The sequence below is a fragment of the Pyrus communis genome, chromosome 11 (assembly GCF_963583255.1).
Source record: "Pyrus communis chromosome 11, drPyrComm1.1, whole genome shotgun sequence".
NCBI classification, from domain to species: Eukaryota; Viridiplantae; Streptophyta; class Magnoliopsida; order Rosales; family Rosaceae; genus Pyrus; species Pyrus communis.
Genome location: NC_084813.1, coordinates 11,460,487 through 11,532,575, shown reverse-complemented (window position 1 = coordinate 11,532,575; position 72,089 = coordinate 11,460,487). Strand labels below are relative to the sequence as shown.

The 72,089-nt window shown below is 38.4% G+C and overlaps 2 protein-coding genes across 2 annotated transcripts; one reads left to right on the top strand and one right to left on the bottom strand.

Annotated features, from left to right (window-relative positions):
* Nucleotides 1-37,631: 37,631 nt before the first annotated feature.
* LOC137709011 (uncharacterized) lies at nucleotides 37,632-39,668 on the top strand (the record flags this gene model as incomplete). Its single annotated transcript, XM_068448157.1, has 2 exons — nucleotides 37,632-38,468; nucleotides 38,961-39,668. Coding segments are annotated over 2 exons (1,545 nt in total), but the record flags the coding sequence as incomplete, so codon positions are not given.
* A 12,037-nt stretch (nucleotides 39,669-51,705) lies between these two features.
* On the bottom strand, nucleotides 51,706-52,332 carry LOC137709010 (uncharacterized). Its single transcript, XM_068448156.1, has 2 exons — nucleotides 52,087-52,332; nucleotides 51,706-51,981 (listed from the first exon to the last, which is right to left on the bottom strand). Exons 1-2 carry the CDS (start codon nucleotides 52,330-52,332, stop codon nucleotides 51,706-51,708), a joined length of 522 nt encoding a protein of 173 aa, XP_068304257.1.
* Nucleotides 52,333-72,089: the final 19,757 nt, after the last annotated feature.

Sequence of the window (72,089 nt, the reverse complement as noted above, 5' to 3'; positions counted from 1 at the left end):
ATGGTGAAATCGAATCTCTAGCTACATCTCTATTTGTGCTATCTCATTTCATTAGTTGTTGATTCATTCATTTTGTGTTTACTTCTTTTCCTTATGCTTTAATTTACAATCTGTCATTTAGTTTAATCAAAACATAAATCCCCCTTTACTTTAATGTCAAATTAGTTAGAAATCATTTTAGTTTGTGTTTTTAAGAGTCTTGAGTCAATTTATTACCCAATTTCGTCCAAAGTAACCAAAGTGCTCAAATCTGCCCAGAAAGTGATTTTAAGGCAGATTTGAGTGTTTTGGGTAATGTTTGAGTCTTTTGGTTTGTTTTAGTGTTTTAAAGTTTAGTTTTGCATTCTTTGAGTCTAGTATAGTGTTTCATATTGTTATTTTACGTTTTTGAGTCAAATCCAAGTGGTTAATAATCCCTCCTAATCCCCGGTCTAGAACGATCCCTACTTGCACCTATACTACAATTGTCAAAAAGAGGGTTTAATTTATGCGCGTATAATTCTCGCGTCAAATTTTGGCGCCGTTGCCGGGGATTAGAAAATTTGCTAAATCCTTGGATTGTTCGTTTTTATTATGTATTTTAGTTTTAGTTTCTGATTTGTGTTTTGTTTCTTGTTCTAGGTACTAGTTTATGACTCGGAGTTCTCATCCGATTCGTGAACATATCCTGGAGTGATTGGGTTCTTCGTCCGGCTGCAAGACATAAAAGAAAGCGCTACTTGGGAGGCAACCCAATGCACTAAATAAAACAAAGCATGTTCATAAAAAAAAAAAAAAAAAAAAAAAAAAAGATACTAAACATGGAGAAAGTTGGAGCTTCACAAAGGTTGTTTACGTGAAGCCCCACTACGAGGCGTCGGAGCGGAAGCCATCGGAGCGGGAGGCATCGGAGCAGAAGCCATCGGAGCGGAAGGCATCGGAGCTAGAGCATTCCAGGCCTCAATACTTGGCCAAGCGCTGGATGACCCAGGAAAAATATGCCTCTGGAAGTAAGCCGCAAGCCTTTGACGGTCACTTTGACGGTCACTTTGCATACGACCATTGGATTCTTGCAGCTCATCAAGCTTCCTCTTCATGCCCGTCGAATAGTTGTTTGCAAGCACATGCAAACTTCTATTCTCGTACTTAAGCAGTTTGACCTCTTGCTTAAGACTTTCCACCTCCGCCATCAATGATTCCACCTGACGGGAGCGGGCAAGCAGGCGTTGGCCCATGTTGGACACAGAACTCGCACACTGAACACTAAGTGCGAGGGACTCTTGAACGGCCAACTCATCGGACCGTCCTGACAGCAGCCTACTATCTTTTGGAGTAAGGAGGTTTCTAGCTACTATTGTAGCTGTTGTGGCGTCCTGCATCACGGAGTCTTCACCTGTAAGAAGACCGTTAGAAGATAAAAAAGAAGGACGCCATACATTACCTTGACGGGGCGCAACCGGATCGCTGCTGAGACTCAAATCTAAGCTAAGGTTCGATGGGTTTGCCATTTTTCAAAAGTGTTCAAAGAGATGGGGTGGTTGGAGTTAATTCTCAAAGGGCCGGAGTCGATTTTCAAAGAATGGGAAATCTTCAGAGTGTGTTTGTTGTGGTGATCGATAGCTCTATAAGAAGCCAAGGCGACGCGTCCATCGATTCAAAAAGCCGGAATTTCCGGCGTAAGTTAGGCGACGCGTTCTCGGCTTTTCAGAAACGCGTTCAACTTTGTCAAAAGTTCACGTGGAGGTCATCATCGCAGCTACACTTTTGCCGACAAGCGTAAATTTCGGCGACGCTTTCTCTGCTTTTCAGAAAACGCGTGCGACTTTGTCAAAAGAGCTCTGACAGAGCCGCGTACGCACTACTACGTGTCGTGCAGAAATCGAAGGGGCGTCGTGCAGAAATCGAAGAGGCGTCCGTTCAGAAATCGAAGAGACGTTTGTCGACACGGGTAAAAGAACAATACCACCACTTAATATTATCTCTATATATGTCGACCTTCATCTTTTATGGCAAGGCAAACCTGAAGAAAATGCCCAACTCTTCCTCACCTCTGAGGGCGCACTCCCAGCGAAGCCTCTTGAAATACTCAATTTTTTCTCCCCCAAAGAAGATACCAGAAACCTGGAGTACAAATGAGGCAGAAGGAAACGGTCGATCGAAGCATGTGGAGACAACCACACCAAATACATGTGCTGCTTCATTCGCCGTTTCTTCAAAAGCAAAGGTATCTCATATCATCATGGTCTAAAGCAAAAGTATCTCATATCATGCTCTTTCCCTGTCCTTTTCTTTGTCCTTGTTATTACTCGCATGGCAAAGTAAACAAAAGCAATCAGAGGCACTTGGAGCCAGTCTTCTGTTCTGGAACCGACTGCCTGGAATCCATTCCTGATTGCTTACCTAGAGTTGCTCTCGAGTAGTCATCTTCAACGGTTGACACACTTCCGGAGAAGGGACCACTTCTGCAAAGGGAGCAAGCAAGGCAAGTGAAAATGATACATTGAAGCATGTGGAGACAAACATAGGCTGAGTTATCCTCCAACCCTTTTCAATACGAATTGGAAAGATTGAACAAAGAAACAGACCAAAGGAGTAAGCTCAGACCTTCGGGGGAGACCAAAAGAAGCCTGCTGCCCAGTTCAAAAGTAGCACAAAGGAAAATCAACGATGGGAGCAGCGCAGTTCAAGAGTAAGCCTGTGGAATCACAAAGATCAAAGCCTCAATGCAATCACCAAGGAGAAGATGGAATTTACACTCTATAACCAGATTTGCGTCTCTAAACTCTTCTCTTTGTTAATTACATTCTGCCATGTTTAGTATGTTTAAATGCTTTTTGTGTGTTTACTTATGCTTTGTGTGAATCTATGCTTAAAACATTGAGGACAATGTTTGATTTAAGTGTGGGGGGGTAACTAATGTTGTTAATGCAAATTCGTGGGATTTTATCACCCATAACTTTAAATGTTGTTCCTTGCTGTTTTAAGGTGTTTTTAAGATGTTTTAGAGTGTTTTATTATGTTTGTTTTTATAACTCCGAAAATCACATAAAAATTTGAAAAATATGTTTTGAAAAGCCTAAAAAGAGTGTTTTGAGTCGTTTTTGTGTGTTTGTGTCTTAGGGTACCTTCCAACACAATGATAAGGATTTGGTTTGTAAATTGCATGACTGTTAAAAAGAGTTATTAACATAGAGAAAAGTTTGATTTACTCTTGGTATATGCTTGGTTATGGTTATAATATATGACTTCACATGCAATCATAAAAGAAAAATTCGTTTTTGTAACATGCTTGAAGGAAGGAACTCAAACAAACGCTACAACCCTGTGAGACTCGAGCCATTACCTTCTTTGGAGAGTTATTTTCTGTGATTTCTTGTTTTCTAAAGTCGTTGCATGATCTCATTATTCTTGCTTGGTTGCTAATTAGAAGGCGTTTCATCACTTAGTTCCAAATGCTAGAACTTGCATCCATTCCATTCAAAGCATGATTGCATAATATATATCAAGATGAAGTGTGTAGTGAAACCATCAACCAAATAGCCAACCCATGCACTATATATTGTAGGTCGTAATCCCCATTGAGCCATTGTTAGCCTTTGTTATTTGTTTATCCATATCATCCCTACCTAGCCTAGATTAGGACCACCCATACCCTTGTTCTTGAAGCATAGTAAGCATGATTTAGAGGGAATCCTTTCGATTATGCAAAACAACAAGTGTGGGGGAATTTGTGTGTGTGTGTTGATATGCCACAAAAAGAAAAAGAAAAGAAAAAAGTTGTGAAAAGGAAGAAAAAAGAGTATGAAATAAGTGAAAATAAGCTCACATGTTTGTGGTAGTTGAAGAAAGGGTCCAAAACGTTGAATATGGCCCTAAGAGTTGTGTGAATTTTTCCCTTGGGTGTTCAAAGTTGACTTCTGGGTTCTAAAGGAAATTCTAAGTGCCTAATTCAATACTTTGCTCACTATTGCTTAAAGAACGTTTGTTTTCCCTTTCCTTTCATTGTTAGCCAACTCCCCAAAGCCCCGTTACAACCTTTGACTTCTATCTTGATCATTATGTTTTCAATAATGTGGAGTTTGGAATTGATGTAAGCATATGGTGTCCCTGGTTCTCGCATCTAATTAGTAGCATTCCTTTCATGAGATCATATTCATATACATTCCAGAAAATGCTTTCTTTGATATAACATATGTGAGTGTTAGAATTCATATTTACATCAATCTTCTCACATATAACTAGTGTAGGGTGTGTAGTCAGAAAATCTGTGTGAAAAACGAGTGCATATCTTGTAAGGATTTGAGCAAATTCTCTAAGGCATGTTACTACATTCAAATGTTGTTTTAAATTGATTAAATGAGAACTAGTATGTGGTAACTATGAGTAAGAATTTACTTAAGTATAAAGATGGCTAAAATCTATGGGAATAATGATTTTTAACTTGTCATGTGCATTGAAAATCCGTGACACGATTGTTGGAACGTGTAGGTGGTGTTTTGTTCGTTTTGTCCAGTTTCGTGTTCTTTTGTTGTTTTGTTTTGCTCGAGGACTAGCAAAAGATAAGTGTGGGGGTATTTGATAGAAGCATATTCATGCGACTTAAATGGCTTGTTCTCGTGCATTTATGTTATGTTTCTTTAGTTATTTTAGTACTTTAAGCTATTTTCGTGTGTTTGTAGGTCCAAAGGGCTAAAGGAGCAAAAAGATGCATTTTGGAGACTTTTGGAGCACTTTTGGGCTAAGGATGGATAGCTTATGCTTGGAGCCAAAGTGTTGGACGAAATTGAAGACCTAATTGAAGACCAAAGTGTTGGAACCTTGTTCCCTTTAGTTTTAGGACATTTAAACCTTTCCTAATCCCAATCATGCCATGCATAACACACATCCATTCTAACACATTGTCATTGCACATGCATTTCCTTCATTAATTAAGTCACTTATCATATCATACACTAAATTAATTAACCCACATGCATCCATAATAATTCCTACACATGTGCCGTGACTCTTCAATCCCATTTCCAGATTTTCCTTTGCATTTCCATAAATCAAATCAGCCACATGCACATGCACTTATTCCACTTCATCATTACACCACATTCTCTCTCTTTAATTCCACATGCAGCCACACCTTCACTCACATGCACCATTCAAACATACACCCAAACAACCACCAGAAATCTGCCCATGCCGTGAGGTTCCCATCAGAAAATCCACTTCATTGCACATGCATTCCATTCATAAATAATTCACATGCATCCTTTAATTCATTTTCAGCAAAATTCCTCTCAAAACCGTGCACATTCTCCTTTCAATTCAGCCAAATCACATGCATCTTGGCAGATTTCACATGCACACACATGCAATTCCATATTTCACATGCTTTCCTAGCTGTTTTTTTTCATCATTAACCATCCACTTGCATGCTTAAACAAACAGCCATATACACCTCCATTCCTCCTATAAAAACCCTTGCATTCATTCTCATTCATTCACAATTCATCACACACTTCCATTTCAGAAATTCATCCATTGTACATACCACAAACACTTCCCCCTTTTGTGCCGTGAGTTTCCCTTATAATCCAACCACCATCCTTCCATTTCTACCACTCCCCAAACCATTCACACCATCAAACTATCCCTAGACCTTGTGCGAAGACGAAGAGGAAGAGAAGAGTGCCTAAACGTTCATACAATTCAAGTTTGAGTTGTTGGAATGTTTAGGTGTTTCTTTGATTTCAAGGTTTAATTTCAATACTCTTTGTTTTGTACGAATGAGGAATGGAAGATAAGAGGGCCTAAACGTTCATACAATTCAAGTTTGAGTTGTTGGAATGTTTAGGTGTTTCTTTGATTCTCTTTGTTTTGTACCATGAGGAACTTTCTCTTTCGATGTAGCTTTGCAAGAGTGCAATGTAGTTAATTCAGAATTCTCATTTAATCTATCTATTTCTTGTTTCATTCTCCGATTTAATTGTGACTTAGTGTGTTGATTTTAATGCTTGATCATCATTTGAATTAACCACAGGTTGTTTAGCCAAGATTAAAGCACACATCATGCATAATCTTGGTGGATATGTGAATGAATGAAGGGAATGTTTTGCAAACATCCTGCCGAGTGTTCCCTTTGGTTTTGTGAAAGTTTCTTATGCACTACATATTCTTGATTAGGAACCAAAGTTGCACATCACAATTAGGTTCATGATTAGGGACATTTGATCAAGTCCACACATCATATGGCTGATCATATCTAAGTGAAACAAACCCAAGAAATAAGTAGAGGGATGAGTATAATCTGACTTAACAAGCATGGACTTGGCTTAGCAATGGTGAAATCGAATCTCTAGCTACATCTCTATTTGTGCTATCTCATTTCATTAGTTGTTGATTCATTCATTTTGTGTTTACTTCTTTTCCTTATGCTTTAATTTACAATCTGTCATTTAGTTTAATCAAAACATAAATCCCCCTTTACTTTAATGTCAAATTAGTTAGAAATCATTTTAGTTTGTGTTTTTAAGAGTCTTGAGTCAATTTATTACCCAATTTCGTCCAAAGTAACCAAAGTGCTCAAATCTGCCCAGAAAGTGATTTTAAGGCAGATTTGAGTGTTTTGGGTAATGTTTGAGTCTTTTGGTTTGTTTTAGTGTTTTAAAGTTTAGTTTTGCATTCTTTGAGTCTAGTATAGTGTTTCATATTGTTATTTTACGTTTTTGAGTCAAATCCAAGTGGTTAATAATCCCTCCTAATCCCCGGTCTAGAACGATCCCTACTTGCACCTATACTACAATTGTCAAAAAGAGGGTTTAATTTATGCGCGTATAATTCTCGCGTCAGCAAGCAGGCGTTGGCCCATGTTGGACACAGAACTCGCACACTGAACACTAAGTGCGAGGGACTCTTGAACGGCCAACTCATCGGACCGTCCTGACAGCAGCCTACTATCTTTTGGAGTGAGGAGGTTCCTAGCTACTATTGTAGCTGTTGTGGCGTCCTGCATCACAGAGTCTTCACCTGAAAGAGGACCGTTAGAAGATAAGAAAGAAGGGCGCCATACGTTACCTTGACGCGGCGCGGCCGTATCACTGCTAAGGCTCAATTCTAAGCTAAGGTTCGATGGGTTTGCCATTTTTCAAAAGTGTTCAAAGAGATGGGGTGGATGGAGTTAATTCTCAAAGGGCCGGAGTCGATTTTCAAGAATGGGAAATCTTCAGAGTGTGTTTGTTGGCGGTGATCGATACATCTATAAGAAGCCAAGGCGACGCGTCCACCGATTCAAAAAGCCGGAATTTTCGGCGTAATTTTGGCGACGCTTTCTCGGCTTTTCAGAAGGCGAGTTCAACTTTGTCGAAAACACGTGGAGGCCATCATCGCAACTACACATCTTTAGCCGACAAGCGCAAAGATCGGCGGACGCTTTCTCTGCTTTTCAGAAAACGCGTGGTGACAGAGCCGCACCCGTGACTACTTTTGCCATGCTGAAATCGAAGAGGCGTCGTGCAGAAATCGAAGAGGCATCGTGCAGAAATCGAGAGAGCCGTTTGCTCATAAATTGAAGAGACGTTTGTCAACAAGGGTAAAAGAACAGTACCACCACTTGCTATTAAGAAAACCCTATATATGTCGACCTTCATCTTTTATGGCAAGGCAGACCTGAAGAAAATGCCCAACTCTTTCTCACCTCTGAGGGCGCACTCCCAGCGAAGCCTCTTGAAATACTCAATTTTTTCTCCCCCAAAGAAGATACCAGAAACCTGGAGTACAGATGAGGCAGAAGGAAACGGTCGATCGAAGCATGTGGAGACAGCCACAACAAATACATGTGCTGATTCATTCGCCGTTTCTTCAAAAGCAAAGGTATCTCATATCATCAAGGTCAAAAGCAAGAGTATCTCATATCATGCTCTTTCCCTGTCTTTTCCTTTGTCCTTGTTATTACTCGCATGGCAAAGTGAAAGAGAGCAATCAGAGGCACTTGGAGTCAGCCTTCCGAGCTGCAACCGAATACCGGGAATCTATTCCTGGTTGCTTACCTAGTATTGCTCTCGAGTAGTCATCTTCAACGGTTGATACACTGCCAGAGAAGGGACTGCTAAGACAGGTGACAATGAAACATCAATCTTTCCAACCCTCTTCAATACGAATTGGAAAGATTGAACAAAGACCTTCGGGGGAGATCAAAAGAATCCTGCTGCCCAGTTCAAGAGTAGCACAAAGGAAATTCAACGATGGAAGGAACCCAGTTCAAGAGTAGCCTGTGGAATCACCCAGATCATGCCTCAATACAATCACCAAGGAGAAGAGGGAATATACACTCCATAACCAGATTTGCGTTCCTAAACTCTTCTCTTTGTTAGTTACATTCTGCCATGTTTAGTATGTATAAATGCTGTTTGTGTGTTTACTTATGTTTTGTGTGAATCTATGCTTAAAACATTGAGGACAATGTTTGATTTAAGTGTGGGGGGGGTAACTAAGTATATTTGATACAAATTCGTGGATTTTATCACCCTTAACTTCAAGTGTTGTTCCTTGCTGTTTTAAAATGTTTTTAAGCTGTTTTAGAATTTCTTGTTTTATAACTCCGAAAAGCACATAAAAATTTGAAAAACATGTTTTGAAAACCCTAAAAAGAGTGTTTTGAGTCGTTTTTGTGTGTTTGTGTCTTAGGGTACCTTCCAACACAATGATGAGGATTTGGTTTGTAATTGCATGACTGTTAAAAAGAGTTATAAACATGGAGGAAAGTTTGATTTACTCTTGGTACATGCTTAGTTATGGTTATAATGTATGACTTCACATGCAATCATAAAAGAAAAAATTCGTTTTTGTAACATGCTTGAAGGAAGGAACTCATACAAACGCTACAACCTTGTGAGACTTGAGCCTAAACGTTCTTTGGAGAGTTATAATCTGTGATTCTTTGTTTTCTAAAGTTGTTGCATGATCTCATTATTCCTTGCTTGGTTGCTACTTAGAATGCAATTGTATCATGATAGAACTAAATGCTAGAACTTATATCCGTTTCATTCAAAGCATGACATTGAATTGCATAACATATATCAAGATGAAGTTGTGTATCATAGCCAAATATCCTTATTTCCCATATTACGTTTATATTGTAAGTTTTAACCCCGATGAACCTCGTTTAGCCCATGTTCTTTGTTAACCCATATCATCTCACCTAGCCTAGATTAGGACCATCCGTACCCTTGTTCTTGAAGCATAGTGAGCATGACTTAAATGAATTCCTCTTGAGTTACATTATGCAAGAAAATGAGTGTGGGGGAGTAAAAGTTTGTTCTTAAGTTTATTTGAATTTCAAAAAAAAAAAAAAAAAAAAAAAAAAAAAAAAAAAAAAAAAAAAAGTTGAATATGGCCCTAAGTTTTGTGAGATTCCCCCTTGAGTGATCAAAGTTGATTTTTGCGTTCTAAAGGGAATTCTAAATGTCTAATTCATTACTTTGCTCACTATTGCTTAAAGAACCTTTGTTTTCCATATTCCTTCTTTGTTATCCAAACACCCCAAGCCCCGTTACAACCCTTGACTTCTATCTTGAGTGTTATGTATTTCAATTGTGGAGTTTGAAGTTGGTATGAGCATATGGTGTCACTAGTTCTCGCATCTAAGTAGGAGCATTCCATTCATGAGATCATACCTAAACATGCTTATTAACTCCAGAAATTGCTCTCTTTTTGATACATATATGTGAGTGTTCGTTTTCATGTTTACATCAATCTTCTCACATGTAACTAGATTAGGGTGTGTAGTTAGAAAATCTGAGTGAAAATTGAGTACATATCTTGTAAGGAATTGAGCAACTTCTCTAAGGCATGTTAGTACATTCAAATCATGGTTTTAAATGCTTAATTGTGAACTAGTATGTGGTGACTATGATTAAGTATGCACTTAAGTGTAAAGATAACCAAAATCTGTGGGAATGATGTTTTTTTTTAACATGTCATGTGCATTGGAAATCCCTGAGACAACGTTGGAAGGTTTAGATTATCTTTTGTTTGTTTCGTTTCGTTTTGTTTAGTTTGTTTGTTTTGCTCGAGGACTAGCAAAAGCTAAGTGTGGGGGAATTTGATAGGAGCATATTTATGCGACTTAGTTGGCTTGTTCTCGTGCATTTACGTTGTGTTTCCTTAGTTATTTTAGTCTTTTAAGCCATTTTCGTATGTTTTCAGGATCTAAGGGCTAATGGAGCAAAGAAGTGCATTTAGGGCCTTTTGGAGCACTTTTGGGCTAAGAATGGATAGCTTATGCATGGAGCCAAAGTGTTGGACAAAATTGAAGGCCTTGTATGCACTTAGGACATAAAACAAAGGGCCTAGCCCATTCTATTCCCAAAAACCTACAAATTTCAGCCATGCACCCATCCTTGCCGTGGAAACTCCATCCCAATTCCATGCAATCTTCATGATTGCAGCCACATGCATTCATCCTATCATTTTCTGCATATTCACTTCCATATTCCCTTTTTAATCCACTTGCATTCTTAATCATTCACCCTAGCTTGTATCCACATGTTTTCCCAACAAACAAATCAGCCACATGCACACCAAACCCCCCATTGCCATGCATCCCTTGCATTTCCAGCATTCCCATTTGCATTTTCAGATTTCCACCAACCAATTTAGTTGTAGCCACATGCATTCCCTTCTTTATTCCTAGCTGCCATTCACATGTTCTCCCAACCATTTTCTCCCTATAAAACCATGTAATGCATTCATACAATTCATTCCATTCACCACACCACAACACAACACACAACACAAAATCCCCATTCTTGCCGTGCACACCCCTTCCAGTTTTCCAGCATTCTCTCCTCCATTGCAGCCACTCCAACCACTCCCCACTCCATTCAACATACACCTAAAGTCCTAAACATTTCCTTAGACCTTGTGCTACAACAAAGAGGAAGAGAAGAGGGCCTAAACGTTCATACAATTCAAGTTTGAGTTGTTGGAATGTTTAGGTGTTTCTTTGATTTCAATGTTTAAATTTACTTCTCTTTATCTTGTACGTATGAGGAACTAAACCCCCTTTAGCTAGGGGGTGATTCGAAACTATGTTTATACTTGCAATATGAATTGATTACTTTCGTTGGAATTTCATAAGTTGTGGATTCAATTCGTTTAACCGTTTGATTGATAACTTATTTATGTATGTTTATTGAGAGTGCACGCTTAATTTTCATGCATGAATATGACGCTAGAATATAAGTGAGTTTCACCTAATAGTTACGAACTTATATTCACAAGTAGTGGAGGTTGCTTATAAACAATCGCGTTAACGAATTCTTGGCATAAGTTTCATGCGTATTCCATAGTAACGAATGCCTCGTCAACACTTATAATTTTCATTGAACTTAATGATCTTTGTTGAATGTCTCTATCATGCGTATTCCATAGTTAGGGACTTTGATTAAGAATAATTTGGTTGTAATGCGTATTCCATTCAATCCAATGAATCTAGGGAAATCTGAAAGTTAATTTAAGCAGACCTAATTAACTTGGAGTGTTGAGTTTCATAATTTATCGAAAGACCAACTGAGAATCAATCTTGTATGCAAGTGTAACATGTGTGGAGAAGAACCCCTTGGCTATTCCATCGTCCATATTTTCATCACATTCATATTTACGTTTTGCCTTTAATTACAATTTGTGCATTTTAGTTAATTTTCGTCAAATCAAACCCCCCCTTTACTTTCTTGTTCTTTAATGCTTAGAATCTGTTTAGTTTATGTTTTAAAGTATTTTTGAATTCCTTGAGTCTAGTATAGTGTTTTATATTGTGTTTTTACGTTTTTGAGTCAAATCCAAGTGATTAACAATCCCTCCTAATCCCCGGTCCAGAACGATCCCTACTTACATACTTACTACAATTGACAAAAAGAGGGTTTAATTTGTGTGCGTATAAATCTCGCATCAGTTAGTATTGGAAGAATTTTATCATTATCCAATGACGAACCTGAATTTGGTTAGGATTATTGTGGGGGAGGCTGTGGTGACTGCATAGGGCTTGAATAGAACTCCTTAGATGGCTGCCATTATCCTTCTTGTTGAACATGTTGAGGTTCCCTCCACATAAAATTTGAGTGATCATTCCCACCTAGATTGTAAGTGTTGGAAAAAAAGTTGTTCCTTGATTGATTATGGCCAAGATAACCCCAAGCATTGACATTATCCCAACCTCCATTCTCAATTAATTGAGAATGTTGATTAGTTTGATATCCTTGCCTATAGGACACTCCAAATGTACCAACTCTTTGCATTCGGGACCCTTCAATATACTGTGACAAAAGAGAAGTAAGATTCACCATTTGAGCTTGAACACTAGCAATTGCCATGTCTTGCTTCTCTAGTACCTAAAATCAAAGAAAGAAAACTAAATCAAATATCAAAACTAGTACTTAACGTCAACAAAACAAACAAAATAAAAATCAGAAACTAAAACTAAAAGACACAAACAAAACCAACGGGGGATTAGCAAAATTGCTAATCCCCGGCAATAGCGCCAAAAATTGAATGTGATATATAATAGAACTCAAATTAAACCCTCTTATTTACAATGGTAATATATATGTAAGTAGGGATCGTTCTAGGCCGGAGATTAGGAGGGATTGCTAATCAACTTAAAACTGACTAAAAAACACAAAACTAGGCTTAAAAACACTTAACTTGACTCAAAGAACTCAAAACAGCACAAAACAAGCAAATTGACTCAAAACAAAAACTAAGAATGATTTTGGACGAATTCTAACTTAACTTTGACTCAAGACACTAAAGGAAACAAACTAAAACAGGTTCTAACTAAGTAAAACACGAAATATAAAAAGGGGGGGGGATTGGTTTTGATGAATTTAAAGTAAAAACAAGTAATTGCAGAAACAAAATAAGTTTAATACGAAATTGGGTGAATTAATGGGTGATAGGCTAGCTAGAGGGTCTTTCTCCACACATGACACACTTGCATACAAATCGATTTCCAGTTGCTTTTCCAATAAACCATGAACCTCAACGCCCCAGATTAACTGCGAACATCACTAATTAACCCCTCAGATTTTCCTTAAATCATTGAATTGGATGGAATACGCATCGGCAACCAAATTATTCTTCAATATTTCCCTACATGAACAACATAATAGAGATACAATCAAAGATCATTAAGCTTTGTGAAAATCATAAGCATTGACAAGGCATTCGTAATTATGAACAACATGATACTCCTGCCAGGAATTTAACTTGACACGATGGTGACCAGCAACCTCCACTACTTATGAATCATAATGATTATGTGAAACTCCCTTATATTCTAACGTCAAATTCATGCATGCAAACTAAGTAGGCCTCCTTAATCGACATACAAGAATAAGTTCTTAGTCCAACAGTTAAGTAAATTGCATTCACGATATATGATGTGAAAATTAACTTGACACACAAATTAAACCCTATTGATGACAATTGTAGTATATATGCAAGTAGGGATCGTTCTAGACGGGGATTAACTTGGGATGCTAATCAACACAAATAAGATTTAAAAACACTAATTTAGACTCTATAGACTTAAAACTAACTCAAAACACTCAAAACAACAACAAACAATAAAAAAGACACAATTCTAGACCTAACAAGTGATTTTGACGAAAATAAAACTTAACTTAACTCAAAAGAAGCTAAACTGACTCTAAACAACTCATACTATCAAATAGACACAAAACTGACTCTATGGGGATACTTAGACGAAATTTAACTAACTTAAACTCAAAATAAACAATGGAGATAGATTTAAACTAATTCTAACTGAAGGGCACAACTCAATGTCAAGGGGGGTTTATTTGGACGAATTTAAACCTAAACTTAACAAATTGCAAAACAACTTAAAAGGCTTCAAATTAAGGTGAATTAAATGGGTGAAAGGCTAGTTAGAGGGTCATTCTACACACATGACATATGCATATAAACCAATTTCTAGGTATTATTCCTTTAGATTATGAATGACAATGCCCCAAATTAACCATGAAAAGCATAAATTAACTTCAGATTTTCCTTATTTCATTGAATTGGATGGAATACGCATCGCAACCAAATTATCTTTCTCAAGTTCTCTATATGAAACGCATAATAAAGATACATATCAAAATTCATTAAGTTCTATGAAAATCATAAGCATTGACAAGGCATTCATCACTATGAAATGCATGAGACTCATACCAAGGATTTGCTTAACACGATTGTGACTAGCAACCTCCACTACTTGTGAATATAAGCAAATAACGATTAGGTGAAATTCCCTTATACTCTAGCATCAAATTCATGCATGCAAATTAAGTGTCGACCCTCAACCAACATACATAAACAAGTTTTAATAACTCAGATAAGCAAATCACATTCAAAACTCAAGAAACAATAACTGGATGTAATCAATTCATATAAAACATATAATCATGGCTTCAAATTCACCTCCAACTATAAAGAAATTAGTTCCACATGTTCATCATAATTGAAAACCAAGTTAAAATAAACATCGAACTAAAACTAAGGATAGAAAGCACCCAGAAACACTCCACACTCCAATGGCAGATTTTGAACCCTCCTTGGATGGCAGAATTGGATGACACTCTTCTTCTCCTTCCTTCCTTGCTTGCGGCACTAGGGTGATGTGGTGTGAATTATGGTTGACCGTATGAATGGATGAATGATTGAATGATTGAATGGATGGGGGGGGTGAGATTTTTTGTGGCAGAAACATTATATATAGGATGCACGGCAAACCCTAGGGATATCAAATTAGGGTTAGGGTTTGGTAGAAATCAGGTGGGAGAAGAACTAGGGTGCACCAAAATCTAAAAGGAAAAGGATTGCATAATCCTAGGAGAAAAGGATTGCAGGTTTTAGGGCTTCTAGAAGAAGGAAAGGCGCCACCTTTCTAGGGATTCTATAAACAATGTGTTTTGTGGCAGAAATTGAACTTCTAGAGGGAATAAAGGGTGCGGCATTCTTTTAAGATCAGATAAGGTCTTCTAGAACCATATATTTAAGTGTATAAATATGAAATTAAGCCCTTTTGCAGCTGAAATTAAGGTGGAACAAGATTAGGTTAGGATAAGGTTTGGATAAGATAAGGTTCTTTGGATAATGTTCCATGTTTCTTGCTCTTTCTTTATCTGCTTTGTCTTGAACTTGTTTCTCCATATTTGTATCATGTTCCTACCCTCTTTTGACTTGAAATTTGTCCATCCACCTTGCTCTATATGCAAGCTATTCATTCCATGCCCAAAACTGCTCTAAATGGCTCCAAAATGCACTTTCTTGCTCCTTTTACCATTAGGACCTACAAACACACAAAAATAGCTTAAAACACTATAATAAATAGTAATTAGCTAACTAAATGCAAGGAAACAACATAACTAAGTAGCATCAATATGCTCCTATCAATATATGAAATCACAATTGGAAGTAATCAATTCATATTGCAAATATAATCATGGTTTCAAAGTCTCCTCTAGCTAAAACAAGTTTAGCTCCTCATGTTCGCAATTAAACAAAGAAAACTTAAATTTAACATTGAAAACTAAGATAGATTACCCCTAGAAATGTTCCAGCAATCCAACTTGAATGGCAAGCACAACTCCAAGGGGTATTCTCTCATTTTTCCTTGAAAAATTGCGGCACAAGGTGTTTGTGTATAATAATGGTTGATGGTTAGAGATGAATGGTGGTGCGGCTTTTTGTTGAAGGATGAATGAATGGTTTTTAATATTTGTGCGACAGAATATATAAATTATAGGGAAAGGTACATGGCTTTAATTAAATGTTTTGGGAAAGATTTGAACCCCAAATCCTCAAGGAAAAAGGCTAATTAAATCAGAATCCAAGAGGAAAAGGGTAACAAGGGTGAGCGAGGATTTAAAGGGAAGGAGAAGGGAACTTGCACGACAAGGAAAGAAGGAGAAGAAGGGGAAAGGTGCGGCATCCTTCTTTGATTGGGATTAGGGCTTCTAGAACATATATTTAAGTGTCCTAATTTAATTAGGAACCCTCTTGGTAGCTGGAAATTAAGTAGGAAAGGATTAGGATTGATTAAGTCAAAATAAGGTAGTTTGGCTCTTGTTTCCTTCTTTATTGTTGATTCCTTGTCTTCCAAGTCTTGAATTAATTTCTTCAACTCCTTAGCATATTCCTAGCCCTTCTTGAACTTTAATTTCGTCCATTCATCTTGCATCATGCATGTGCTATCCATTCCAAGCCCAAAACTACTCCAAATTGCCTTTTCTTGCCACTTTAGCCATTTGGACCTACAAACACACGAAAATAGCTTAAATTACTATAATAAATAGAAACTAACTAAGGAAATGCAAGGAAATAGGCTAACAAAGTCGCATAAATATGCTCCTATCAAATTCCCTCACACTTAGCTTTTGCTAGTCCTCAAGCAAAACAAAACATGCCTACCAAGATTAAGCATGATGTGTACTATAACCTTGATCAAATAATTCACAAGCAACCCTTATGGTGATCAAACATTAAGATTAACAAACAAATTATACTATCAAATCAGTGAATGAAACAAGAATACAGATTGGTAATTTGAATACTTTAACTTAATAACATAGAACAAGTTTGCAAGGCTACATCGAATTCCCCAGCTATGAACTTAATTACGCAACATGATTACAAAATATATAAATATCAAGAACATGAGTGAAATTAAGTGTATAGAAGGAACCCCCCTTGAAGCATGATAGGAGCATATTTATGCGACTTAGTTAGCTTGTTTTCTTACATTTATATAGCTAATTTCTACTTATTAGAGTGTTTTAAGCTATTTTCGTGTGTTTTCAGGTTTAAATGACAAAGTTGGCAAGAAAGTGCAATTTGGAGCAATTTAGAGCAATTTTGGGCTTGGAATGGATAGCATATGCATGAAGTAAGGTGGATGGACGACTTTGAAATTCAAGAGAGGCTAGGAATGTGATTAACATCTGGAAGAATTAAATTGAAGACTTGGAAGATAAGGAATCAGCTAAAAAGAAGGAAACATTATCCAAATTACCTTATCTTATCCAAACATTATCCAACCTTATCTTATCTTATCCTATCCTAATCTTTTGCTACATTAATTCCAGCTGCAAGGAGGACATCTAAATGACATTAGGATACCTAAATATCAGGTTTCTATAAGCCAAAGCCTTATCCCTAAATCTTTGCCGCACCACCCCTTCTAGAAGTTCTAGAATTTGCCGCAAGGACCATTCCTTGTCCTCCCCAGAATATGATTGAAAGAGTCCTTGTTCTTTATTGATTTGGAGTCCTAATTCCCCTCTTTCTCAGCCCATGTCGTGTTTTCCCCTCTCCCTATAAATACCTGTGCCGCAACAATCAACCACCACCCATCTCTCACCATAATTCACAACACACATCCATCATACATAGAAATCTCTCATTGTGTCGCAGCTTTGCAAGGAGAAAGGAGAGGAGGAATGGGCATACGCTGGTTCGATAAGCCAAGGAAAACAAACAAATGAATCTACCAGTGTTAAGCATCTAACTGGCATCTTTTTCCAAAGGCTAAAAGACTTTAAAATGAATACCATTGTTCTTTCTTCGTTAGCAAAATACGGGACTCCCCTGGCAAAGATAGGTGATAAAGTGCTAAGATAAGACGTCAACCACGGGGTTATTGCGGTTTTAGCTCCTGGTCGATATGGGCTCCCAGAAATTGTTGTCGAAGGATTGGTCGGCAAGTACATAGTCGATGAAGTAGATCCAGCCTAGGGTTACCCTGCACTTGGAAGACGGATCGATCAAAGGGAGACGTCAAGTTAAGATTCTAGCAGAGATGAAGACCATAAAACACCGATTCTGAGGATTTGGGACACAGTCCAAGAGAAAGATGGAGTCACCTGGTTGGAACACGACTTGGGAGACGTTTCTTGATGAGCCGCTCTACACCCTTGGAGCCGTGCCCTGCCATTCAAGGTTGAAGTGCTAGAACGTTCTTAGGTGTATTCTATCTTTTGTTTTTAATGTTTAATTAATTTATCTTTGTTTAAGTGTAAACATGAGGAGCTAAACTCGTTTTAGCTAGAGGTGGATTCAAAGCCATGAACATATGTGATATGAATTGATTTCCTCTAGTTATTGTTTCGTAAAACATGAATATGATTTACTTATCTGTTTGATTGATAACTTATTCTTGTATGTTGATTAAGGACGCATACTTAGTTTGCATGCATGAATTTGATGCTAGAATATAAGGGAATTACACCTAGACGTTGAGAGTCGCGCTACGCTATGCTCTAGAAATGAATTCAAACTTACATTAGGGCACTTAACGGCACAAAGATTAGGATTGCTATTGATCTTAGAGAAAGAAAACACTAAGAAATGAAACTACAGATAGATTAATATTTAGAGTAGGCTGAAAGCTCTTAAGACAGCTTGTTTTCTATCCAATTAGATATTTTTATCAGTATATTCGATCACCTAAAAAAAAAAGTAGGAAATTCAAACAAAAAAACACTGTTTGCTCACTCGTAAATTAGATTTTTTACGCTTTCACCGACTATTACCAACAGGATAGAGATTTTCGATAGAAAGATAATCAACAAGAAGGTATCCATTGATGCACCTTTAGTTTAGCATCCACTTCAGTGCTTCGACGGCTCAGCATAAAGGTGTTTACAAGACACTATAAGGAAAACATTAGCTACAGGCGACCAGAGTTGGGAAGGATTTGTCGATGAGTACACAGTCGATGAAGTAGATCCAGCCCAGGGTTACCCTGCACTTGCAAGATGGATCGATTGAAGGGAGACATCAAGTTAAGATTCTAGCAGAGATAAAGACCATAAGACACTGATTATGAGGATTCGGGACACAATCCAAGAAAAAGATAGAGTCATTCGGTTGGAACACAACTTGGGAGATGTTTCTTGATGAGCAGTTTTACAAGTGTACAATAAAGACTAAGTAAAGACTATGAAGCATTGGAAGAACACTTCAGGCAGGTCATCAACAATTGACGACGGGGGAGGAGCATTTTACTTTAAGGCGTGCCCGGCATTACCAGCATCTAGTCTTTAGACAAGCTATTATTGAAACTGACGTATGAGGCGCAAAAGGACAGATGGCATTACCAATAACCGGAGATGGTGCGACTGAACCTTGGCACTGAAGAGGCGTTAACGGCTATCGTTGTGGAGTTGTAGAATCATAAAAAAGATGAGCTTGCTCGACCAATGGGGTAAGCGAGTCAGGATCGAGCTGATCAATTGGAGATGGGAAACTATATGCGTAGCTAGAGGCAGAGGGACTTGTACTTGGCTCACCGTCGGAGGGATAGGAAGTAGATTGCTCGATAGCTTACCCCGAGAGGAGAAGATTTTTTTTTCTTCTCATTGGATTGGTCGGACACCATAGCACTAAGATGGAAAGCCTGGTAGGAAGTCTACACAGATGGGAAGTCACCAAATGGGGGAAACTTTACCTATTACTCGAAGGAACCACCACCATAGGATTTAAGACAATGATGCCTTTTGACCCGATAAGGCTTTTACTCAAAGAAAGGAATCATGGAATTACGGAATGCTATACATCCATCATATAAAATGATGCTCCTAGGACGGGATTGATACACTACTACAAGGAAGCAAGTAAACTAACTTCACGAGTAAGGATCGTCTGTGCTATGACTTTCTCTTACTCGATAGTGATTTAAGGAAAGTAGAAATCCCTTTTACTCAATAGTGGATAAGGAAAGAAAGTATGATCAATGATTTTTTCCTAATGATAGCCTCATTTTCATCTCTAATCTCATCTATGCTTCAAGAAAAAGTTTAACCTAACCGCTAATAATTAATATAATAAAGGGATGGCTGCTCTCCTTAATTTCACAAAGAATTGAGTGGTTTTTGCTACTTGACCTTACTGAAGCGAGTGCCTCTTGCCTTTAGCGCTTGATTCTTTTATAGAGATCGAACCGCTTTCATAATCACTTGTTGGAAAGTTCGGAAGAAGGCTTTGAAAGGAAATAACTCTATGGGGCTTTGGTTCAGTACTGCCTCTCCCTTTCTCTTCCAGACGAGATGCATTAACAGGCTTACAGAAATTAAATCCTATTTTACTCAGCCGAAAGCTTTTGCTTCTTCCTTTACTTCTTTCTGCTGGAAAGTCGCTCTCCTTTTTGCCTGTAGTAAAGAATTACCTCTCTATGCACATACTTATAAGTAGTGGAGGTTGCTAGTCACAATCGCATTAAGTAAATCCATGGTAGGAGTATTATGCAGTTCATAGTTACGAATGTCAATGTCAATGCTTATGATTTTCATAAAGCTTAACGATCTTTGATTGTATCTCTATTATGTTGTTCATGTAAGGAACTATTGAAGAATAATTTAGTTGCCGATGCGTTATCCATCCAATTCAATGAAATTAGGAAAATCTGAGAGTTAATTTGTGCAATTCACAGTTAATTTGGGGCATTATCATTCATGGTTTATAGGAATAATAGTTGGAAATCGATTTGTATGCATATGTGTCATGTGTGGAGATGAACCCTCTAGCTATTCATTCACCCAAATTCGTACCCCTTTACTTTGTGTCTGCAAGGTTCTAGTTTAGTTTAAATTCGTCAGAATCTGTCCCCATTTAGTCTTTTGAGTCTTTTTAGTTTAATTTTCGTCCAAATCACTTTCTAAGACCTGTTTTGAGTCAATTTAACTTAGTTTGTGTGTTTTAGGTCAGTTTAGCTTATTTTGAGTTGTTAGAGTCTAGTTTAGTGTTTTAGAGTTTAAATTATGTAGATTAGCATTCCTTCTAATCCACGGCCTAGAACGATCCCTACTTACATATACTACAATTATAGGGTTTAATTTGTGTGCTATCTTTTATCACATCAAAGCAATTCTGATGTTGAACTTTTCCAAGAACAGCGTGGCTGCGTGGTTTCTTCGGTGGCAGCGGATGATGAAGGGAAATAGGGTTTTGTTTCTGGAAGAATGGCCAAAGAAAGAGAAGAGAAAGAGCTCTGGGCGACCCCCAAGGGGGGCTTGTGTAAAAGTGATCTGAAACCTTAGTATTTATAGGCTAAATGGGGTTGTAGCTGATTGCAAGGTGATCCCAACCATTAAGCCAAAGTTTTGAACGTCTTTCCTTATTTGGCTCTTCCAAATCAAGCTAGATATTCCAATTCCTTTCCCATTCTGCTCCTGGTCTTCTAACAAGCCATATTTATCTTGGATTCTTTATTTGGGCTTCAAAATAGGCCACAAAACTTCTTTCCACCTTTGAATGGCATGTTTTCACTTCTTTTTCCTTCAAATTGATCTTAAAGTACATGTAACTGCACGCTAACACAAAATAATTGATGTGAAAATTAACTTGACACACAAATTAAACCCTAATGTTGACAATTGTAGTATATATGTAAGTACGGATCGTTCTAAACCGGGGATTAACTGGGATGCTAATCAACACAAATGAGACTTAAAAACACTAAACTAGACTCTATAGACTCAAAACTGACTTAAAACACTCAAAACAGCAACAAACAATAAAAAAAGACTCAAATCTAGACCTAACAAGTGATTTTGATGAAAATAAGACTTAACTTGACTCAAGAGACTAAAAGAACAAAAATTTTGACTCAAATAACAAGACTTAATGAAAGGGGAATTGTTTTTGACGAATTTAAAACTTAAAACAGAAACTTTGCATAAAACACTTAATAAGAACGAATTTGGTGAATTAAAAAGGGTGAAAGGCTAGTTAGAGGGTCCATCTCAACACATGACATGCATACAAACAAATTTCCAGTTATTATTCCTTTAGACTATGAATGACAATGCTCCAAATTAACCGTCAAAAGCACAAATTAACTTTCAGATTTTCCTTAACTCATTGAATTAGACGGGATACGCATTGCAACCAAATTATCCTTATCAAGTTCCCTAACTATGAAAAGCATGATAGAAAGACATATCAAAGGTCATTAAGTTCTTTGAAAACCATAAGCATTGACAAGGCACTCGTAACTATGAAAGGCATGATACTCATACCAAGGATTTACTTAACATAATCATGACTAGTTGATAGGAGCATATTTAGGCAACTTAGTTAGCTTGTTTTCTTACATTTATGTTGTTAGTTCATAGTTATTTTAGTATTCTAACCTATTTTCGTGTGTTTATAGGTTCATTTGGCTAAGGTAGCAAGAAGGTGCATTTTGGAGCCTTTTGGAGTAAAATTAGAATTGGAATGGATAACATATGCTTGGAGCAAAAGGAATGGACGAAATTGAAGACCTAAAGATGTTAGGATTCCTAATCAAAGAAAGATTCTTACTTGAGGTAGGAAAGTTAAGCCAAGGTTTCCTATTTTGGTTTGACCTTTCCTAATCCTAAATGTCCCTAAGTTCCAACAACATTGAAGGTTTTCTATGCATTCTAGGACACAAATCAAAGTTTCCTTGCACCATTCTAATCCATGCCGCACATATCCCTTTTAATTTCCCATTCCTTGCCGTGCAAATCACCTTTCCCTTTCTCCCTAGGTGCTGCCGCACCTTTTCCTTCCCTTTTCCTCTCAGGATTCTGATTTGTTACCCTTTTCTTAGAGGATTTGGAGTCTTAAAACCTTCCCAAATTAATTACTTAATGTCTTAACCTTTCTCCCTCTGTATATACACAATATGCCGCACAAAATAACTCTCCCTCATTCTCTCCATTCATTCAGCCATCATCCACCATCTACCACCATCCAACCGATCCATCCATCACCATAATTCATACCCAAACACCCTTGTGCTGCAGCAAAGAAGGAGAAAGAAGAGAGGATAAGCCTTGGACGTTTTGGCCATTCAAGCTTGGATTGTTGGAGCGTTTCTAGGTGTATTCAATCTTTGTTTTCAATGTTTAATTTATATTCTCTTTGTTTTGCTGTAAACATGAGGAGCTAAACTTGTTTTAGCTAGGGGAGACTTTGAAACCCTGATTATATTTGCGATATGAATTGATTAATTCCAGTTGTGATTTCATAAATTGTGAATGCAATTTACTTAACCGCTTGATGGATAACTTATTCTTGTATATTGATTAAGGATGCATACTTAGTTTGCATGCATGAATTTGAAGCTAGAATATAAGGGAGTTTCACATAATCGTTACAAACTTATATTCACAAGTAGTTAAGGTTGTTTTCACAATCATGTTAAGTAAATTCCTAGCATGAGTATCATGATGTCATAGTTAAGAATGCTTTGTCAATACTTAATTTTCATAGAACGTAATGATCTTTGATTGTATCTCAATTATGATGTCATGTAGGGAACTTTTGAAGAATGCTTTGGGTTGTCGCATGATGTCATCCAATCCAATAACTAAAGGAGAATCTAAGGGTTAATTAGTGATGTCACGGTTAATCTGGGGTGTTGAGGTTCTGATAGGAGCATATTCATGCGACTTAAATGGCTTGTTCTCGTGCATTTACGTTATGTTTCTTTAGTTATTTTAGTCCTTTAAGCTATTTTCGTGTGTTTGTAGGTCCAAAGGGCTAAAGGAGCAAAAAGATGCATTTTGGAGACTTTTGGAGCACTTTTGGGCTAAGGATGGATAGCTTATGCTTGGCGCCAAAGTGTTGGACGAAATTGAAGACCTAATTGAAGACCAAAGTGTTGAAACCTTGTTCCCTTTAGTTTTAGGACATTTAAACCTTTCCAATTCCCTTATGCCGTGCATCTCCACCTTTCTCCCAAAACCATACACATGCATTCATTATTCATTCCCTCACACACTCCCACATATCATTACTTATCATCACCACTTATCACTTATCATAACCACTTATCATATCACTTATCACTTATCACTTATCACATATCATTACTTATCATCACCACTTACCACATATCATTCACCACATATCATTCACCACTTATCATTCACCACTTATCATATCATACACTTATCATATCATATACTTATCATTCACTTATCATATCATACACTTAATTAATTAACCCACATGCACTCATAATCATTCACACCTTGCAGCCACATGCATTCCCCTTTTGCACATGTTTTCCCAATTCATTAAAACATTGCACATGCACTCCCATCCTTTACCATTGCAGCCACATGCATTTCCCCCTTTATCATTTCTGCACATGCACTTTGCCTTTCATCATTGCACCACAAATCAGCACATTCACCTTCATTTCCAGATTGTCCCCTTGCACATGCAGCCACATATTCATTGCACATGCATTTCCACCCTTTAATCACATGCATAAATCAACCACATGCATCTCCCATCACCATTCCAGATTTCCACCAAGTTCCTAGCTGTCATGTTCCCCCCATTTCACCTATAAATAAGCATCCATTGCAGCCACAATTCATTCATTCCATTCACAACACAATACACTCTTCCATATTCAGAAAATCATCCATACACACCTCAATTCATATACATTCTTCCATATTCAGAATGTAGACCATCAAACCACCCTTGCCGTGCCTCTCCCTTACAATCCAAACACCATCCTTCCATTTTCACCACTCCCCAAACCATTCACACCATCAAACTATCCTTAGACCTTGTGCTACAACGAAGAGGAAGAGAAGAGTGCCTAAACGTTCATACAATTCAAGTTTGAGTTGTTGGAATGTTTAGGTGTTTCTTTGATTTCTATGTTTAATTTCAATACTCTTTGTTTTGTACGAATGAGGCATGGAAGAGAAGAGTGCCTAAACGTTCATACAATTCAAGTTTGAGTTGTTGGAATGTTTAGGTGTTTCTTTGATTCTCTTTGTTTTGTACCATGAGGAACTAAAACCCCCTTGGCTAGGGGGTAATTCGAAATATATGTTTATGCTTGCATTTTGATTTGATTACTTCTAATTGCGTTTCATAAGTTGTGGATTCAATTCGTTTAACTGTTTGATTGATAACTTATTTATGTATGTTTATTGAGAGTGCACACTTAATTTTCATGCATGAATATGACGCTAGAATATAAGTGAGTTTCACCTAATAGTTACGAACTTATATTCACAAGTAGTGGAGGTTGCTTATAAACAATCGCGTTAAACGAATTCTTGGCATAAGTTTCATGCGTATTCCATAGTAACGAATGCCTCGTCAACACTTATAATTTTCATAGAGCGTAATGATTCTTACTTGTATCTCTATTATGCAATCATGTAGGGGACTTGTGGGGAATGTTTTGGGTTGTCGTATGCAATCATCCAATTCAATAACGTTAGGAAGATTTGAAGGTTAATTTAAGCGGATCTAATTAACTTGGAGCGTTGAGAATTAATGATTTGTTGAAATGCAATTGGAAATCGTTTTATTATGCAAGTATAACATATGTGGAGATGAACCCCGTAGCTAACTTTCCATCCATTCAATTCCATCAATTTATTCTTTCTTTTCTTGTTTCTGTTTTCATGTTTAATTTAACTTGTTGTTCAATTATGTTAAACATGTGGAACTAATTTCTTTTTAGTTAGAGGTGAATTTGAAGCCATGGACATATGTTGGTTATGATTTGATTTACTCCAGTTATGAATTCATGAACTTTAGATGTGGTTTACTTTTTTGTTTTTCTTAAGAACTTGTTTATGTATGTGGGTTGAGGGTCGACACTTAATTTGCATGCCTAAACTTGATGCTAGGATATAAGGGAATTTCACCTAATTGTTATGAACTTATATTCATGAGTAGTAAAGATCGCTAGTCACGATTGTGTTTAGTAAACCCTAGGCTGGATTAACATGCGTATTCCATAGTTATGAATGCCTAGTCGATGTTTATGATTTCCGTTGAACTTAATGATCTTTGTTGAATGTCTCTATCATGCGTATTCCATGGTTAGGGACTTTGATTAGGAATAATTTGGTTGTAATGCGTATCCCATTCAATCCAATGAATCTAGGGAAATCTGAAGGTTAATTTAAGCGGACCTAATTAACTTGGAGCATTGTCATTCATCGTTTGTTGAAGTCATAACTGGGAATCAAATTATATGCATATGTTCATGTGTGGATAAAGAACCCTCTAACTAGTTTATTTCATCATTCTATTTCATTAATATCGTTTTTTATAATCTGTTTTAATTAGAATCTGTGCATTTAGTTTAAATTCGTCAAAACCAATCCCCCATTGATTTTAAAGTGTTAGATTAGTTAGAAATACATTTAGTTTGTGTTTTTAAGAGTCTTGAGTCAAGTTACAACTTAATTTCGTCCAAAGTTGTGTTTTTACTCAAATCTGCCCAGAAAGTGGTTTTTAGGCAGATTTGAGTGTGTTTGTGTTGTTTTGAGTCTTTTGATTTGTTTTAGTGTTTTAAAGTTTAGTTTTGCATTCTTTGAGTCTAGTTTAGTGTTTTATATTGTGTTTTTACGTTTTTGAGTCAAATCCAAGTGATTAACAATCCCTCCTAATCCCCGGTCCAGAACGATCCCTACTTATATACTTATACTACAATTGTCAAAAAGAGGGTTAATTTGTGTGCGTATAAATCTCGCATCAGGTTCATGGTTTATTGAGAAGGCAACTGGAAATCAATTTGTGTTCAAATGTATCGTGTGTGGAAAAGAATCCTCTAGCTAGCTAATCACCCATCCATATACCCAAATTCATCCAAACTTCATTTAAGTCTTTTAGTTACTTGTTTTTATCTTAAATTCGTCAAAAACCCAATCCCCTTTACTTTGTTGTTTCAAATCTGTCCTATTGAGTGTTTTTGAGTATTTTGAGTCAAACCCAATTCTTTTTTGTCCAAATTAAGTCCTAGAGTCTAATTTGAGTCTATTTGATTGTTTTGTGTTGTTTTGAGTCTTTTGAGTTTGTTTTGAGTCATATAAGTTTAGTTAAGAGTCTTTGAGTTAGTTTAAGTGTTTTTAAGCATATTTTTGTATCTTTGAGTCAGTTTTCATTAGATTAGCAATCCCTCCTAATCCCCGGCCTAGAACGGTCCCTACTTACATCTTTACTACAATTGTCAATAAGAGGGTTTAATTTGAGTGCTATTATTTATAACATCACTAGTGACTTCCATTACTTGTGAATATAAATTCATAACGATTAGGTGAAACTCTCCTATACTCTAGCATCAAATTCATGCATGCAAATTAAGTGTCAACCCTCAATCAACATACATAAACAAGTTTTAATAACTCAGATAAGCAAATCACATTCAAGAATCAAGAAACAATAACTGGATGTAATCAATTCATCTAAAACATATAATCATGGCTTCGAATTCACCTCCAACTATAAATAAATTAAATCCACATGTTCATCATAATTGAAAACCAAATTAACATAAACATTGAACTAAAACTAGGATAGAAAAAACCCAGAAACACTCCACACTTCAATGGCAGCTTGCGCCACTCCCTTGAATGGCAGATTGCATGGCACTCTTCTTCTCCTTCATTCCTTGCTTGCGGCACTATGGTGGTTTAGGTGTATTTAGTGTGAATTATGGTGTTTGATGGCTGAATGTATGAATGAATGAATGAGTAAATGGATGGTTGGTTTTCTGTGGCATAACATGTATATATATGCTAGGGTTTCACGGCAAAGCCTTAGAGAACAAGGATAGGTCATAGGAGCATATTTAGGCGACTTAGCTAGCTTATTCTTGTGCATTTGTGTTATTATTTCCTAGTTAATGTAGTATTTCAACTCATTTTCGTGTGTTTGTAGGTCTAAAGGGTTAAAGTACCAAGAAAGTGCATTTTGGTGCATTTTGGAGCAGTTTTGGGCACTAAGTGGATAGCTTGTATATGGGCCAACATGGATGGACGAATTTGGAGTTCAAAAGGCTAGAAATCTGATAAGAAGATGAAGAAATTAAACTCAAAACAAAGTGGATAAGGAATTAGCTCAAAAGAGGAAACATTATCCAAAGCCTTATCCAACATTATCCAAAACCTTATCTTATCTTATCCTATCCTAACCTAATCTTGTTCCACCTTAATCCTAGCTGCAAGTGGACCTAAAAACATGATTTCTAGAAGCCTTATCTAACCCTAAAAGGGTGTTGCACCCTTCCCCCTTTTATCTCTTCTAGAAAACCCAAAATCAGCCACAAAACACCTAGTTTCTAGAATACCCAATTTTGGACGAATTTCCGAAACCTTTTTCCTTTTGGATTCTGATTTATAGGGCCTCATTCCTTGTGAATTTGGGTTACACAAATCCTTTTATGAAACTAATTGGGCCAAACCCTCTCCTAAGTGGATTTAACTCACTTGTGCCGAACCCTAGGGCCCGAATCCAATAAATCTGCTAAGTGTAACCCTAATCTAATTAACCCTAGGACTATATAAACATTATTTCACCCACAAATTCGGAGAAACCCCTTATGCCATTCAGAAAATCCTTGCCGCAAGCCCTAGCCTCCATTCTTCATCATTCATTCACTTCATACACTTCCATATACAACCTGCCGCACTCTACCACCATAATCAGCCATCATTCATCATCCCAAGCAAGAATACATCGTTCATAACCCCCAAAACCATCACCCACACCTTGTGCACAGCAAGGAAGAAGAAGGAAAGCCTTAGCCATGCATGTCATTCAACTTGGAATTGCTGGAACATTTTAGGTGTAATCTTTCTTGTGTTTTTCAATGTTTAATTTCAAGAATCTTTGCTTTGTGAGTATGAGGAACTAATCACCTCTTAGCTAGGGGGAATTTTGAAACCATGGCTATATTTGCATTATGATTTGATTACTTCCAGTTGTGATTTCATGAATGGTGAATTCAATTTACTTTTCTATTTGAATTAAAACTTGTTTGTGTATGTGGGTTGAGAGTGCACACTTAATTTGCATTCATAAGTAGTAAAGGTTGTTAGTCACAATCATGTTAAGTAAATTCTTGGCATAAGTATCATGCGCTTTCATAGTTACGAATGCCTCGTCAACATTTATGATTTTCATAGAATTTAATGATCTTTGATTGTTTCTCTATTATGCGCTTTCATGTAGAGAACTTTTGAGGAATGATTTGATTGCAATGCGCTAATTCCATTCAATTCAATGACTTAAGGAAAATCTGAAGGTTAATTTAAGCGTACCTAATTAACTTGGGATGTTGAGGTTAATGATTCATTGAAAAAGCAACTGGAGATTGTTTTGTATGCAAGTATGTCATGTGTGGAGAAATACCTCCTAGCTAGCCCATCATCCACTTAATTCCATCAAATTCATGAATTCTGCCTAGTTTAAAGTCTTGTTTTTGTTTACTTTATTTTCGTCCAAAACCAAATCCCCCTTTATTTTAGGGTGTCTAACTAGTTAGAATGTGTTTTAGATTGTGTTTTCAAGTGTTTTGAGTCAAGTTAGAACCAAATTTCGTCCAAAATTGTGTTTAGAGTCAAATCTGCCCAGTTTGTGTTTTTAGGCAGTTTTGAGTGTTTTTAGCTTATTTTGAGTCTTGTGAACTTGTTTTGACTCTTTTAAGTCGAGTTAAGTGTTTTAAAGTTTAGTTTTATCTATTTGAGTCAGTTTAAAGTGTTTAGCAATCCCTCATAATCCCCGGTTTAAGAACGATCCCCACTTACTTATATACTACAATTGTCAAAAGAGGGTTAATTTATGTGTTAAGTTAATTTTCGCATCAAGGATAGGGCACGGCATAAGTTGAATAGGAATAGAATTGTGCAACCAAAACCCAAGTGGAATGGGTTAAAGCAACTAGAAACCAAGGGGAATTAGGATAGAAAGGTGTGGCAGACATTAAAGCTTCTAGAAGGGATGTTTTAGAATAGAGTTCTGACTCCAAATCAACAAAACATGCGGCAAGGGTGTAGGAAAGGAATTACAACTCCCAATCCACCAAGGAATGGCATATATGCAGCACACAATGGTTAAAACTTCTAGAATCTGAATTATGTATTTAAATGTATGATTAATCCCTTCTAAATAGCTGGAATTAAGGCACAAACTGATTTGGATAAGATAAGATAGGATAATACTAGATTTAGGAAAGGATAAGGTTGGTTAGGATAGGATAAGATAATATAAGGTTTGGATAATGTTCCATGTTTCTTGTTCTTTCCTTATCTTCTTTGTCTTGAACTTGTTTCTCCATATTTGTAGCATGTTCCAAGCCTCTTTTGAATTCAATTTCGTCCATCCACCTTGCTCCATATGCAAACTATCAATCCCATAACCAAAACTGCTCCAAATGGCTCCAAAATGCACTTTCTTGCCAACTTTGCCATTAGGACCTACAAACACACGAAAATAGCTTTAAACACTATAATAAATGGAAACTGATAGGAGCATATTTATGCTACTTAGTTATGTTGTTTCCTTGCATTTAGTTACGTAATTACTATCTATTTTAGTCTTTTAAGCTATTTTCGTATGTTTTTAGGTCCTAATGGCAAAAGGAGCAAGAAAGTGCATTTTGAGGCTATTTGGAGCAGTTTTGGGCATGGATTGGATAGCTTAACAATGGAGCAAAGAGGATGGACGAAATTGAAGTCAAGAAGGGCTAGGAAAGGCTACAAATCTAGAGAAAGAAGTCCAAATGCAAAGAAGATAAGGAAATAGCAAGAAATAAGGAACCTTATCCAACCTTATCTTATCCTATCCTAACCAACCTTATCCTTTCCTAACTCTAACATTATCTTATCTTATCCTATCCTAATCTTTTCCTTCCTTAATTCCAACTTCAAAGAGGACTCCTTTTCACATTAAATCACCTAAATATCAAGTTCTAGAAGCCCTATTTTCGTGCATTAAGTTTATGCCACATGTGACCCTTTTATAAGTTCTAGAATCTACCACAAGGACCATTCCTTGTCCTCCTTGGAATCTAATTGAAAGTATCCTTGTTCTTTGGTGATTTGGAGTCCCAATTCCTCTCCTTTTCAGCCCAAATTCGTGCCTCCCCTTCACCCTATAAATACTTGATGCCACAACACTCAAAAACCACCACCCTCTACCACAAATTCACACCACACCATCCACCACACCTCAAGAGCCTAAATTCACATAAATCCCCATTGTTGGCAGCAAGGAAGGAAGGACGAGCCACCTGAAGTGTTTCTAGGTGTATTCTATCTTTGTTTTCAATGTTTAATTTATATTCTCTTTGTTTTGTTGTAAACATGAGGAGCTAAACTTGTTTTAGCTAGGGGAGACTTTGAAACCATGATTATATTTGCAATATGAATTGATTAATTCCAGTTGTGATTTCATAAATTGTGAATGCAATTTACTTAACCGTTTGATGGATAACTTATTCTTGTTTGTTGATAAAGGGTGCACACTTAATTTGCATGCATGAATTTGGGGCTAGAATATAAGGGAGTTTCACATAATCGTTACAAACTTATATTCACAAGTAGTTAAGGTTGTTTTCACAATCATGTTAGGTAAATTCCTAGCATGAGTATCATGATGTCATAGTTACAAGTGCTTTGTCAATACTTATGATTTTCATAGAACGTAATGATCTTTGATTGTATCTCTATTATGATGTCATGTAGGGGACTTTTGAAGAATGCTTTGGGTTGTCGTATGATGTCATCCAATCCAATAACTTAAGGAAAATCTGAGGGTTAATTAGTGATGTCATGGTTAATCTGGGGTGTTGAGGTTCATGGTTTATCGAAAAGCAACTGGAAATCAATTTGTATGCAAGTGTGTCATGTGTGGAGAAGGACCCTCTAGCTATCTAATCATCCATAGTTTTTCCTAAATTCGTCCAAATCTCATTTAAGTCTTTTAGTTACTTGTTTTTACATTAATTTCGTCCAAAACCCAATCCCCTTTATTTAGTTGTGTCAAATTTGTCCTAATTAGTGTTTTTGAGTGTTTTGAGTCAAAACCAAACCTATTTTCGTCCAAGTTGAGTCTTAGAGTCTAGTTTGAGTCTTTTTGATTGTTTTGTGTTGTTTAGAGTCTTTTAAGTTTGTTTTGAGTCATATAAGTTTAGTTAAGAGTCTTTTGAGTTTGTTTAAGTGTTTTGAAGCATATTTTTGTATCTTTGAGTCAGTTTTCATTAGATTAGCAATCCCTCCTAATCCCCGGCCTAGAACGATCCCTACTTATATCTATACTACAATTGTCAAAAAGAGGGTTTTAATTTGAGTGTTAGAATATATCACATCAAATTTTTGGCGCCGTTGCCGGGGATTGGCAAGTTTGCTAATCCCCCGTTGTTTCCCTTTGTTTTTGTTCATTTATTTTAGTTTTAGTTTCTGATTTGTGTTTAGTTTTGTTGATTTTAGGTACTAGAGAAGCAAGACATGGCACTTGCTAATATTCAAGCTCAAATAGCGAATCTTACTTCTCTTTTGTCACAAATGCAAAGAGTTGGTACGTTTGATCATAATCAATCAAGGAACGACATGTTTTCCAATACTTACAATTCAGATTGGAGTGATCACTCAAACTCTATGTGGTGGGAACCTCAACATGTTCAACAAGAAGGATATTGGCAGCCATATGAGGAGTTCTATACAACACCTATGCAGCCACCACAACCTGCCCAAACAAATTCAAGTACGTCTTTGTATAATGATACGGTTATTAAGTTACTCGCCAATTTGTCTCAGGGGCAAGAAAATCAAAACAAAGCAATGCAAAATCAAGACAAAAGGTTGGACCACTTGGAAAAGCAAATTGGACAGATAGCGGAGTTCGTAGGACAATTTCGAGACCAAGGCAAACTCCCTATTTCAACCATTGCAAATCCGAAGGGAGGATTTGAAACTGCCAAGGAAATCATCTTGAGAAGTAGCAAGGATGTTGGACTAGACCCTAAACCATCAAAATCAAATAACAAGGAAGATGAAAGATTGCAATTTGAGGAAAAGGAACACACCCAACCCACGGAAAGGGTGGAAACACCTTTGCTGCAGGCACCTATTACCCCTACGCCATCCAATTCAGGTAAGGTTGTTCCAAATTTCATTATTTCTAACCCCGTTCCACCAAATATCCCTATTCCTTGTAGGTTCATGAATTCCAAGGAAGAAGCAAGTGAAAAAGACATCTTGGAAGCCCTTCCAAAGGTGCAAAGTGTAGAATATCAAGAATTCGTCAAAGAGGATATACTTGAGACAACAATTCGCAAAGAAATTGGATTTTATGACACGGGACAAGTCATAACTCTCAAAACACCAAATCTAGCTGAATTTTCTAGTCCTACAACTTTCGAAGGGGTGTTTATTCTTGAGTTCATGTCGGAGCACACAGGTAAGCCACCTCCCCGAATTTCAATTTTGTTTTATACTAATATGTTGTTAATGATTCAGGCACCCACTCTAGAATTTAAACCATTACCGAATCATTTCAAGTATCACCTCCCATTCAAAGATCACCTTCACGCCGTGGGCACTAGGGGAATTTAAAAGGAGGTATCGTCCGGCTGGAAGACGTTAAAGCAAGCGCTTCTTGGGTGGCAACCCATGCATTCAAATAAAGAAGACCTAGGAATCTCCGGCTCTACAACCAGATTTGCGTTCCTAAACCCTACTCTTTATTGCTTTTATTTTGCCATGTTTGTCGTGTTTGTTAGTTGTGTTATTTGGTTGTTTGTTTGTGAGTCTATGCTTAAAACATTGAGGACAATGTTTGGTTTAAGTGTGGGGGGGGGTAAACAAAGTGTTTTTCATGCAAATTCGTGGGATTTTATCACCCATCATTTCTAAAGTTGTTTTTCACTGTTTCTAAGTGTTTTTAGTGTATTTTGAAGTGTTTTCATGTGTCTTAAACAAAAATTCCGAAAATTTGAAAAAAAATCGAAAAAGAGTGTTTTAAAAACCCAAAAAGAGTTGTTTTAGAGTCGTTTTTGTTTTATGTTTGTTTGTGTCTTAGGATACCTTCCAACACAATGATGAGGATTTGGTTTTTAATTGCATGACTATTAAAGAAAGTTACAAACATGGATGGAAGTTTGATATACTCTTTGGTTTATGCTTAGTTGTAGTTGACATTTACGAATTCACATGTAATCACAAAGGAAAAAATCAGCTTTTGTAACATGCTTGAAGGAAGGAACTCCAACTAACGCTACAACCCTGAGAGACTTGAGCCTAAACATTCTTTGGAGAGTTATTAATCTTGATGTTCTTGTTTTCTAAAGTCGTTGCATGATCTCATTATTCCTTGCTTGGTTGCTACTTAGAATGCGTTTCATCACTATAGTTCCAAATACTAGAACTCATGCCCATTTCATTCAAAGCATAAAGTTGAGTGCATAACAAAAAAACAAGATGAAGTTGTTTAGTTAAAACGAGAGCCAAAAAGCCTTACCCTTTACATATGTATTGTATGTCAACCCTTTTGAGCCTTTGTTAGCCTAATTTTCTTTGTTAACCACATTATCCTTACCTAGCCTAGAATAGGACTATCCATACCTTTGTTCTTAAAGTGTAGTAAAGCATGACTTAGAGGGAATTCCTTTTGTTCTACAATTTGCAGAAAAACAAGTGTGGGGGAAGGATTTTCATGGGAATCTAGGGGGATGGATGATTTATGTGCCAAAGAAAAGAATAGGGCACGAAAGAAAAAAAAAAAAAAAAAAAAAAACGTGAAAAAGAAAAAAGGAAGTTGAAAAAGATGGAAAAGAAAGAAAAAGGAGTTGAAAATAAGTGAGAATGAACTCACAAGTGTTGATTGTTGGAAACTAACTATGTAAATGCAAGAAAACAAGCTAACTGAGTCGCATAAACATGCTCCTATCAAATTCCCCCACACTTAGCTTCTGTTAGTCCCCGAGCAAAACAAAACAAACAAAACATAACCTAAACCTTCCAACAATTGTCTTAGGGATTTCCTGACACACCCCGATCGAGATCAGGGCGTGCTGGCCGTCACGTGGAAGTGACGTAGCCATGTGCACAGTACGGAAGTGATAGGAGCATATTCATGCGACTTAAATGGCTTGTTCTCGTGCATTTACGTTATGTTTCTCTCGTTATTTTAGTCCTTTATGCTTCTTTTGTGTGTTTTCAGGTTCTAAGGGCCTAGGGAGCAAGAAAGTGCATTTTGAGGCCATTTGGAGCATTTTTGGGCATGGATTGGATAGCTTATCCATGGAGCCAAGAGAATGGACGAATTTGAAGGCCTTGTATGCACTTGAAGACACAAAACAATGGCTCTAGCCCAATCAAACACATTATGCCATACAAACCAACCTATTTTAGGCCCATTCTATGTACTTAAACCCTAGCCCTTTAAACTAATTCATTGATCACTTATCAAACCATTCACTTATCACTCACCACATATCATTCACTTATCACTTAACATATCATTCATTTATTTCACTTCCATACTCCTCTTAATTCCACATGCATTCTCACACATGCACATCATTCACTCACATTTCCACCATTCATTCTTTATTCCTTTCCAAACATCTCACATGCATTTCCACCTTCCTACTTCATCATTTCACCACATTCTCCCTCTTTAATTCACATGCATTCTCACACATGCACATCATTCACTCACATTTCCACCATTCATTCTTTATTCCTTTCCAAACATCTCACATGCATTTCCACCTTCCTACTTCATCATTTCACCACATTCTCCCTCTCTAACCCTACATGCATTATTTATTGCATCTTCACATGCATTCACACACACTTTACACATTCAAACCGTGAGCTCCCATTCCTATATGCCATTTTCATATTTCCACCCACTAACCTAGTCATCAACACATGCACTTCCACCTTTCATCCACAATGATTCATGATTCATTCACTTTGCATCCTTTAAATCACATACTTTTCCATCATTAATTAGCCACTTGCATCTTAAACAAACAACCATATGTTCCCTCCACTACTCCTATAAATACCCTTGCACCCATTCAATTCATATCTCATATATTTCCATTCACAACACTTCACACAACACAAATACCATTCCATTGCCGTGAGTCCCATTTCATTTTCTGCATATTTTCTCTTCATTCTTCCATCTCCAACCACTCCCTACTCCATTCCACATACACCTAAAGCCCTTAAGCTCACCTTAGACCTTGTGCTACAACAACGAGGAAGAAAAGAGTGCTTAAACGTTCATACAATTCAAGTTTGAGTTGTTGGAATGTTTAGGTGTTTCTTTGATTTCAAAGTTTAAATTTAATTCTCTTTGTTTTGTACGTATGAGAAGGGAAGAGAAGAGTGCCTAAACGTTCATACAATTCACGTTTGAGTTGTTGGAATGTTTAGGTGTTTCTTTGATTTCAAAGTTATGAGGAACTAAACCCCCCTTTAGCTAGGGGGTGATTCGAAACTATGTTTATATTTGCAATTTGAATTGATTACGTTTGGTTGGAATTTCATAAGTTGTGGATTCAATTCGTTTAACTGTTTGATTGATAACTTATTTATGTATGTTCATTGAGATTGCAAGCTTAATTTTCATGCATAAATATGACGCTAGAATATAAGTGCGTTAAACGAATTCTTGGCATAAGTTTCATGCGTATTCCATAGTAACGAATGCCTCGTCGATGTTTATGATTTCCGTTGAACTTAATGATCTTGGTTAAATGTCTCTATCATGCGTATTCCATAGTTAGGGACTTTGATTAAGAATAATTTGGTTGTAATGCGTATTCCATTCAATCCAACGAATTTAGGGAAATCTGAAAGTTAATCTAAGCGGATCTAATTAACTTGGAGCATTGAGTTTCACAACTTATCGAAAGACCAACTGAGAATCAATTTTGTTTGCAAGTGTAACATGTGTGGAGAAGAACCCCTTGGCTATTCCATCATCCATATTTTCATCACATTCATATTTACATTTTGCCTTTAATTATATTCTGTCTTTTTAATTTAATATCGTCCAAACACAATTCCCCCCCTCTATTTTGTTAAGTTTTAATCATTCGTATTTGTTTTATTTTTGTATCTTTAAGCTTTTGGAGTCATAAACATTTGCAAATTCGTCTAAATCAAGTTCTAGCTTCTATTTGAGTCAATTTGATTGTTTTAGACAATTTGAGTTTTTTCAAAGCCATTCTGAGTCATAGTAGTCTTGTTAAGAGTATTTTAATTTAGTTTTTATGTTTTTAAGTCAATTTAGAAGGTTTTAGCAAGCCCTCCTAATCCCCGGTCTAGAACGATCCCTCACTTATCCATTCTACTACAATTGTCAAACGAGGGTTTAATTTGAGTGTCAAGTAAATCTCGCATCAAATTTTGGCGCCGTTGCCGGGGATTAGCAACTTTGCTAATCCTTTGTCTTTATTTTTATATTTTTTTTGTTTTTCGTGCATTCTTATTTTAGATTCTTAGTTTGTTTGTTTCCTTGTTTTTTAGGTACTGTGTATGACTCGTCGCTCTCGGCCTATTATAGAGAACATCTCCGACTTTGACGGTGATTTTGAACGCACTTTGAGGAGAACGAGGAGTCAACAAGAGCCACCACAACCTCCACCACAACCTGGGCTTGAAGAAGACGAAGAAGGTGTAGAAGAAAAGCCCACGGATCAGATTTTTGAAGAAGAACAAGCCATGGCAGCAGATAATAGAACCATCAAGGAGCTTTCGGCCTCGGGTTTGGATAATGCATTGCCTCTTTGTATCCAATACCCCACGGCTGCAGAGGGGAAGACTGAGGAATTTGAACTCAAATCCAGTTTGTTACACCATATTCCGAAGTTCCATGGCTTGTCTATGGAAGACCCCAACAAACACTTGAAGGAGTTCGAGGTGGTTTGTTCGAGCATGACCCCCGTCAATGTGGATGGGAGTATATTGAAGATGAAGGCCTTTCCATTTTCACTTATGGACAAGGCCAAAGATTGGCTCTACGAACTAGCCCCGGGAACTGTGACTTCGTGGGAGAGTATGAAGCGTGCTTTCTTGGAGAAATTCTTCCCTACTTCGAGAGTGATTCTCCTACGGAAGAAAATTAGTGGTATTCAACAGAATCATGGTGAGACATTCCCGGCTTATTATGAGCGCTTCAAGGGCCTTGTAGCTTCATGTCCTCAACATCAAATGAAGGAGGAACTTCTCCTTCAATATTTCTATGAGGGCCTCCTTCCTATCGAACGTCAAATGGTTGATGCATCAGCGGGAGGAGCATTGGTGGACAAAACACCAAGGGATGCCAAGATTCTCATAGCCAACCGAGCGCTCAACGCTCAACAATATGAAGGAGTGGGCCAAAGGGAAGCCCCACGGCAACAAAGTGTAAATGAGGTGAGTGTTATTTCTGAAATTCAATCACAACTTGCTAATCTTACTTCTCTTGTTTCTCAGGTTGTGATTGGTCCAAAAGCACAAGAACACCAAGTTTGTGGCGTGTGCTCAATTCAAGGGCATCCATCCGACAAGTGCCCTCAACTAATCGAGAATGGTGGGTGGGAATCTGCCAATGCAATTGGTTTCCAAGGACAAAATCAAAACAACCCATACTCGAACACTTACAATGCCGGATGGAGGGACCATCCAAACTTCAAATGGAGGGAGCCACAACAAGCTGCCCAACAAGGAGGATTTAGGCCAAACCCCCCTGGTTTTTATTCCAAGCCGTATGCACCCCAACAATCCCAACAACCTTCGGCATCATCTCATTCAGGTACGTCTTTGGAAAGTAATCAAGCTATGCAATTACTAACCTCTATTTCGCAGGGGTTGCAAAATCAAAACAACCGAATAGAAAATAACGAGAAGGAGATGATGGATATGAAGAAACAAATAGGGCAGATTTCTGAGTTCCTTGGACAGATTAGAGAGCAAGGAAAGCTTCCTAGCTCAACCACAGTCAATCCAAAGGGAGGATTCGAATCCGCCAAGGCCATCACCCTAAGGGGTGGAAAAGAAGTTGGGACCGAGCCAAACAATCCCAAATCTGCCCAGAAAGTAGATGAAGAGACGACACAACCTGAGGCAGATCACCCTAACTCGGCCAAATCAGGTAATTTAAGTTCAAATTCATGTACTTCACGTCCTAATCTGCCCAATGTACCTTTTCCTCGCAGGTTCATGCAAGAAAAAAAGGAAGAAAGCGAGAAGGACATTCTTGAAACGTTCCGGAAGGTGCAAGTGAACATACCGCTTCTCGATGCAATCAAACAGGTTCCAAAGTATGCTAAATTCCTCAAGGACCTATGCAATACAAAGAGAAGAAGGGCAAACAAAGAGGTAGTGAAGGTAAGCGAGAATGTGTCCGCTGTTTTGCAACGTAAACTGCCTACCAAGTGCAAAGACCCCGGTAGTTTCACGATTCCTTGTGTAATTGGACATAATCGTTTTGAACATGCCATGCTTGATTTAGGTGCATCCATAAATGTCATGCCTTATTCTATTTATGCATCTATGAATTTGGGTGAATTAAAACAAGATGGTGTAATTATACAATTGGCTGATCGTTCTAACGCGTATCCAAAAGGAGTTTTGGAGGATGTGCTTGTGCAGGTGAACCATTTAATTTTTCCGGCTGATTTCTACGTCCTAGACATGGAGGATTCAGCCCATTCTACATCTTTGCCGATTCTCCTTGGTAGGCCATTCATGAAGACGGCCCGAACGAAGATTGATGTATACAAAGGCACCTTGACAATGGAATTCGATGGGGAAGTGATTGATTTTAATATTTCTGAAACTATGAGATATCCCGTTGATGACCATTCTTGTTTTTCCATTGATGTTATCGATTCTTTGGCGCAGGTATACCTTGAAGAATTGAACGAGGACGCCCTGGAAACAACCATCACTAAGGCCATAGAGCGCAAAAATGAAGGATTTGGGCCAATGCAAGGCCACGGCAAGGAGGAGGAATTCTTTGCAATGGGTTCTAGTGAAGAAATAATTGAGGTTGTGGCAGCCCTTGAGTCATTGCCACAACAATATGGTAAGGTTCCACTCTCACTTTCAAATTCAGTTTCCACTAAGATGCTACCTTCTGTTGTTCAGGCACCATCGCTTGAACTTAAGCCGTTGCCGGACCATTTGAAGTATGTGTTTTTGGGAGAAAGCGAAACATTGCCCGTCATCATTTCATCAAGTCTCACAGCAATGGAGGAGGAGAAGCTTGTGAGGGTGCTGCGAGAGCACAAAATGGCCATAGGGTGGACTTTGGCCGACATTAAAGGAATAAGCCCTACCACATGCATGCACCGTATACTTCTTGAGGAGGGGGCTAAACCAACTCGAGAGGCTCAACGCCGTCTCAACCCTCCAATGATGGAAGTGGTGAAGAAGGAAATAATCAAGCTTTTGGATTGCGGAGTGATCTACCCTATCTCCGATAGCCGTTGGGTCTCTCCAGTTCAAGTCGTTCCCAAGAAGTCCGGAGTAACTGTTATCAAGAATGATGAGAATGAGCTCGTGCCTACACGCATTCAGACTGGATGGCGAGTATGTATCGATTACCGGAAGCTAAATGCCATGACTAGGAAAGATCACTTTCCTTTGCCATTCATCGACCAGATGCTCGAAAGGTTAGCCGGTCATGCTTTTTACTGTTTTCTTGATGGATACTCTGGATATAACCAAATTGTGATAGCCCCGGATGATCAAGAGAAGACCACATTCACATGTCCCTTTGGAACATTTGCCTATCGTCGCATGCCATTTGGCTTATGCAACGCACCGGCCACTTTCCAAAGGTGTATGGTAAGTATATTTTCCGATTTTGTTGAAAAGATCATTGAGGTTTTCATGGATGATTTCAGTGTATTTGGGAGTTCATTTGATAATTGCTTGGATAATCTGACCTTAATTTTGAAACGATGTGTTGAAACTAACCTTGTCTTGAATTGGGAGAAATGTCACTTTATGGTGAAACAAGGTATAGTTTTAGGACATATTGTTTCAGAAAAAGGAATTGAAGTAGATAAATCGAAAATAGACCTTGTACGTCACTTACCCTCTCCTACTTCGGTTAGAGAGGTACGTTCGTTTCTTGGCCATGCAGGGTTCTATAGGCGTTTTATCAAGGACTTCTCCAAGATGTCCAACCCTCTTTGCCGATTGCTTCAAAAAGATGTGCCATTCAAGTTTGATGAAGAGTGTAATTCGGCATTTAACCAACTCAAGGAGAAGCTAGTCTCGGCCCCCATTATTGTACCTCCAGATTGGAGCCTTCCGTTCGAGCTCATGTGCGATGCATCCGACTATGCATTAGGAGCTGTTCTAGGACAAAGAAGAGACAAGCGGCCGCATGTCATATACTATGCCTCTCGGACTCTCAATGATGCCCAATTGAACTACTCCACGACGGAAAAAGAACTTCTAGCTGTGGTTTTTGCTTTAGATAAATTTCGTTCATATTTAATTGGTACTAAAGTAATCGTTTATTCTGATCATGCAGCTTTGAGGTACTTGCTCACGAAAAAGGAAGCAAAGCCGAGGCTTATCCGTTGGATTCTTCTTCTTCAAGAATTTGATATTGAAATCCGGGATAAGAAAGGAAGCGAGAATGTAGTGGCTGACCATTTAAGCCGAATGATCCACGAGGAGCATGAACATGCCGTACCTATCCCTGAAACTTTTCCCGATGAGCAGCTGCTATCCATTGAGGTAAGTGAACCATGGTATGCAGATTTAGTGAATTACTTGGTGACTAAACAAATTCCAAATGAACTAAACAAGCACCAACGTGATAAGCTTAAAAATGATGCACGTTTCTATGTTTGGGATGACCCTTATTTGTGGAAGTATTGCTCAGATCAAATTGTACGTAGATGTGTGCATGATTCTGAATTTCACTCAATTCTAAGCTTTTGTCACACATATGCATGTGGTGGTCATTTTGGCACACAACGCACTGCCCTCAAGGTTCTAGAGTGTGGTTTTTATTGGCCGACTATATTTAGGGATGCTAGAACCTTTTGTATGTCTTGTGATCGTTGCCAACGAATGGGTAACATAGGTACCAAGGACCAAATGCCGCAAACCCCTGTCTTTAATGTTGAAATTTTTGATGTTTGGGGCATTGATTTCATGGGCCCTTTTCCTCCATCTTATGGTTTCACTTATATCTTGCTAGCCGTTGATTATGTTTCTAAATGGGTGGAAGCAAAAGCCACCCGTACTAACGATTCTAAGGTGGTTGCAGATTTTGTGAAAACTAACATTTTTGCTAGGTTTGGAATGCCGAGAGTAATCATAAGTGATGGAGGGTCTCACTTTTGCAATCGGACCATTGAGGCATTGCTAAGAAAGTACCATGTCAACCATAAGGTCTCCACACCTTACCATCCTCAAACAAATGGCCAAGCCGAGGTGTCTAACCGAGAAATCAAACAAATTTTGGAGAAGACCGTTGGACCAACAAGGAGGGATTGGAGCTTACGTTTAGATGATGCACTGTGGGCATATCGTACGGCATACAAAACACCCATTGGGATGTCACCTTTTCGGCTCGTCTATGGTAAGCCATGTCATTTGCCCGTAGAGTTAGAGCACAAGGCACATTGGGCCGTGAAGATTTTCAACATGGACATAGATGCAGCGGGAGTTCATAGGAAGCTCCAATTGAATGAACTTGAGGAGATTCGGAATGAAGCCTATGAGAATGCCCGGATGTACAAAGCCAAGACCAAAGCATTCCATGATAAAATGATTCGAACCAAGACCTTCACAGTTGGGCAGAAAGTGTTACTTTTCAACTCTCGCCTACGTTTGTTTCCTGGTAAGTTGCGTTCTAAATGGATTGGCCCGTTTGTTGTTACTAATGTTTTCCCTCATGGTGCAGTGCAAATCAAAAGTTTAAGGACGCAGCAAGAATTCAAAGTGAATGGGCATCGATTGAAGCCCTATTACGAGATGTTTGAGGAGCATGTCGTGGAGGAGGTACCCCTCCATGCCGTGGAACCTAGTCAAGCTTAAACGGAGGTACCGTCCGGCTGCAAGACGTAAAAGAAAGCGCTTCGTGGGAGGCAACCCATGCATCCGAATAGAGAAGAACTTGGAAACCCCTTTAAGAGACTTATTTTTATTCCTTTCTTTTTCTTTACTGCCTTTACTTTGCTTTCTTTCTCGTATTTGTTTATTTGCTTGCTCTGTTGTGACTTTCTGCTTAAAACATTGAGGACAAAGTTTGATTTAAGTGTGGGGGGGTAAACAATTTGTATTTGCATGAATTTCGTGGGATTTATTCACCTATCACTTAGAATGTTGTTTCTTGCTGTTTTAAGCGTTTTTAGAGTGTTTTATAGTGTCTTGGTATAAAACTTCGAAAATTTGATAAAAATTAAAAAAAAAAAAAAAAAAAAAAAAAAAAAAAAAAAAAAAAAACTCTTCTCTTTGTTGCTATTTCGTTTCTGCCTTGTTAGGTTGTTTAGTTGTTATTGTTTGTTTGTTTATTAATTGTGTGAGTCTATGATTGTAACATTGAGAAAATGTTTGATTTATTGATAGGCACTGCTAAACAAAGAAAGATGGTGCTTCACAAAGGTTGTTTGCTTGAGGCCCCACTACGTGGCTTTACTCTTGAAGCGGAAGGCGTAGGAACAGAAGGCATCGGAGCGGAAGGCGTAGGAACAGAAGGCATCGGAGCGGAAGGCGTAGGAGCAGAAGGCATCGGAGCAGGAGGCATCGAAGATAGAGCATTCCAGGCCTCAATACTTGGCCAAGCGCTGGATGAGCCAGGAAAAAGGTGCCTCTGGAGGAAAGACGAAAACCTTTGACGGTCACTGTGAATCCGACCTTCAGACTCTTGCAGCTCATCAAGCTTCCTCTTCATGCCCGACGAATAGTTATTTGCAAGCACATGCAAACTTCTATTCTCATACTTCAGCTGCTGGATCTCCTGCTTGAGACTTTCCACCTCTGCCATCAATGATTCCACCTGACGGGAGCGGGCAAGCAGGCGTTGGCCCATGTTGGACACAGAACTCGCACACTGAACACTAAGTGCGAGGGACTCTTGAACGGCCAACTCATCGGACCGTCCTGACAGCAGCCTACTATCTTTTGGTGTGAGGAGGTTCCTAGCTACTATTGTAGCTGTTGTGGCGTCCTGCATCACAGAGTCTTCACCTGAAAGAGGACCGTTAGAAGAAAAGAAAGAAGGACGCCATACGTTACCTTGACGCGGCGCGCCCGTATCACTGCTAAGGCTCAATTCCAAGCTAAGGTTCGATGAGTTTGCCATTTTTCAAAAGTGTTCAAAGAGAAGGGATGGAGTTAAATTTCAAAGGGCCGGAGTCGATTTTCTTCAGAGTGTGTTTGTTGTGGTGATCGATAGCTCAATAAAAAAAGCCAAGGCGACGCGTCCACCAATTCAAAAAGCCGGAATTTCCGGCGTAAGTTCGGCGACGCTTTCTCGGCTTTTCAGAAGGCGCGTTCAACTTTGTCAAAAGATTTCTTCTTTTCAGACAACACGTGGAGGCCATCACCGCAACTACACATCTTTAGCCGACAAGCGCAAAGTTCGGCGACGCTTTCTCTGCTTTTCAGAAGACGCGTGCAGCTTTGTCAAAAGGAGCCGCATCTGCACTACCACGTGTCGTTCAGAAAGCGAAGGGGCGCCTGCTCAGAAATCGAAGAGGTGTGTTCAAAAATCGAAGAGGCGTGTTCAGAAATCGAAGAGGCGTGTTCAGAGATCGAAGAGGCGCCACTATTTCAAAAAGCCAGATTTGCGGGATCAAAACGTTTGTCGACAAAGGTAAAAAGTACCACCACTTGATATTATCTCTATATATGTCGACCTTCGTCTTTTATGGCAGGGCAAACCTGAAGAAAAATGCCCAACTCTCCCTCACCTCTGAGGGCGTACTCCCAGCAAAGCCTTTCGAAAGACTCAATTCTTTCTTCTTCCCCAAAGATGATACCAGATGCCTGGAGTACATATGACCCAGGAGGAAACAGCACAACAAATACATGTGCTGATTCATTCACCGCTTCTTCAAAAGCAAAGGTATCTCATATCATCAAGGTCAAAAGCAAAAGTATCTCATATCATGCTCTTTCCCTGTCTTTTTCTTTGTCCTTGTTCTTACTCGCATGGCAAAGTAAAACAAGCAATCAGCCGGCACTTGGAGTCAGTCTTCCGATCTGGAGCCAACTGCCTGGAATCTATTCCTGATTGCTTACCTAGCGTTGCTCTCGAGTAGTCATCTTCAACGGTTGATACACTTCCGGAGAAGGGACCACTTCTGCAAAGGGGAGCGAGTAAGGCAAGTGAAAATGATACATTGAAGCATGTGGAGACAAACATAGGCTGAGTTATCCTCCAACCCTTTTCAATACGAATTGGAAAGATTGAACAAAGAAACAGACCAAAGGGGTAAGCTCAGACCTTCGGGGGAGACCAAATGAACCATCATGCTGCCCAGTTCAAGAAGTAGCACAAAGGAAAATCAACGATGGGCGGAAACCAGTTCGAGAGTAAGCCTGTGGAATCATCAAGATCAAGCCTCAATGCAATCAACAAAGAGAAGATGGAATTTACACTCTATAACCAGATTTGCGTCTCTAAACTCTTCTCTTTGTTAATTACATTATGCCATGTTTAGTATGTTTAAGTGCTTTTTGTGTATTTACTTATGCTTTGTGTGAATCTATGCTTAAAACATTGAGGACAATGTTTGATTTAAGTGTGGGGGGGTAACTAAGTATATTTGATGCAAATTCGTTGGATTTTATCACCTATCACTTCACATGTTGTTTCTCACTGTTTTAAAACTGTTTTAGTGTGTTTTGTCTTAAAAATTCGAAAATCCCATAAAATTTTGAAAAATTGTTTTGAAAAACCCAAAAAGAGTTGTTTTAAAGTTGTTTTTGTGTGTGTGTTTGTGTCTTAGGATACCTTCCAACACAATGATAAGGATTTGGTTTGTAATTGCATGACTGTTAAAAAGAGTTATTAACATAGAGAAAAGTTTGATTTACTCTTGGTATATGCTTGGTTATGGTTATAATGTATAACTTCACATGCAATCATAAAAGAAAATTTAGTTTTTGTAACATGCCTGAAGGAAGGAACTCAAACAAATGCTACAACCCTGAGAGACTTGAGCCTATAACGTTCTTTGGAGAGTATAATCTGTGATTTCTTGTTTTCTAAAATCGTTGCATGATCTCATTATTCTTTGCTTGGTTACTACTTAGAAGGCGTTTCATCATATAGTTCCAAATGCTAGAACTCATGCCCATTTCATTCAAAGCATGTTATTGATTTGCATAACATATATCAAGATGAAGTTGTGTAGTTGCCACCATAGCCAAATAGCCTCGCTTCCCATATTTCGTATATGTTGTAAGTTTTACCCCCGTTGAGCCATGTTAACCCATGTTCTTTGTTTACCCACTTTATCTTCACCTAACCTAGAATATGACCGTCCTTACCCTTGTTCTTAAAAGATAGTGAGCATGACTTAATTGAATTCCTTTTGAGTTACATTATGAAAGAAAATAAGTGTGGGGGAGAGAATGTTTAAGTGTTTTGTTTTGAGATTCAAAAGAATAAAAAAAAAAAAAAAAAAAAAAAAAAAAAAAAAAAAAAGAGAAAAGAATAAGTGATTGAAGAAAGGTTCCAAAACACCAATTCTGGGCGTAAATTGTCTAAATTCTCCCTTTTTGTTCAAAAGTTGAGTTTTCATTCAAAAGTGAATTCTAAGTTGATTAAAATGCTTTGCTCACTATTTCTTTAAGAACCTTTGTTTTCCATATCCCTTCTTTATCCACATACCCCAAGCCCCGTTACAACCCTTGACTTCTATCTTGAGTGTTGTGTATTTCAATTTGTGGAGTTTGAACTTGGTATGAGCTTATGGTGTCACTGGTTCTCGCGTCTAAGTAGTAGCATTCCATTCATGAGATCATATCTAAACTTGATTATTAACTCCAGAATTTGCGTTCTTTGTGATACATATATGTGAGTGTCGTTTTCATGTTTACATCAATCTTCTCACATATGACTAGATTAGGGTGTGTAGTTAGAAAATCTGAGTAAAAATTGAGTGCATATCTTGAACGGAATTGAGCAAATTCTCTAAGGCATGTTACTACATTCAAAACATGGTTTTAAATGCTTAATTGTGAACTAGTATATGGTGACTATGATTAAGAATGTACTTAAATGTGAAGATGACTAAAATCTGTGAGAATGATGATTTTTAACTTGTCATGTGCATTGGAAATCCCTAAGACGGTTGTTGGAAGGTTTAGGTTGTGTTTTACGTGTTTAGTGTCGTTTTGTTTATTTGTTTTTATTCTGTTTTGCTCGAGGACTAGCAAAAGCTAAGTGTGGGGGTATTTGATAGGAGCATATTCATGCGACTTAAATGGCTTGTTCTCGTGCATTTACGTTATGTTTCTCTCGTTATTTTAGTCCTTTATGCTTCTTTTGTGTGTTTTCAGGTTCTAAGGGCCTAGGGAGCAAGAAAGTGCATTTTGAGGCCATTTGGAGCATTTTTGGGCATGGATTGGATAGCTTATCCATGGAGCCAAGAGAATGGACGAATTTGAAGGCCTTGTATGCACTTGAAGACACAAAACAATGGCTCTAGCCCAATCAAACACATTATGCCATACAAACCAACCTATTTTAGGCCCATTCTATGTACTTAAACCCTAGCCCTTTAAACTAATTCATTGATCACTTATCAAACCATTCACTTATCACTCACCACATATCATTCACTTATCACTTAACATATCATTCATTTATTTCACTTCCATACTCCTCTTAATTCCACATGCATTCTCACACATGCACATCATTCACTCACATTTCCACCATTCATTCTTTATTCCTTTCCAAACATCTCACATGCATTTCCACCTTCCTACTTCATCATTTCACCACATTCTCCCTCTTTAATTCACATGCATTCTCACACATGCACATCATTCACTCACATTTCCACCATTCATTCTTTATTCCTTTCCAAACATCTCACATGCATTTCCACCTTCCTACTTCATCATTTCACCACATTCTCCCTCTCTAACCCTACATGCATTATTTATTGCATCTTCACATGCATTCACACACACTTTACACATTCAAACCGTGAGCTCCCATTCCTATATGCCATTTTCATATTTCCACCCACTAACCTAGTCATCAACACATGCACTTCCACCTTTCATCCACAATGATTCATGATTCATTCACTTTGCATCCTTTAAATCACATACTTTTCCATCATTAATTAGCCACTTGCATCTTAAACAAACAACCATATGTTCCCTCCACTACTCCTATAAATACCCTTGCACCCATTCAATTCATATCTCATATATTTCCATTCACAACACTTCACACAACACAAATACCATTCCATTGCCGTGAGTCCCATTTCATTTTCTGCATATTTTCTCTTCATTCTTCCATCTCCAACCACTCCCTACTCCATTCCACATACACCTAAAGCCCTTAAGCTCACCTTAGACCTTGTGCTACAACAACGAGGAAGAAAAGAGTGCTTAAACGTTCATACAATTCAAGTTTGAGTTGTTGGAATGTTTAGGTGTTTCTTTGATTTCAAAGTTTAAATTTAATTCTCTTTGTTTTGTACGTATGAGAAGGGAAGAGAAGAGTGCCTAAACGTTCATACAATTCACGTTTGAGTTGTTGGAATGTTTAGGTGTTTCTTTGATTTCAAAGTTATGAGGAACTAAACCCCCCTTTAGCTAGGGGGTGATTCGAAACTATGTTTATATTTGCAATTTGAATTGATTACGTTTGGTTGGAATTTCATAAGTTGTGGATTCAATTCGTTTAACTGTTTGATTGATAACTTATTTATGTATGTTCATTGAGATTGCAAGCTTAATTTTCATGCATAAATATGACGCTAGAATATAAGTGCGTTAAACGAATTCTTGGCATAAGTTTCATGCGTATTCCATAGTAACGAATGCCTCGTCGATGTTTATGATTTCCGTTGAACTTAATGATCTTGGTTAAATGTCTCTATCATGCGTATTCCATAGTTAGGGACTTTGATTAAGAATAATTTGGTTGTAATGCGTATTCCATTCAATCCAACGAATTTAGGGAAATCTGAAAGTTAATCTAAGCGGATCTAATTAACTTGGAGCATTGAGTTTCACAACTTATCGAAAGACCAACTGAGAATCAATTTTGTTTGCAAGTGTAACATGTGTGGAGAAGAACCCCTTGGCTATTCCATCATCCATATTTTCATCACATTCATATTTACATTTTGCCTTTAATTATATTCTGTCTTTTTAATTTAATATCGTCCAAACACAATTCCCCCCCTCTATTTTGTTAAGTTTTAATCATTCGTATTTGTTTTATTTTTGTATCTTTAAGCTTTTGGAGTCATAAACATTTGCAAATTCGTCTAAATCAAGTTCTAGCTTCTATTTGAGTCAATTTGATTGTTTTAGACAATTTGAGTTTTTTCAAAGCCATTCTGAGTCATAGTAGTCTTGTTAAGAGTATTTTAATTTAGTTTTTATGTTTTTAAGTCAATTTAGAAGGTTTTAGCAAGCCCTCCTAATCCCCGGTCTAGAACGATCCCTCACTTATCCATTCTACTACAATTGTCAAACGAGGGTTTAATTTGAGTGTCAAGTAAATCTCGCATCAGGAAGCCAATAAAATAATAATAGAAATAGTAATACGAATCAATAAAAATTGATTTTTACATAAAGAAATAACAAGTGCGACGCTAAGTTCAGAGCATAAGCCTAAAGCAGTCCAAATGAAAATGACGCGACAACAGTACACCCGAAGGTGGCCCTACGCTGGTGATCGTCTGTCAGAAATGCCGGGAAAGTCCTCTGGGAAACCACCAAACGTGCTAGTCAACTAGAACCTGGAGGGGCGCAAAACAAAAGTGTGAGTGGGCAAAAACAAAGCTTTTCGAAAACCATTTAACAAATAAGTTCTAACCCCTCGCCGTAAAACCTATATACTTCCCAGAAAATAGATATATATATATATATATATATATATATATATATATATATATATATATATACCAATCATGCTCAAGAATATGCCATGCCAAAACCTCAAAATGGAATGCAAGTGCTCAGGTATAAATCATATCAATAACATATAATCTGGCAGCCAGAGTCACCTAACGTGACCTGTACGGCTGCATCTAGAGCTCAAATCTCACTCTCACTAACTGGACCTGCACACGAGTCGGAACCACCTAAAGTGGTCTGTACGACAGGCCTGGGTGTAATATATATAAACGCTCAAGTGCTACGATCACGTGAAGGCTGGGTGAGTAATCGCGGGTCACCTACGAGTCGGAACCACCTAGAGTGGTCTGTACGACAGGACTGTGCACCTAACTTGGATCCAAGCTGAGCGTGTGGTGCGGGAGGTAAACATCACGTGAAGGACTGTGCCCAACTCTGGGCGGGAGCACTAACACCGGGGGTGTAGGTTATGAGATTTCTAAGCATCTCAAATCACTACTGAATGTAACATTAATAACACTTACCTGGCACTTACCTGTACGTCCGCAGCACCAAATATGCATATATATATATATAAACGACTAATAATGCAACTAACGATGCATAAACAACGGTAATGTAATGCATGGCATATGGCAATTAACAATTCAAATCAATTTCTGGGAAAATATAAGTATATAGGTATATACGGAAAACCAAAAGCCCACTCACTGGTATGTGGAAGGGTCGTAACCCCCTGCCTCGAGTGACCACGCTCGTCCTCGGGATAGGTATCACCTATATGCGAAACAACTACAAAAACGTTAATTTTAAAGCACATAACTAACCTTTAGAAATAACTTCTCATACAATGCTCAAATAGGGTGTATGAATACACCAACGTGATCTACTCAACCTCAGGAACATCCCCATATTTTTAAAATAATTTTTCACCGTCGCACGCGCCCCACACGCCGACCACGCGCAGGCATGTGCCTGGCACGCTGACGGCGTCAGTTGACGCCGTTAGGAATATTCCGTTATTCCTAACGGATTCCGTTAACGGCGTCAGGAATATTCTGTCAGACTTGACGGAATATTCCGTCGTCTTCTCCGATGAGCCTCCGGCGCCGTCATTGGCGCCGGAAAATCGGGAAAATTTCAAACTTTGATATCTTCTTCGTTTTTCAACCAAATTTCACAAAGTCGGTACCAAAATGAAGCTTACAACGAGATGAGCACAATCATATGACTTTCAAGGGCTAAAATCCACGAAATCTCACCTGCAAAATCACCCCAACTCCGGCCAACCTCGAAAGTCGTGATCCCGACGTCCAAAACCTTCAAACGAACCATCCCGAGCCTCCTAGGGACCTCACCAAGCTTCCTACAAGCTTGAAATTCCCTAAAACGTGAGAAATCACGTGAGCATGAACAGTACCCAAAATCAGGCATCGTGAGTTCGACGTGAAAACGAAGGTATTCTTACCTGAAATGGGTATGGTTGGACTCCTACAAACCTCACGAGTCTGAATATGTGCTTGGATTCTTCGATCTGTGAAGGTTTGATGGGTGTGTGGGTGTGTCCGTACGTTTCAAGGGGAATGGGAAGGAATGGGAACTCGGGATAGAGGGGTACAGGGCAAGAGAAAGGGTGTGGGTGCAGGTTATGGTATGTGGCCCAAAACATGCCAACAAGGAACCCAAAAACAACCACAAAACGTAAAGAAAACGCACTAGGGGCAAAACCATCTTTTCACGCGTGCGTTTTTAAATTTCCCGGGACGAGCTATCACAACCTACCCACCTTACAAGAATTTCGTCCCGAAATTCAAAACAACCAAATAACAAACCCCTAGTGATCAAAGAACAACCGAGGATACAAATCCCTTATCCGATCTTCTATTTCCCACGTAGCTTCCTCCACTGAATGATTTCTCCACAAAATTTTCACTAAATTCACCGTCTTATTCCTCAGAACCTTTTCCTTCCAATTTAGTATCGTCACTGGCTCCTCATCATAAGTCAAATCTGGATTAATTTCCAAGGGTTGAGGAGATATCACGTGAGACGGATCAGCAACATAATGTCGAAGCATAGACACGTGGAAAACGTTATGTACTCTAGCCAACTCCGGAGGCAACTCCAACCTATAAGCTACCTCACCAACTCGCTCTGTGACCATGTATGGTCCAATGTACCTGGGACTCAATTTTCCTTTCTTTCCAAATCGTACCACGCCTCTCCATGGTGAAAGCTTCAGAAATACCCAATCGCCAACCTCATACACTCTGTCTGTAGCATGCCGATCTGCTAGACTCTTCTGCCTGTCCTGGGCTGCCTTCAGGTTAAACTTAATTACCTGAACATTTTGAGTAGTCTCCTCAACAATCTCTGGACCCACTAAAACTCTTTCTCCGACCTCTGACCAGCACAATGGTGTGCGACAAAATCTACCATACAATGCCTCAAATGACGCCATACCGATACTCGAATGAAAGCAATTGTTGTAGGCAAATTCCATTAAATCCAATCGCTTGTGCCAAGCATCACCAAACTGTAGCATCGAAGCTCGCAACATATCCTCTAAAGTCTGAATAGTTCTCTCTGACTGTCCGTCCGTCTGAGGATGATACGCTGTACTATAAAGTAGTCTCGTACCCAAAGCTTCATGAAATGCTACCCAAAACTTAGATGTAAATCGTGGATCACGATTTGAGACAATACTCACAGGGACACCATGATACTTCACAATCTTCGAGATAAACAACTCCGCTAATCGGCCCAAAGAATACTTCTCCCTCACAGAAATAAAATATGCCGACTTAGTGAGCCGATCAACGATCACCCAAATGCCGTCAAAACCATTATGTGTACGCGGAAGCTTGTACACAAAATCCATAGTAATATTTTCCCATTTCCACTCTGGAACGGGAAGCGGCTGCAAAAACCCAAACGGTTTCTTCCTTTCTGCCTTAACTTGCTGACAAACAGCACACTTACTCACATACTCAACTATCTCCCTCTTCATACCCGGCCAATAACAAAATGGTCGAATGGTATGATACATTTTAGTAGCTCCTGGATGCATGGCGAAAGCCGAAATATGTGCTTCGTCGAGAATTGCTTTCTTTAATTCCAAATTATTCGGCACGAACATCCTACCCTCCTACATCAACATGCCGTCCGAATCACGAACTCTGAGGTCTCTCCTCCGTCCTCGATCTCGAGCTTGGACCAATTCCTGAGTTTCCCTATCAGCTACCTGAGCTTCAAGTACCCGATCGACCAAAATCGGCCTAACTTGAAAATTAGCAAGTAAAGCCACATCTCGATCTTCTGCTTCTAACCTCACTCTCGTAGAACGTAAGTCTGCCAAAAGAGAAATACAACTCGCATACAACGCATTAATGCGGCCCTGAGACTTCCTGCTAAGTGCATCAGCAACAACATTTGCACGACCAGGGTGATAATCAATCGTGCAGTCATAATCACTGAGCAACTCCAACCACCTCCGCTGACGAAGATTAAGATCTTTCTGCGTAAAAAGATATTAAAGACTCTTGTGATCTGTAAAGATCCTACATTTTTCTCCGTAGAGGTAATGTCTCCATAACTTCAACGCAAAAATGATATCTGCTAACTCCAAATCATGTGTAGGGTAATTCAACTCATGAGGTTTCAACTGTCGTGAAGCATAAGCAATCACCCTACCATGCTGCATCAACACACATCCCAGACCATTCAAGGAAGCATCACTATAAACCTCGAAATCACCACCATCGTCCGGGAGTGCCAATACAGGTGCATGAGTGGGACAATACTTCAACTGCTGGAAACTCTGCTCACACTTATCATCCCACTCAAATTTAACATCTTTCCTCGTTAACCTCGACAGTGGTAAAGCAATCACAGAGAAATCCCTAACAAACCGCCGATAATACCCTGCCAAACCAAGGAAACTCCTCACCTCTGTGACGGTTCGCGGTTGCTCCCAATTCTCCACAGCTGCGACCTTTTGAGGGTCCACCAAAAAATACCCTGAGCTGAAATGATGTGCCCCAAAAACGCAATTTGGTCTAACCAAAACTGGCACTTGCTAAACTTAGCATACAATTGGTGTTCCCTCAACCTTTTCAACACCAAAGTAAGATGTCGAACATGCTCCGCTTTCGATTTAGAATACACCAGAATTTCGTCAATGAAAACAATAACAAACCTATCCAAATATGGCTGGAACACCCGATTCATCAAATCCATAAATGCAACTGGTGCATTCGTCAACCCAAATGGCATAACCAGAAACTCGTAATGACCATAACGAGTCCTGAATGCCGTCTTAGGAACGTCATCCCTACTAATCTTCAGCTGATAGTATCCAGACTTCAAGTCAATCTTGGAAAATACACAAGCACCTCGAAGCTGATCAAATAAATCATCGATACGTGGCAACGGATAACGGTTTTTAATCGTCACCCGATTCAATTGCCTGTAATCAATACATAGCCTCAAGGTTCCGTCTTTCTTCCTCACAAACAATACTGGAGCTCCCCAAGGTGAAGTACTAGGCTGAATGAAACCCTTATCCACTAATTCCTGCAACTGAACTTTCAATTCCCTTAACTCAGCGGGAGCCATATGATAAGGAGTCAAAGAAATAGGATTAGTACCTGGAAGCAACTCAATAGTAAACTCCATGTCTCGGTCTGGTGGTAAACCAGGTAAATCCTCGGGGAAAACATCGGGAAAGTGTCTGACTACTCTCACATCCTCCACTCTACTAGGAGCAGCCTCATCCAACACCACATGAGCTAAGTACCCCTGGCAACCTTTCGATAACAACCTTTTTGCTCACAAAGTTGAAATAACGCCATGTCTTACTGCTCGCCCACAAAAGTAACCACAGGTAGTCCAGGACGATGAAACGTAACTATTTTCCCGTAACAATCAATATTGCCACGATTGAAATGTAACCAATCTGTGCCCAGAATCACATCAAAATCAACAATGTCTAACGGGATAAGATCAGCTGGCATAACCACATCCTCAATTATCACTGGACATCCTGGGTACACATGATCTACTATACATCTCTCCCCTCTAGGCATAGCGAACTCTAAATCATACCCTAGAGGTGTGGGGCGAGGTTGCGTCACTTGAGCAAATGTATGAGAAATCACAGAATGTGTAGCACCACAATCAATTAATACTCTAGCAAAATAAACAAGGATATTTAACGTACCCATCATCAAATCCGGATTGTTCTGAGCATCTGATGCGAAAATTACTTAACACACAAATTAAACCCTCTTGTTGACAATTGTAGTAGATATGTAAGTAGGGATCGTTCTTAAACCGGGGATTAGGAGGGATTGCTAAACACTCTAAACTGACTCAAAATCGTAAAAACAAAGTTTAAACACTAAACTAGACTCAAAGAATGCAAAACTAAACTATAAAACACCAAAACAAACCAAAAGACTTAAAACAGCAAACAAACACTCAAAACTGCCTTAAAAACACTTTATGGGCAGTTTTGAACACTATACTCAAATCTGGACGAAATTAAGTTATCACTTGACTCAAAACACTTAAAAACATCAACTAAATTGATTTCTAACTAATCTAACACTTTAAATTAATGGGGGAATTGGTTTTGACGAAAATTAAGTAAATTAAGACAAGGACAAAGAAAACAGATTCTTTAGACTAAATTAGGTGAATTGATGAATGATGGGCTAACTAGAGGGTTCTTCTCCACACATGACACACTTGCATTCAAATTGTTTTCCAATTGCTTCTTTCAATAAATCATGAAACCCAATACCCCAAGTTAACTGTGAACAACACTTTTTTAACTTTCAAGTTTTCCTTAAGTTATTGAATTGGATGGGAATGCGCATACAACAACTCAAAACATTCTCTAAAAGTCCCTTACGTGAAAAGCACAATAAAGGTACAATCAAAGATCATTAAGTTTCATGAAAACTATAAGTATTGACGAAGCAATTGTTACTATGAAAAGCATGAAACTTTTGCCAAGAATTCACTTAACGCGATCGTCGATAAACGACCTCCACTACTAGCAAATATAAGGTTATAACTATTAGGTGAAATTCCCTTATATTTTAGCTTCAAATTCTTGCATGAAAAACTAAGTGGCCACCTTAATCAACACACAAGAATGAGTTATCAATCAAACAGTTAAGCAAATTGAATTCACAACTTATGAAATAACAATTGGATGTAATCAATTCATCTTGCAAGCATAATCATGGTATTGAATAGCCCCCTAGCCAAAAGGCTTAGTTCCTCATGTTCACAAAACAAAGGAAAATAGATTTATACATTGTAAATATAAGAAAGAGAACACCTAAATACTCCAACGATCCAATGTTAAATAGCTAGAATCTTCAAGCAATCTTCTTCCTCTCCTTTGCTACGGCACAAGAGGTTCTGGTGAGTTTAGGGGGTTATGGATGATGTAGAATGATGGATTTAGGTTTGGGATGGATGTAGGGGATGGTAAGGGTTGGTTTTGGGCAGAAATTATGGAGAATGGTGAAGTATTGATGTGTTAGAGGGATGGGATGATTTTCTGGCATGAATGGTGAATGAATCCCCCTTGTGGCTGCAACAAGGATGCTTATTTATAGGATTTCAGGAGTTAAAACCCTAGGTTATTTAGGTAAACAGAAATTAAGTCAAAAGCTTCTAGAAATAGGAAATCAAATCAGAAATTTAAAGGAAACTAACTAAAAGTTGCGGCAATGACATAAAACACAAAATGAATGTGTTTTAATGCAAGGAAATAGGAAAGAACCATCTCCCTTGCACGGCAAGGAAGATGAAAGGTCAAGGGAGGTGCGGATGTGATATAGGAAAGGTTTAAATGTCCTAAAACTAAAGGAAACAAGGTTCCCTTGCACGGCAAGGGATGATGAGAAAGGGGAAGTTGACATGGTGCACGGTAAGGGAAGGAAAAATGCAAGAGACCTTTGTTTTGTGTCCTAGAATGCATATGAAGTCTTCAAAGTGTTTGGAACATAAGGACAATTAGAATTTAGGAAATGTCAAACAAAGATAGGAAACCCTGGGCTTAACTTTCCTACTTCGAGTAGGAATCCTTGTGTGATTAGGAATCCTCATCCAACTAGGAATCCTCATGTGAGTGGGAAACCTCCTTCAATTTGGAAACCTTCTCGTGATAGGAATCCTTGTCGACTTCAAGTCTTCAATTATGTCTAATCCTTGTGCTCCAAGCATGTGATGATCATTCCAAGCCCAATTTTGCTCCAAAAGGCACCAAAATGCATCTTTTCACCAACTCCATCATATGAACCTGAAAACACACAAAAGAAGCATAAAGGACTAAAATAACTAAGGAAACACAACGTAAATGCACGAGAACAAGCCAATTAAGTCGCATAAATACGCTCCTATCAAATTCCCCCACACTTAGCTTTTGCTAGTCCTCGAGCAAAACAAACAAACTAAACAAAACGAAACAAAACAAAACAAACAAAAGACAATCTAAACCTTCCAACGTTGCCTCAGGGATTTCCAGTGCACATGACATGTTAAAATTCATTCTCTCCACAGATTTTAGTCATCTTCACACTTAAGTACATTCTTAATCATAGTCACCACATACTAGTTCACAATTAAGCATTTAAAACCAAGTTTTGAATGTAGTAACATGCCTTAGAGAATTTGCTCAATTCCTTACAAGATATGCACTCAATTTTCACTCAGATTTTCTAACTACACACCCTAATCTAGTTATATGTGAGAAGATTTATGTAAACATGAAAACGAACACTCACATATATGTATCACAAAGAAAGCAATTTATGGAGTTAATAAGCATGTTTAGATATGATCTCATGAATGGAACGCTACTACTTAGACGCGAGAACCAGTGACACCATATGCTCATACCAAATTCAAACTCCACAAATTGAAACACATAACACTCAAGATTGAAGTCAAGGGTTGTAATGGGGCTTGGGGTATTGGTTAACAATGGAAGGATAGGGATAACAAACATTCTTAAAGCATTGCAAGCAAAGTAATGAAATTGAGACTTAGAATTCACTTTAAAACACAGAAATCAACTTTTAACACAAAGGGAAGATCTAAGCAACACTCAGGGCCATATTCAACATTTTGGACCCTTTCTTCAACTACCATAACATGTGAACTTATTTTCATTTATTTTATACTCTTTTTTCTTTCTTTTCACAACTTTTTCTTTTTTTTTTTTTTTTTTTTTTTTTTTTTTTTTTTAATCTTTTCACCCGTGCCTATGGCACACTAACTCACATGAGAAATACTTCCCCCACACTTGTTTTCTGCCATACATTAATCAAAAGGAGTTCAATTCAAATCATGCTTTGCTATGCTTCAAGAATAAGGGTATGGATGGTCCTAATCTAGGCTAGGTGAGGATAATGTGGGTTAACAAAGAATGTAAGCTTAACAAGGCTCAATGGGGTTAACTTAAACATATAATGAAGTAGGATACACGACAATTTGGCTTTGGTGGTGGTCACTACACAACTTCTTCTTGAATATGTGTTATGCAAATCAATAACATGCTTCGAATGAAATGGGCATGAGTTCTAGCATTTGGAACTATATGATGAAACGCCTTCTAAGTAGTAACCAAACAAAGAATAATGAGATCATGCAACGACTTTAGAAAACAATAATGCACAGATTTTAACTCTACAAATAACGTTTAGGCTCAAGTCTCACAAGGTTGTAGCGTTTGTTTGAGTTCCTTCCTTCAAGCATGTTACAAAAACTAATTTTTCTTTTATGATTGCATGTGAAGTCATACATTATAACCATAACCAAGCATATACCAAGAGTAAATCAAACTTTTCTCCATGTTTATAAATCTTTTTAACAGTCATGCAATTAAAAACCAAATCCTCATCATTGTGTTGGAAGGTACCCTAAGACACAAACACACAAAAACGACTCAAATTCATTAAAAAAACACTTTAAAACAGCAAGGAACAACACTTGAAGTTATGGGTGATAAAATCCCAAGAATTTGCATCAAATATACTTAGTTACCCCCCCCCCCCACACTTAAATCAAACATTGTCCTCAATGTTTCAAGCCTAAAATCACACCAAACAAAAGTAAACACACAAACAGCAACTAAACACACTAAGCATGGCAGAATGTAAATAACAAAGAGAAGAGGTTAGGGACGCAAATCTGGTTATGGAGTGTAAATGCCATCCTCTCCTTGGTGATTGCATGGGTTGCCTCCCACGAAGCGCTTGCTTTAACGTCGTGCAGCCGAAGGATGGTGTGCTCATTCCCCATTGGAGGCCACGACATGCAATGGGATCTCCTCCACAACATGCCCTTCAACACTTTCATAATATGGCTCAATGAATGGGAGGGGGTAGTGATCCTCCCTGATGGTGGTGTTTTGGTTTCGAAAGTCCATGTAAATGCTCCCACCACTTTTAAATCGGTTGGGCACCTGCACCAAAGAAGGTAACAACCTATTAATTGAAATGGGAATTGAAATTTGGATTGAAGACTTACAAACATATTGTGGTGAAGGCTCAAAATCGGCAGCCTTATCAACAATGTCACCATGGCTACTTTCGGCCATATTGGGTGGTTGTAGGGCAATCACTCCAAGTTCTTCTCCGATGGTGGTTCTTGATACATCCTTCGTGATAAGTGTGGATCCTTTCGGCCCTATGTCCTTATGCACATCTATGACAAAACAAGAATGACTATCGTTAGGATTCTTAATAGAGTCATAAACATTGAATTTAATTATATCACCACCAAACTCCATTGTTAGTGCTCCCTTGGCCACATCAATCTTTGTTTGGGCTGTTTTCATGAACGGACGGCCTAGCAAGATTGGCAATGATGGAGCATGGCTCGAATCCTCCATTTCTAAGACATAAAAATCTGCAGGAAAGATGAGATGATTGACCTGCACTAAAACATCCTCAAGGACTCCCTTGGGATAAACATTAGAACGATCGGCCAATTGAATTATAACGCCATCTTGTTTTAACTCACCAAGGTTCATAGATGCATAAATGGAATATGGCATGACATTAATAGAAGCACCTAAATCTAACATGCATTGTTCAAATCTAGTGTTTCCAATTATGCATGGGATAGTAAAGCTCCCTGGATCCTTACATTTTGGAGGTAACTTTCGTTGCAAAACCGCGGATACATTTTCACTTACTTTCACAACTTCTTTGTTTGAAATTCTTTTCCTAGTTGTGCATTGATGCGAAAATATATAAGCACACAAATTAAAACCCTCTTTTGACAATTGTAGTATATGAATAAGTAGGGATCGTTCTAGACCGGGGATTAGGAGGGATTGCTAAATCACTTGAAAACTGACTCAAAAATGTAAAACAAAGGTTAAAACACTAAACTAGACTCAAAGAATGCAAAACTAAACAATAAAACACTAAAACAAACCAAAAGACTCAAAACAGCACCAAAACACTCAAAACTGCCTTAAAAACACAATCTGGGCAGTTTTGAACACCTAACCTAATTTGGACGAATTTGGGTTATAACTTGAATCAAAACACTTAGAAACACAAACTAAGACACTTTCTAACTAAATTGAACACTAAAGTAAAGGGGGATTTAGTTTTTGACGAAATTAAAACAAAGAGCACAGATTGTAATTAAAAACAGAATGTAAATACGAATTTGATGAAAATATGGATGGAATGCTAGCTAGAAGGTTCTTCTCCACACATGTCACACTTGCATACAAGATGACTTTTAGTTGGCCTTTCGATGAATCATGAAACTCAACACCCCGGGTTAATTAGGTTCGCTTAAATTAACCTTCAAGTTCTCCTTAAGTTAATGAATTGGATGGGATAGCGCATACACAATTCAAAACATTCTCCAAAAGTCCTTTACGTGAAAAGCACAATAAAGATACAATCAAAGATCATTAAGCAATATGAAAACTATAAGTGTTGACGAGGCATTTTTTTTACTATGATGAGCATGAAACTAGTGCCAAGAATTCATTTAACGCGATCGTTTATAAGCGACCTCCACTACTTGTGAATATAAGATTGTAACTATTAGGTGAAACTCACTTATATTCTAGCATCATATTCATGCATGAAAACTAAGCGTGCACTCTCAATAAACATACACAAATAAGTTATCAATCAAGCAGTTAAACAAATTGAATCCACAACTCATGAAATTCCAACCGAAGGTAATCAATTTATATTGCAAGCATAAACATGGTTTCGAATCACCCCCTAGCTAACTAGGGGTTTAGCCTCTCATGTTCACAGAAAGAGAAACAAAATTGAAATTAGACATAGAGAACAAAAGATTGATTACACCTAGAACGCCCAACGAATCCACTTTGAATTTCTGCACGTTTCAAGCTCCTCTTTCTTCTTGTCCTTGCTGCGGCAGAGATGTTTTTAGGGTGATTTGGATGTTATTTTGGGTTGGGAATAGATTTAGGGTGGTGAAGGGTTGCGGCAAGGGGTTGTGGAAGGTGTATGAAGGGTTGAATGGTGGCTGGAATGGTGGGAATTGCTGCAGCAGAGAAGGGTGATGGCTGTAATGGATGGAAAAGCTACGGATTGAAGGGAGAAGATGGAAGAGTGGCTGCGGCAGAGAGTGTTTATGGCTGAAGGATGAAAAGAATGAAATAAAAGTTAACCTAGGGTGCGGCTAAGTGGTGGAATATATAGGGTTTCAGAAAATAAAACCCTAGCTTATTTTTATTAACTAAAATTAAGTTAAAGGCTACTAGAATTAGGAAATTAAATCAGAAATTAAAAGGGAAGTGGCTGCAAGGTGCGGCTAGGGTTTAGTTTAGGAGAGGTGCATGTGTTTAATTGCATAACCTAGGACAAAATTACCCCCCCCCTTGCACGGCAAGGGAATGTGATAAAGGGAAACCCACGGCAAAGGGGTTTAAGGGGGCTAGGGCCTTTGTTTTGTGTCCTAAAGTGCCTACAAGGCCTTCAAAGTGGCTAGAAAATACGGACGCTTAAGATTAGGAAAGGTTACCAAAACGAGAAACCTAGGGTTAACTTTCCTACTTCAAGTAGGAATCCTTGTTGGAGTAGGAATTCATCGTTTCTTCAAGTCTTCAACTCATTCATTCCTCTTTTGCTCCAAAAGACTCCAATTTGCATCTTCTTGCACACTTTGGCCTTATAATTTGAAAATACACAAAAGTGACTTTAAACACTAAAATAACTAAGGAAACACAACATAAATGCACGAGAACAAGCTAATTAAGTCGCATGAATATGCTCCTATCAAATTCCCCCACACTTAGCTTTTGCTCGTCCTCGAGCAAAACAAAACAACTAAAGAAAACAAGACGAAACAAAACAATCAAAACATAACCTAAACCTTCCAACGTTTGCCTCAGGGATTTCCAATGAAACATGACATGTCAAAGATCATTACTCACATAGCTTTTAGTCTTCCTTCCCCTCGAGCACATGCTTAATCATAGTCACCATTCACTAGTTCGCATTTAATCAATTAAAACACATTTTGAATGTAGTAACATGCCTTAGAGAATTCCCTCAATTCCTCACTAGTTATGCACTCAATTTTCACTCAGATTTTCTGACTACACACCCTACAATAGTTATATGTGAGAAGATTGATGTAAACATGAAAGACTAGTACTCACATACGTTATAACAAAGAAAGCAATTTCTGGAGTAATTAAACATGTTTAGATATGATCTCATGAACGGAATGCTACTACTTAGATGCGAGAACCAGTGACACCATATGCTCATACCAAATTCAAACTCCACAAATTGAAATGAAAAACACTCAAGATAGAAGTCAAGGGTTGTAACGGGGCTTGGGGTATTGGCTAACAAGGAAAGATAGGGATAAACAAAAGTTCTTTAAGCAATAGCAAGCAAAGTAATGAAATTAAGACTTAGAATTCACTTAGAATGCAGAATTCAACTTTTAGACATATAGGGAAGATTCAAGCAACTCTTAGGGCCTAATTCATTGTTTTGGACCCTTACTTCAACAAACAATACTTTGGAACTCTTTTCACCTCTTTTCAACTCTTTTTCACTTTTTTTTTTCTTTTTTCTTTTTTTTTTTTTTTTCACAACTTTTTTTTTCTAGCCGTGCCTATGGCACATCATCTCACATCAATAATCCTTCCCCCACACTTATTTTCTGCAACACATTACTCAAGAGGAATTCATTTTCAGTCATGCTTACTATGCTTCAAGAACAAGGGTATGGGTGGTCCTAATCTAGGCTAGGTGAGGATAATATGGGTTAACAAAGAACATGGGCTAACACGGCTCAATGGGGTTAAACTTAAACACAAACTGAGTGAAGGGCACATGGCTATTTGGCTTTGATGGTGGTCACTACACAACTTCATCTTGAATACGTGTTATGCAACTCAATAACATGCTTTGAATGAAATGGGCATGAGTTCTAGCATTTGGAACTAAGTGATGAAACGCCTTCTAAGTAGTAACCAAGCAATGAATAATGAGATCATGCAACGACTTTAGAAAACAATGATGCACAGATTATTACTCTCCAAATAAACGTTTAGGCTCAAGTCTCACAGGGATGTAGCGTTAGTTTGAGTTCATTCCTTCAAGCATGTCCCAAAAACTAATTTTCCTTTGTGATTACATGTGAATTCGTAAACTATAACTACAAGCAAGCATAAACCAAAGAGTATATCAAACGTCCATCCATGTTTGTAACTAGGGGTGGGCACGGTGCGGTTTGGTGCGGTTCCACCCCTAAACTGAAACCGGAACTGAAATATATTAACGGTTCGATTCGGTGCGGTTCCACTTAAATTTATTACTAGAACATTACGGTTCGATCTACACCGGTTCCGATCCAGTTCTTGCTGGTTTACGGTTCCTAATAATAAATTATTTGAACACCAAATCATTATGCATTCAAATACATCTTCTAAAACTGATTACATAAAGTTGCATACAACACATCTTTTTTAATGCAAATGTAGTGACACCAAGTCAACAAAAAGAGACAACTAAAATACATATGCACTGATCAATCAGTCGCAGTCAACAAACAAAAAAATGATGAAGCAAATAGCAGGTTTTCAGACTTCAGACTTCAGAGAGCAAGCAGGAAGCAGCAGCTCCTGTACACAATCAATTAATCAAACAACATATAATCGAATCACACAACTTATTCCAGAGAGCAAGCAAAATCAAACAACTTATTTCAGAGAGGAAGCATGGGCTTCCCAAGTTTGAAGAAGCATCAAGAAAAATAAAAACCATCTCATGCTCATCTCATTCTTGCCGAAACTTCAATATAAAAGGTGTACATTCTTACAAGCTCCAAATAAATCCAAAAATTAGAGTCATAACCCACCTTTCCTACACATCTTATGCATTTGTAGTGTTCCTTTCTAGTCATACCCACAGATGTTATACTTACTCAATCCCAAATTTTAAAGCATTTAAACACATTTTGACTGCCATTATGCTCCAAATTTCAACTTGCTGCCACATATTTAAACAGAATATGCTGACAAATTTCAACTTGCTGCCACACACAAATTTAAACAAAATCTTATGCATTTTGACTGCCACTGATTGAAAGAGTAAATTATAAATTCCACTTACTATCAATAGATTCAATACTAACAAAAGGGAAAATATAAAAGTTAAAAATTAAGGAGAAAAGGTGATAAGGAAGGTGCTAAAAAAATTAAAGTTACATACATACCATCACTAGTAAAAGGTGATAAGTTAGGATTGAATAGTTTATGAATCCGCAATGCTATTGCTAGATGTGCCACCATTCCTTTTTTCTAGAACATATAAAAATTAAGAACTCATTAGCAAATAAGAAAGTAAGCATGCAATAAAACAAGAGAAAAAACAAAAACAAAGTAATGAAAAATAAATATTCATACATGTTTCAAGTGCTTCATAAAACTCTATATCTTCCAAGATTGTCTCATCGTCTAAAATTGAGATGTTATCTGACATCAACCAATTTTGAGTACAAATTAACCTCTCTACCATTAGAGGACTCAATGAAGAACGATATGAGTTCACAATCCTTCCTCCCGTGCTAAAGGCAGATTCTGAAGCTACCGTTGAGACCGGAATTGCAAGAACTTCCTTTGCAATTAGTGCCAACACTGGGTATTTAACACCATTCAATTTCCACCAATTTAAAATATCAAAATCTTGACCTACTTCCACTTTTTCATTGCGATCTAACAAGTACCTATCAAACTCATGGTTCGAGAGCACGGCATTACTTGCTTCAACTTCTTTTATCCAACTTTCATCCATTTCAGCTCGTTTTTTCCCCCTTCCATGTTGAGTTGGATTAGCCCCACCAATAGTAGCTATAGTACTAGTAGTATTAGAACAACTACTAGCACTAGAACCACTTGGTTGGTTGGAAGAAGGAACATATTCATCATATAGTTTGAAGATTAGGCTTTTTATCTAATCCTTTTTAGCCATGGCTTCATCAATACTACACCCACGACGCTTCAAAATATGTGGCACATAACCCAGTTTATATCTTGGATCAAGCACAAGTCCGACAAATAGAAAAGGATTCACTTTAACAAGATCACCCCAATACTTATCAAATTTTACCTTCATGCTTCGTGCCATTTCATGCAATATCAAGCTTGTGTAGGTTTGAGTCAATAACACATCTTCTTCGATGAACAAATCAACTATCTCTTCATCAATTGCAAGCAAATCAGAAAAAGTACTATGACAAGCCGGATGCAAAGTAACACTCATCTTCAATGTCATTTGATAGAACACTTTCAAAAAATTGACAAAAATAGCAGCATTACTCCAATCTTCCATATTTGGTGGCCCATACCTCTTTTTACCATTGGAAGGTTCACCCACCCGTTCTTCTTCTTCCGGCAAATCTTCACCAAACCATGACAAGTATGCAATCTCATCATCTCCCATTCTCACAAAAGCTTTTTCAAATTTCAAAGCATTCGTTAACATCAAATAGGTGGAATTCCACCTAGTTGGCACATCTAAAAAAACAAGACCCTTGCATTCAATTTTTTCCTTCTTAACACAACTCCTAAAAGCTTCCACCCTTTGTGGATAAGACGTTACATACACCAACACATTCCTAATAGCTAAGATGGATTTATCTAACGTCCTCAAACCATCTTGAACTATCAAGTTAACAATATGAGCACAACACCTAACATGCATGTGCTTTCCCTTGAGTATCATTCGTGAATTTTGCCAATGACACATCTTTGTCTTCAAATACTCTACTGCCACCTTGTTTGAAGAAGCATTATCGACCGTGATGGTTAGAACATTCTCCAAACCCCATTCTAGCAAACAAACCTCAAGCAGTTTTCCAATGGAGTTCCCTTTGTGATTAGCTATGACACAAAAGTTTAGTATTCTTTTGTGCAACTTCCAATTACTATCTATGAAATGTGTCGTTATTACCATGTAGTTTACCTTTTGAATACTTGTCCAGGTGTCGGTTGTGAGGCTAACTCTATGTAAGGCTAACTCTGTTTTCAATTTTGCTTTCATTTCATCAAACATGAGGACAAAGTGTCTCGCAAGTGTCCTACGAGATGGTGGATAAAAATGAGGGCAAACAACACAACAGAAAAACCTAAACCCTCTCCCTTCAACATGTGTAAACGGCAACTCATCTAAAACAACCATTTGTACCAACGCCTTTATGCAATCCTCTTTCATATTCCCCCTAGCCATAAGAGTACCAACACCATCATCAAAAGACAAAGTCTTTTGCCTTTTATCTAGATTTTTTCCCGGGTAACTTTTACATCTTCCTCCCTCAATATGTTTTCTAATGGTTGAAGTACCATTTCCAGAAGGGTTAGCTGCAAAGGTAGTAGAACAGTACTTACACCTAGCTCTCCTTCTAATTATTGTTTCTTTGGTCCCATCCGGCTTCACAATGTTTTCTATGTCATCGTATTCCACAAAATGCTCCCACACTGTTGACCTACGCCTACTGTAGCCAAGAGGAGGCAATGGAGGAATAACACTCAGTTGAGTTGGTGATTGTGCTTGAGTTGGTGATTGTGGTGGAGTTGGTGGTTGGGATTGGGTTTCAGTTGGTGGTGATGGTGTTGGACCCGGTAATGACGAAGGCGATGATGAAGAAACAGATGCAACAGAAGAACAAAAACCATGTGATGTTGATTGGTTCGTCATCCCTAACATAGACAAAAATAAAAATGCTACTGTTAAACTTAAACTTAAGCAATGCAGATGCTACTGTTGGACTTGGAAATTGTTTAAATTTCCAATATGCAGCACCTAACCTCAACCTTGACAAAAGAAATGAAGACTGATACAACATGCTAGACATATGGAGTTGTTGAATTATGAATGCACCTGACCGAAACCTAACCAACAAAAGTAAGGTCATACACTACGCCTAATAACATAACTGATTAAAGCGTACAAGATCTTATTTGTTTGTAATTTGTATATATAATGCATCACACTCCATGAATGCACATGTTAATTTGTGTTAATTTAGATCAGCACGTCTGGTTTCAATCTAATTAAATTGTGTTAAACATATCGCAGGTAATAGGCATGGATGCAAGTACACAATTGTGTTTCCATGAATTTAATTTACACATAGTGTAGTCTAATATCTGATTTCCTTAAGAAAAATTCATGGACCAGTCAATATTTAAAATTTAAATGATCATGTTGATTCAAAGCAATACTATTATGCGCATGAAAATTTTTTGCAGGGTTATTTCTCCTCATGATTCAATATGATTTACAGTTTAACTTCTCTTGTACGGTTAGTGTAATGATTTGAACTAATGTAAGGTTTTCTAGTTGGTAATCATATTGCATGTCAACCAGAATGGCATCACAACACTCTCTTCCAAATGCAAATGTAACATCGTCAACAACCATTAGCTCATAGGATACGACAGATTACACATTCACATGTGGGCATGTAATGTAAGAGAAAAAAAAATTTCTATAATGGGCTGCAAATCGCAAACTCGATTAACCATAAACCAACATATGCACATATGACCCAGAAACGCACATGATCTTTGCAATTTCACCAAGTATTTTAAGCATGTACAGAGTACAGTTAGATATAGATAGAGAAAATACCAAGGAGGGAGGACGGAGGACGAAGTGTCGGTGCCGTGAGCTGTCGCGGAGGAGGGATGATCAGGGCCGTCGCAGTTCAGGATGAGAGGTCGTGAGTGGGGGTCGTCGGGGTCGACAGCAATCAAATCACCTCCAAATTTGAGAACAATTCCCACATTACCTCACAATCCAAAATCCAAACTTCTCAACCAAAATTGAACTACGAATCCACCACAGAACCATAAAATTAACAAGCAGCAGAATTTTCCAATTCCAAACAAATTAAACTTATATGCCTATCCCTTTGAAAAGCTACAAATTTACCCAGGCTTCAATGTATACGGTTGCTGCGGCAACGACACCGGCACTGGCACGGACACCACGGGGGGCTTTGGCAGACTCGGTCTCAGTATGACAGTATCTGTGTGAAATCTGAAATGGGGGAATCAGGATTTAGGAATAGGAATGGGGGAAATCTGAAATGAGCGGCGTGCGTGAAGGTGTCTCCGTGTGTGTAAGTGAAAATGAACCCTAATTGGGATAGGATCCTCTGCTTTGCAATTTAGTGAAACCAATTTTTTCAACTTATTATATCACGACATGTGTGTGTGTGTATATATAATTTATTTATTTATTATTAAAAAAACGGTTCGGTTCGATTCGATCGATTCTTGGTCATTCGAAACTGGAACCGGAACCGGTTTGAACGGTTAGGTTCGGTTTTTCACTCAAAGTTGACTTTTCCGGTCAACACGGTTTTTTTTCGGTTTTTTTTCTTACGGTTCGATGCGGTTTTGCGGTTTGGCGGTTTTTATGCCCACCCTTATTTGTAACTGACACACCCCGACTGAGATCGGAGCGTGCTGGCCATCACACGAAAGTGACGTAGCCAAGTGCACGTGCGGAAGCTAATAGGGTAGTAATATATAAGTACGAATAATTTGAAGCTAGCATACAAAGTACTAAAATAAGTGCTAGTAAGTGAGATACAATTTCAGAGCAGGTCTATAGCAGCCCAAACAAAAACGACAACAGTAGTACGCCCGAAGGCGACCCTACAATGTGGAGTGTCTGTCAGAACGCCGGAAAGCTCTCAAGGGAAACCACCGCAACGGCTAAGCAACTAGAACCTGGAGGGGCGCAAAACAAAAGCGTGAGTGGGCAAAAACAAAGCTCTTTGAAAACCAATTAGCAAAATACATTCTAACCCCTCGCCGTAAAACCTGTATACTTCCCAGAAAATAAACATATATACGTATGTATAAACATGCCAAACATGCTCCAGGGTATGCCAATCATGCTCAAGATATGCCATGCCAAAATCTCATAATGAATGTAAGTGCTCAGGTATAATCGTATCAATCATATATAATCTGGCAGCCGGAGTCACCTAACGTGACCTGTACGGCTGCATATAGAGCTCTAATCTCAATCTCAATATCTGAACCTGCCCACGAGTCGGAACCACTCAAGGTGGTCTGTACGACAGGCCTGGGTGTAACATATATATACGCTCTAGTGCTACGATCACGTGAAGGCTGTGCGAATAATCGCGGGTCACCTACGAGTCGGAACCACCTAATGTGGTCTGTACGACAGGCCTATGCACCTAACTTGGATCCAAGCTGAGCGTGTGGTGCGAGAGGTGAACATCACGTGAAGGACTGTGCCCTACTCTGGGCGGGAGCACTAACACCGGGGGTGCAGGTTATGAGCTCTCTAAGCATCTCAAACTACTGCTGAATGTAAATATGAATACCACTTACCTGGCACTTACCTGTGCGTCCACAGCACCCAATATGCATATGTATGTATGCCACTACTAATGTGTGCAATGATGCCTAAACGACAATAATAACATGCATGGCATAAGGCAAATAACCCCTTTTTAAATCAATTTCTGGGAATATAAATGTATATAGGTATATACGGAAAACAAAAGCCCACTCACTGGTATGTAGAAGGGTCGTAGCCCCCCTGTCTCGCGTGTGCACGCTCGTCCTCGGGGTACGTGTCACCTAAATGCGAAACAACTATAAAAACGTTAACTTTAAAGCACATAACCCATTTCTCGAAATAACTTCTCATACATTGCTCAAAATGGACAAATGAATATACCAATGTGCTCTACACAACCTCAGGATCACAACCATATTTTTAAAATAATTTTTGGACCCCGCACGCGCCCCCACGCGCCAGGACAGGCACGGACCCACGCGCCCCCACGTGCGGCCACGTGCCAGGCACACTGACGGTGTCAACAGACGCCGTCAGGAATATTCCGTTAAACTGACGGAATATTCCGTTAAACTTAACGGAATATTCCTGCTTCTTCTCCGGCCAGTCCCTGACGCCGGCGCCGTCGCCGTCGCCGGCACCGTCGCCGGAAACCTGTAACTCGTGATATCTCGCTCGTTTTTCCACCTTTTTCCACGTTTCTTGCACCAAATTAAAGCCCTAAACTAGAAGAACACAACCATACACGTTTTAAGGTCTAAAACTCACTAGATTATACCTGTGCAAGCTCTCCAAAACCGGCCAACTCCACAACCAACGATCCTGACGTCCAAATTCAACCAACGAGCCACTCCCAAGCTCCTGGAAACCTCACAAAGACAACTACAAGCTCAGAAATCCTAAAAACTCAATGTATAACTTTTGCATGAACAGTACTCGAATCGGCCATCGTCGAAACGACGTGAAAACGAAGGATTTCTCACCTGAAAAGGGTATGGCTGAGCTTGCCTCGACCTCACGAGTTCAAATGTGTCCTTGGTTTCCTCGATCTGCAAAGGTTTGAGGGTCCTTGGTGTGTGTCCGTACACATACAGAAGGAAAAAGAAGAAAGAAGGGAGAGAGAGAGACACGGGACAGGGACAGAGGGAGAGGGAGAGTGAGTCAGTGTGTGTGTGTGGCCCTACTCTTGCCAACACCACACAAGACTACCAAAACATCACGAAAACCAATCAGGGGTAAAATGGTAATTTCACACATACGATCTAATAATCCCGGGACGGGATGTCACAGTAACTTTCTTTAACCATCATGCAATTAAAAACCAAATCCTCATCATTGTGTTGGAAGGTGACCTACGACACAAACAAACACACAAAAACAACTTTTTTTGGGTTTTTCAAAACAATTTTTCAAATTTTTATGGGTTTTTCGGATTTTTCGGTCAACACACTCTAAAATAGCTTAAAAACACTTAAAAACAGCAAGGAACAACATTGGAAGTTATGGGTGATAAAATCCCACGAATTTGCATCAACAACACTTAGTTACCCCCCCCCCCACACTTAAATCAAACATTGTCCTCAATGTTTCAAACCTAAAATCACACCAAACAAAAGTAACCACACAAACAGCAACTAAACACATTAAGCATGGCAGAATGTAAATAATAAAGAGAAGAGGTTAGGGACGCAAATCTGGTTATGGAGTGTAAATGCCATCCTCTCCTTGGTGATTGCATGGGTTACCTCCCACGAAGCGCTTGCTTTAACGTCTTGCAGTTGGACGAACATGCTCCTTAGCCTCACTTAGAGCCCACAGCATGGAGGGTGATGTCCTCCACAACCTGCCCTTCAACACTTTCATAATATGGCTCAATGAATGGGAGGGGATAGTGATCCTCCCTGATGGTGGTGTTTTGGTTCCGAAAGTCCATGTAAATGCTCCCACCACCTTTATATCGGTTGGGCACCTGCACCAAAGAAGGTAACACCCTATTATTTGAAATGGGAATTGAAATTGGGCTTGACGACTTACAAACATATTGTAGTGAAGGCTCAAAATCGGCAGCCCTATCAACAATGTCACCATGGCTACTTTCGGCCATATTAGGTGGTTGTAGGGCAATCACTCCAAGTTCTTCTCCAATGGTGGTTCTTGATACATTCTTCTTGATAAGTGTGGATCCTTTCGACCCTATATCCTTATGCACATCTATGACAAAACAAGAATGACTATCATTAGGATTCTTAATAGAGTCATAAACATTGAATTTAATTATATCACCACCAAACTCCATTGTTAGTGCTCCTTTGGCCACATCAAT

Coding starts and splice junctions, on each gene's coding strand:
- LOC137709010 (XM_068448156.1), bottom strand. CDS start 52,332: ATGGCGTCATTTGAGGCATTGTATGGTAGATTTTGTCGCACACCATTG. Junction 51,982..52,086: donor TTTCACCATGGAGAGGCGTG/GTACGATTTGGA, acceptor TTGCCTCCGGAG/TTGGCTAGAGTACATAACGT.